The sequence below is a fragment of the Coptis chinensis genome, chromosome 8 (assembly GCF_015680905.1).
Source record: "Coptis chinensis isolate HL-2020 chromosome 8, ASM1568090v1, whole genome shotgun sequence".
Lineage (NCBI taxonomy): Eukaryota > Viridiplantae > Streptophyta > Magnoliopsida > Ranunculales > Ranunculaceae > Coptis > Coptis chinensis.
Window position 1 is genome coordinate 21,755,260 of NC_141463.1, and position 72,089 is coordinate 21,827,348.

A 72,089-nucleotide genomic window follows, 5' to 3' on the forward strand; every position below is an offset into this window, starting at 1 on the left:
GCAATCATTGTTGGGTTAACTAGTATTACCCCCCTACTAGATGAGCCAATTAGGATTTCCCCCAACTAGATGGGGAAATTAGGGTCTCCCCCCTGAGTACACACAAAAAAAAACACGGTCAAGTGTGTACTCAGGAGGGAGACCCTAATTTCCCATCTAGTTGGGAGAAATCCTAATTGGCTCATCTAGTAAGGGGGTAATACTAAAAAATCCATCATTATTTATCTCGGGCCAAAAGTTTATGTATTTGGTTTTAGCAAAAAAAATTCTTTCTTTATTAGTGATGAAAGTTGATGCTCTATGATCTAATACTAAGTTACTAACTACGTCCGTTTGTCTATAGTTGAAACTTGAAAGTGAAAAAACAAGTTAAACATATGAGAATTGAGTTTAAGATAATCCATTTTATGGCATATAATCTATTATGAGTCCCATAATAGTTTTTAGACTTAAAACAAAATTGTTTGGTAAATTTTTTTAGAAACCATTATCTTATTCTTAAATGAGATAATTCATTAAAACACAAATAAACAAACAAAAAAGTATTTTAAAGAATGAGAAACAAAATTTATAGAGTATTCCTCTATAAACGAATTACCATACTTTAATTCTTTTTGGTTTTTAGTAATTTCTGCTTCTATTTTTTTGTTTAGTCATAAAATAAAAAAAAATTGATTTGTATTTGATTGTTTGGTATTGTAAGTACCTAATATTCATGTCCAATGAATATCAGACACGTGTCAATCACCAAAGACAATTAGTTCATACTAAACGAACTAAAGTCACTATCTCCAACACGCTAGAACGAGCGACCAGAGCCATAGCTGATAAGATCGTTATGTTACACTTAGTTCGTGGTCAACCAGGCAACCCAAGAAACAAGTCGCCTACGGTTACACATGAGCATTAAATATCATCAATGAATAGAACACTAAAGGTGGATTTCATTCATTAGGCAATTAATGGAGCACAAAAGATTGGAAGATATAAAAACGAGGTGATGACCAAACAAAGGGGAGAGCTCCATGCTCACATTATGTCCATCTTTAATTTAATAACTCAATTCCAATATGAATTACGTCTGACTTGATTTCAGTTCACTGGAGAACTGGATACGTAGGCAGTTCGATCATTTGAACTCAGTCATAACATTATCTTCCCTAATCATTTAGATTCGTAAAGTCGTGACCAAAACGCACATTTACATTGGTGCCGTCTGTGAATCGAATTACTTGAAAATTCATCTACTCAGCTGTATCAATATTTTTAAAGATCTCAATTTCCAAGCTCACGAAGCATGAGAGCGAAAAGCTACAGAAATTCATAGAATTGCAACGTCAGTTGGAAGAATTGCAACGTCAGTTGGAGGGAAATAATCTATCAAATCGATAAATGGCAACTTAAATTTAGCAATGCAACCAGGTCGCCACTTTCAAATCAGATAAGTACATCTCAATTTCAAAACTCTATTCTCAGTTAATTTTGGAATCATTACACGTAATTGATCTTTACACACACAATTGAAATGAATCTTTATATTGTTAAGTACTGGAGCTTAGTCATTGGAACATATCAATAGATCCCAGTGCAAGAATACCCACTAATTTATGCCGACCTATACCATGCATGTACCATTAATGCCACGCATGCATTTTACACATTACTACTTGTCCTATACAAGACACATTCCAAGTTCTTTAGTAACTGAATCAAGGGGGGAGCATACAATGTAAAATGGATCACAAGAGGAACCTCCACTAGCTAGCCTGGGGGCTTAAACTCACTACCCTTGCGAATGGGTATTCATCTCCTTAATCTCCAAATAGAATGGTCACTAACCATGACGAGCTGCAACAACAGATCATATTGCTCGACCTCACCAGATTGTTTATGCCATTAACAATCTCCTCGGTATAGCCAGAGCTGTTGCAGGAACTATAATTGAGTTGCTATTTCTGTTAGGCCGGCATTCGGCTTAATCGTGGTGAACGTACGGAGACTTAATGACTTAACACATTCACTTTTTGTGATTACTAAGTTTTTCTTTTAAACGCTCTTGTAACATCACCAGTTTACCATGCAATTATACGACATCAATAATTGACTCACCCCACTTAGGGAGTCGTTACCAATCTTTCACAGAAATTGAAGGAGCATTCCAGGACATTATCAGTTATATACTTAAGAGTTATTGCATAGTTCTTTATGACATGCCAAATTTATACATCTTCTATGTGATTAACTTTAGAAGTGTCGAACTATCGACTTTATGTATAAAGATCGACCTATCGACTTAATCATGTCGAACTATCAGAACACGAGTTGTTGTGGCTTGACTTGACAAGAAATTGTGCGGCTACTACACTTATTTGCTTGCTATATGCGTACGTTTAATTCTCTTTTGCCAAGAAACTTTCAGTTTACAGAGGATTGCCGCATAATGAATCTTCTTCTTCAGATGTGTACTACTTTGGATGCTAATAACCTTTTTGGTTAAGACAATCTAAACAGAATGACATAATTGTACACTAATCATGCCTAATTTCCAAGAACTGCCGGCGATCTACAACCATAGACGTTCAATTCAACTCAGTTTTGATTTGACACCCTCCTTGGCATATCGCTTGTACTTCGAACTGGTGCAGCAGATATACATAATAGCTCAAGCTTTCAGTCGTCTTAATTAACACCACTCAGATATTGAGAACTGGTGAATTAATGAGGTTACACATACAAATGACTATCACAAAATACATGAGTTGGTTTGGAGCAAACTTTGGCGGCATTGCCAGTTCGTTGATTCCACTCCAAATTTGGGGCTACTACAGGTGTGGTCACTCACATTAGCATGTAGATCTGAACATATTCTTTTTAAGTTGGATCGACTATATAACTTGCATTTTCAATGACCAGTATTGCCCTTTGGCATTGTAAAGGTGTGATTTAGCTTTCCCTTACAAACAGTCGATGGGGGACTGGAATAAGTTTTTGGATGGACCGAGTTCGTCTTGAGAGCGAACTGCCTACGTATCTTGCTCTTGGTTTTTGTGGGGGAGAGCAGAATCAGGTCTGGCGTAGTTCATAGGAGAGGTATTTATAGACATTGAGAGTGTATCCTTGCCCACCACGTGTAAAGGGTGTCCCAAACGAGGGGTGGAGATCAGGATAGCATGTGAGAACCGGCCCTCATAGGTCTGGCTGTAATGATGTGGATCGGCAAATACAAAAGTAGCTTTGCGGCGGACCCGATGAGTCGACGGCCAAGATTTGTGCAAGTACATCTTTAGTCATGATTGCTTCTGGAAGGGGTATCTGAGTCACTTCGGCGTAGTTCGCGTGGTGCTTTGACTGCCTCAGAAGCGTTCTATTAGCTCATGGATGCGACTGATCCATAGGTCGATCGTCATTTCCACCATGTTAGGCGTCTTTGGATAGAGAATATCACTCCCCTACCACGGCCCTCCGGTGGGTTGTGAAAACGACTGGCCGAGAGATCGGTAGCGCGCGTGGAGCATGCTAGAGGTGGAAATTTCCAGCGATCTGTGAGGAGCGGCTCGTGCTAACCATGTGAGCTGGTGGGTGCAGACGTTTGACGGTGTTCAAAGACGCGACGAGGATCTGAAAGCGATTCTGCAGAAAAACGCGTCGCCCCCATTTTTCGGGATGTAAAAAGACAGGACAGTTGGTTGGAAGCCGTGTGCAGCTAGGGATGGGGTGTAATCATGATGCCTTGGAAACTGGAGGGGCGGTTGCTCGTAAAGCTCAAAGTGCGTATACCACGGCCTGTAGTGAGTATGCCAAGCTGGATGAGAAATATTGTCAACTACAGAAGGCAGACGGGGCTCAAGGGTCGGGTATGCGCGTTGTTCTGCAGGCTGCGAGGCACTTTCCTTCGACCAACACTGTTCCTCAGGACAAACATGTGGTCGCGGCTCCTTGATGGTGATTTCTCTTCTTTGTCTTGGTAAGAAACTGGGTTCATCTAGTAGTTATTGTGTCTGTTCTTCGCCCCTACGAGGGTTAAACATTAGAGCTGTGTTTTCAGGCTTGCCCGGCGGTTATTTTTGTTGATCTGAGAACCGGGTGTCCACGAAAGTGGCAGTTCGTTAATTTTTCTCCCTTTGTTCACCGGTCCGATCTGGATTTTCTAGGTAAACCCAGTAGATCGGTGGGTTAGAACTGATTATTTGAAATTGGTCGTGTAGCTTCGTGGTAAATGTATGTTTAATGTTATTTTTGCTTGATTGCTTGTAGCTATTACTCTGTTTATGGGGCTTGTTTCTGAGATGTACTCTCGTAAAGCATTAATGTTTGTGTAGTATTGCTTGGGAGAGCGATCTGGGAGATGTAAGTGTCCGATTAGTTTAGACTTAGGGGGCTCATGACCCTACAAGTTTTTGAGAGCGTGTTGCTCGCTGAGAGCGTTCTCGCGGAGTTGATCCTAGGAGTATAGGTCCTCAATTAGCGAGACTTCGGAGAGCTCGAGCCCGTAAGCCCCCGAGGCGTTACGCTTTCCGAGAGTGTGTGTAGCCCCTGAGGGTGTGCTGCTCCTGAGAGCGTTCTCGTGGAGTTGATCCTAGGAGTATGGGTCCTCAACTAGCGAGACTCGGAGAGGCTATGAGCCTGTAAGCTCCCCGAGGCGTTACGCTTACGGCCGAGAGTATATGTAGCCCTTGAGGGCATTATGCTCCTGAGAGCGTTCTCGCGTAGTTGATCCTAGGAGTAGAGGTCCTCAACTAGCGAGACTCGGAGAGGCTCGAGCCCAAAGCTCCCCGAGCGCCGCGTAGCCCCCGAGGCGTCTTTGCTCCCCGGTGAGCGTTCTCGCGAAGTTGATCCAAGGAGTATAGGTCCTCAACTAGCGAGACTCGGAGAGGCTATGAGCCTGTAAGCTCCTGAGAGCGTTACCCTCCGAGCACGTTCTCGTAGCCCCCGAGTCGAGGCGTCTTTGCTCTCCCCGAGCCGAGAGTGTTCTCCCTCGAGTTGATCCTAGGAGTATAGGTCCTCAACTAGTGAGACTCGGAGAGGCTATGAGCCTGTAAGCTCCTAAGAGCGTTCTCACTGAGAACGTAGGTTGCCCCTGAGGGTGTGCTGCTCCTGAGAGCGTTCTCGCAGAGTTGATCCTAGGAGTATAGGTCCTCAACTAGCGAGACTTGGAGAGGCTATGAGCCTGTAAGCTCCTGAGAGCGTTACGCCACCGGCGTGAGGTAGCCCCCGAGGCGTCTTTGCCCCCGGGCGTTCTCGTAGAGTTGATCCTAGGAGTATAGGTCCTCAACTAGCGAGACTCGGAGAGGCTATGAGCCTGTAAGCTCCTGAGAGCGTAGGTAGCCCCCCGAGGCGTCTTTGCTCGAGAGCGTTCTCGCCCAGAGTTGATCCCAAAGAGGTCCTCAACTAGCGAGACTCGGAGAGGCTATGAGCCTGTAAGCTCAAGAGAGCGTTCTGCTCATGGAGAGCGTGTTAGCTTATGAAAGCGTATTGCTCACGGAGAGCGTTCTCACTGAGTTGATCTTAAAGATGTAGGTCCTCAACTAGCGAGAATTGGAGAGGCTCTGGAGCCTATGAGCTCAAGAGAGCGTTTTGTGCTTGAGCACGTTTGAAGTCCTGAGAGTGTTTTGTTCAGAGACCGAAATGGAGTGGTTTCCTCATCTTTGAACTGGCGTAGAAGATGAAGCGACCTCGAGAGCTGGTCTCGTGTGATTGTTTCTCGGCCCAGGAATGGAGATCTTGGCAACAGGGGTTGGTGCGACCTCTGGGGTCTTGCCAATAGGAGCTGAGACGACCTCTGGGGTCTCGTCAACGGGAGAGAAGTGGTGACGCTATGTAGCGTTCGAGCTCAAGTGAGCGTTATATTCAGCTGGGTGTTGTGACCCGAGTGAGTCTGTGGGCATCCTGCTTTGGAGATCGTCCTCAATAGCTAGCCTTGAATTGGCGTGACTATAGTTAGCCCCAGTTTTGGAACTTCATTGACTAGCCCCAGTTTGGAGATGGCTGTGGCTAGCCCCTAGTTTGGAGCTTGAAGAACCTGTACAAAATGTGAGCTGTACAAAATGCGAGAGTAGTAATTCTGGAGATGCATAGAGCATAATAACTGAATTGAGCCTATTGAGATGACAATGACTAGCCCCAGTTCGGAGATGGCTGTGGCTAGCCCCTAGTTTGGAGCTTGAAGAACCTGTACAAAATGTGAGCTGTACAAAATGCGAGAGTAGTAATTCTGGAGATGCATAGAGCATAATAACTGAATTGAGCCTATTGAGATGACAATGACTTGCCCCACTTCGGAGATGGCTATGGCTAGCCCCTAGTTTGGAGCTTGAAGAACCTGTACAAAATGCGAGCTAACACCAAAGAGTTAGTACGACCTAACAGTAGTAATTTTGGAGATGCATAGATCATAATAACAGAATTGAACGTGTTTAGATGGCAACAATGAGCCCCAGTCCGGAGATGCTTGTGGCTAGCCCCCAGTGTGCATCAGAGCTTGATTGACCTGCACTAGATCGAACTAATATCCAAAAGAAATTAAAACAAAAAACTGTTAACTTGGAGACTTTTCCCGCTGGAGTAGGGTAATGTGCCCGTTCATTATGCCTAGGTGACCGACTAAACTCTGGACTTGAGCTTCGAGGCTTACCATGCTTCGTGGGCTTGAGACTTTTGGTTTATGGAGTTTGGATTTGTTAGGTAGTTTCTCAAGAAATCGAGACCACAGATGGCGCCAATGTAAAGGTGTGATTTAGCTTTCCCTTACAAACAGTCGATGGGGGACTGGAATAAGTTTTTGGATGGACCGAGTTCGTCTTGAGAGCGAACTGCCTACGTATCTTGCTCTTGGTTTTTGTGGGGGAGAGCAGAATTAGGTCTGGCGTAGTTCATAGGAGAGGTATTTATAGACATTGAGAGTGTATCCTTGCCCACCATGTGTAAAGGGTGTCCCAAACGAGGGGTGGAGATCAGGATAACATGTGAGAACCGGCCCTCATAGGTCTCCTTGTAATGATGTGGAGTGGCAATCAGTACAAGTAGCTTATGGCAAAGACCCGATGAGTCGACGGCCAAGATTTATGCAAGTACATCTTTAGTCATGATTGCTTCTGGAAGGGCTATCTGAGTCACTTCCCAAATGAGTTCGGCGTGGTCTTTGCGACACCCCGCCTCAGAGCGTTCTATTAGCTCATGGATGCGACCTGGATCCATAGGTCGGTGCGTCATTTCCACCATGTTAGGCGCGTGCTGGATAGAGAATATCACTCCCCTACAGGCATTTAGCATTTTGAGTGCCACCTTGCAGGACATTCACGCCTAATATGCAAGGGTTTTACTAAACTACTCACCTTCCATTATACTACTAATTTCTATATCTACAACTTGACCTATTGCAGGTCGATTACACTACGAGTTGGGGCTAGCTACATTGATCAGCGCAAATCTAGAGCAGGTCAAACAAGCTCCAAACTAGGGGCTAACTACAACCATGTTCGAACTGGGGCTAGTCATTGTCATCTAAACATGTTCAATTCAGCTATTACGCTCTTTGACATGTTAAATTCAATTCAGTCACCTTATTTGTGTCAATACAAACCAGTCTCTCAATTCAAGTTCAAAAAGAGACTTACAACTCACTCACTAGAGCAGAACACTCACTTGAGCAGCACGCTCACTGGAGCAGACCACTCACTAGAGCATCAGACTCACTCGGGTCACAATGCTCACTTGAGCAGCACGCTCAATGGAGCAGACCACTCACTAGAGCATCATACTTACTCGGGTCACAACGCTCACTTGACCAGCACGCTCACTAGAGCAGACCACTCACTAAAGTATCAGACTCACTCGGGTCACAACACTCACTTGAGCAGCACGCTCACTCGAGCTCCAAAGCTACACATCGCCACCACTTCTCACTAATTGAGGACCTATACTTCTATGATCAATTCAGTGCAGCAATTCGAACTAGAATGCTCTCTTGAGCTGCTCTCTCAAGCTATAATCTTCTTACTAATTGAGGGCCTATACTTCAAGGATCAATTTAGTACATAAATTATGTCCAGAATGCTCTCCTGAACTGCTATCTTGAGCTACAATATCCTTCACTAACTGAGGACCTATATAGATATTATCAGTTCAGGATCATTTCCATACCATAACATACCAGGCCAATGAATGGGGCTTACATGTTAGAAACCTCCAAATTGTACCACTTAGTACACATACAGGTGGGAAACGCAATGATTTCACAAAAAAATTAAAATAAAAAAGAAGCACAAGGCCGTTTCCGGATTCAAAATGAGACATATTCGTGCTGGTCACGTGTTCTCGATCTTCTGTCTATTTTCAAGTCTCTTCAATTCTCTCAGTGACTTCAAAATAGGGGGTTGTGTAAGTACCTACTATTCATGTCAAATAAATATCAGACACGTGTCCATCACCAAAGACAATTAGCTCGTACTAAACGAACTATAAAGTCACCATCTCCAGCACGCTAGAACGAGTGACCAGAGCCATAGCTGATAAGATCATTATGTTACACTTAGTTCGTGGTCAACCAGGCAACCCAAGAGATAAGTCACCTTTAGTTACACATGAACACTAAAGATCATCAATGAATAGAGCACCAAAGGTGGATCTCATTCATTAGGCAATTAATGAAGCACAAAAAATCGGAAGATATAAAAACAAGGTGGTGACCAGACAAAAGAAGCGGGGAGGGGAGAGAGAGAGAGCTCCATGCTCACATTCTGTCAATCTCTAATCCCATCACTTAATTCCAATATGAACTACGTCTGACTTTATTCCAGTTCACCGGAAAACTGGATACATAGGCAGTTCGATCATTCGAACTCAGTCATAACATCATCTTCCCCAATCATCTAGATTCGTAAGGTCATGACCAAAACGCACCTTTACAGGTATATCATTTATTCCATAAAGGATTATCTCAAAAATATTTACGTTAGAATTTATTTTAAAAACATAATTCTTTCTAGTAATAATGGTTGCCAAACGGCCCCTTAGAGGTGTGTTTCCTTACTTTCATTTAACACTCAAAATCAACACAGAGTGACTCTCCAGGCCAAGATAGATCGAGGGGAAAAGTAGCTCTTAGAACCAATTTTATTTTTTAATCACTCAGAAGGACCAGGTAGATAAAATGTCAGGTATATCCTTGACGTGAAATTAAAAACGGCTCGAGTAGATGAAATGTCAAATATACCCCTGAAGCGAAATAATAAACGACTTGGCCCAACCGAAACAACCTGGTGTATATAGTATGAATAATCATTGTTCATAAATCATACCTCAACATAAGCTATGAAAAATCATTATTCATACCTCAACATAATGTGTGGTTAGTAAGAAGTATGAACAATCATTATTCACACCTGTTAGAGTATGAATAATCATTGTTCATACATCAACATGAGCTAATACGAATAGTGATTGTTCATACCTATTTGGGGGCGGGTTATGAACACTCATTGTTCATACCTATTTGGAGTATGAACAATCATTTATGAACAATCATTGTTTATATGAACACTCATTGTTCATACTTATTTGTAGTATGAACAATCATTATTCATACCTCGAACAATCATTGTTCATACATCAACATGGGGTATGAACAATCACTGTTAGTATAACAGTGATTGTTCATACCTATTTTTTTTTTTTTTGGGTTGGGGGGGGGGGGGGTATGAGCAATCACTATTCATATGAACACTCATTGATCATACCTTAACATGAGTTATGAACAATCACTGTTCATATGAACACTCATTGTTCATACCTTAACATGAGTTATGAACAATCACTGTTCATAAGTTCATACCTAAATATAATGTATAATTGGTAAGAACACATATTGGAGTATGAACAATGACTGTTCATATAGGCATGAACAATGATTGCTCATAGCTCAACATGAACTATGAATAATCATTGTTCATATATCAACATAGTGTATGAAGTATGTTCACCTATTTAGGTATGAACAATCATTGTTCATACAACAACATAATGTATGAATAATGAGTGTCCAAAATGACATAAAGAGTAAAATCGGAAAATATTTATTTCAAATCCAGGCTATTTGTCTTTACGAGTTATTTTCACCCGAAAATTGTCCTTGAGAATGATTTTAAAGAAACACTACTGATAGTGATTTTCACCGGAAAATGGGCCTTCGTACCAATTTCTTGCAAAATCAAATTTAACAACTTACACACTCAAAATTAAGTGTACTGTACCATTGGGCATGCTCTAATAAGGCATTTGTAACCATAGCTCGTGATTTCCAAGTGAATCTTAGAATTCCATATAATTTTCCTTTGTTTTGTTTTCCAAAACTTACAATTTTAAGTAAAAATTCCCAAATAAAATCATTCTCTATAGGTTACAAAAAGGTTTCTATTCCAAAGTAAAAAGTTCTGAAATTTTGGTATATAATGAATTCCACTCTAAAATCCTGGTTGCCAAACACACCCATAATGTTTTGTTTTCTTAAGAAATCGAAATAACATTCTCTAAGGGTCGAAAAATGTAAATTCTGAATTTTGGTCAGAATTCTGGCGTTTGAGATGTCGGAACTCGGCAATTCCAAAATCCTGAACTAGGATTGAAACCCAAAACAAGGACAAGTTAAGGCTCTCTAGTTCTAAAAACTGAAGTTGATGCCATTTGCTCCCTTGACAATTTTCTAAATGAAAATTAAAAAATAATTTTCAAAATAAAAAATGTCTATTTTTTTGTCAAAAAATAAAAATGAATATCAGTAGTTTAAAATGATCTGTTAAAAAAATAAAAAATAATCTGTCAACAACTACTAGAAGCTGGTTTAAAGTTTAAACTTCAAAATGATATCATGGTCACTTGGTCAGTCTCTAGTTTGTCCATCAAACAAACAGTGCGTGGTTTAAGCTATTAAACAACAGACAACATAGCCGTACAAATTGAATGAGGTAAACTCCTCACTCCTTCGGGTATGAAAAACACCTTTGGTATACAGTATACTGCATTTATTTTCTCTTGTCATTATCTTGGATGTGCTAGAATAAATTCAAGAAACTTTGTGACTTAAGAATGTCAAGAGTGAAAATATGGTTAGTCCTCTCCTGAGCCCTGCCTGCCTTCTATAACACTATTTGCAAAGCCTTGTCCATACCCTTCTTCCATTCTTCTATTCCATCATTGAAAATTTGCAAGTTGATTCATTCCGGATATGCGGATTGTTAGTGTGAGAAGCCAAAGTGCAAGATTGAAACATTTTATCATCTTCAACACAAACAGCACTATGAGAGCATTTCAAATTTTCTTTGTTTACTTGACGGTAGTTATTATTTTGTGCTGCAATATTGGACTACAATCTTCCTCAGGTACTGTTTTATACACAAATATCAGATCATGTACAAACTCTTTTGATACTCACTATTTAGCTTTTCCCCATATTTCTAGTGCATTTCACATGTTTCCTTGTTCTCTCAATAAAGAGTAACATTTATTATATTATTTGGAAAATCTGCTCAAAGGTGTAGTTATGCATCTACTTGTGTTCTCACAGGTGCTAGAGACATGTTTCTTCATCAAATTCAAACTGATAATCAGTCTACACCATCAACTCTAGATACAAATGCAGTTTATTCAAGGAACAGGAAACTTTTGATACATGGTAATGCATTATATTCCCCCGTTTGACTTTCATATATGATTGTGTTTTAATTTTCTAGAATAAAATTGTTTAAATGTTCTTACATCTATATATATCTACCACTTTTATTTGATATTTTTTACATTGTTTAATTTCTCAAATGGATTTTGTTTGTTTACATTTCTGTACCAGGTACCTGCACAAATAGAGACATAAGCATATCTCAGAGCAAAGATTCATCATCAGGAATTCCGCAGTACATAGTTCTCATTGTTAACACTTGTGTATCTGGTTGTGCGCCTTCAAATATCCATCTCCATTGTTCTTGGTTTGCTTCTGCAAGAATAGTAAATCCAAGAACCTTCAAAAGACTTTCTTATGATGATTGCTTAGTGAATCAAGGAAAACCATTGAAGACTAGTCAGATTATCCGTTTTACTTATTCCAACTCCTTCATGTACCCCCTTTCATTCAAGTATGCTAAATTTTGCTGAAACATAACAATCTCAACCCAAACGCACCTTGTTTGATTGATTCAAGAGGCCTCGTAATTCAAACCATAACCTTATCTTCAAAATACCATCCCAAATTCAAACATCCCCAAAACCAACATTCCAAAAGAAGAACAGCCATTGTCTTAATTAGCTTTTAACAGGCCTAAATCTGTAGCCAACCGAACCTACTTTTGTTGCTCTCTTCTTGTATACTATATTAGAGTTACTCTCTTTATGATCATAGTACTATTATGTCCTCAAAAGCATATTTGTTGACTGGTTGGTTCATGAAGTGGCGCAGATTCTGCTTCCTTTGCAGGGTTTGCTTTGCAGCATCTCTGTGTTCTTTTTCACCCTTGACCAACTTAAAGAGAGAGAATTTGAATGTAGCACTACTATAGCCCTTCTGTTTCTTTCATCTAGTCTTCCAGACCTGTAAGTTTTGTCGCATTTTTGCACTGGATGATTGGGACAATGCAGACAATGGGGTCAGCTTAGGTTGGCATGGGAGAACAAAAGACAACATATACGTGCAGCAGAAGAAATGAGGCGAAGATTCTATAACTGGTAATTTTGAATTAATTTCACATAAATTAGACTTATTTGACATTTTCTTGAATTTTATAAACCAAAGGAGGGATTTGAAATATAGCAGTCGATCAGTTTTGCTCTTTAAAGTCTTACACATTGGCATCAAAGCACACCATTGGCAGGATAATTTTTTAGAAGTACGGCAAATGAGAAGGATCACAGTTTTGGCAACTTACTTGCGGGGGTACAAGTGGTATTTCCTTGCATGAAAATAGGGCGTTGATTTTGGCCTGTCAGGCCTTGTAATGAGGGAGCTTCTTTGGGAATGAACTGAAGGGTATGGCCATGATCAAGAAGATATGGGGGTTTTTTGTACTTGTTGTTGTAAATGTGGGAAGAACAAAAAGTGGGATTACATTGTTCCACACTTCCACACCAAATCTTTCTTCTTATGTACTGAAACTTTTGATATATTCTTGAATGTACAAGATCAAAATATATTCCTCCACAGTTTGAGACTATGACCAATTACTATCATTTTGATTTTTTAGTTCTTTATAAAAAAACTTCCCATTTTAGTTTATATACAATTGACAGGCACATGGTTTGGAATGAATGTATGTCAGGCTGTAGTCACACTCTGATGTCGAAATACTACACCAATAAATTCCATGTAGCATAGTTTTTTTTTGACTGAGTTAGTTGATGAGCCATCAGTCCATCACATATTGACGTAATTTTAGTAATTGGGCTTCATAATTTTTTGCACACATGGGCCAAGTCCAATGACAAAAAATCTACTCAAATGTTTGAGTCTTTGAGCTCAACTTCTGGGCCAATAGCACCCATAGGCCGAGTCTTATTAGACTTTCTTTCTTCATTTGGGCCACAGTAATCTATCACATCTGATGTTTGAGCTTTGTTGTACTACAAAGTATGCTTTGTGGTTTGGGTTTTAGGGGTAAAAAAAATTGAGAAGGCAAGTTGATTTCGACTTGCAAATGAACGTGAAATCTACATATATTTTATATTTGTTTTTGTTGGATGTGAGGTGCTGTGGTGTAGTCGGTTATCACGTCAGTCTTACACACCGAAAGTCCCCAGTTCGAGCCTGGGCAACCACCATTTGAAATTTGAAATGTAATACTAGTTTATGTTTTTGCTTAATGGAAAATATTACACAGCAGAATCTCTGGTTTGAAGCAGTTTTGATCATAGTTCGTTAGTATTACTCCGAAAAATTCGCGTAAATGAATAAAAATGTTGCATTTTTGAAAACCAATGTGTAATTCATATTTTCTAGTGTTGTGAGGCCGGCAGGGCCCCCATCCTATGGTCCAAAAAGGTTATCAAGTTTCACCGTGCTTGTGACATGGCGAATCTAAGGGCTTCTGAGGTGTGGGTCGTTTAATAGTGTGGAACAAGAGTGTTGTATCATTATTGAAGTCAACAAATACGGCTGAGCTTTTTGGCTTCGGTTGGGCAGACTTTGGTTGGGGTGTGGGCGGTGGGGGGAGGGGAGTACCGTATGGCACACGCAAAATCTAGTAAAGCAACTGTATGAACAAAAATTCTCACCTCTAAGAACCTAAGTCGTGGTTTTATTCATTCCCTTTTCACTCTTTTTTTCTCCTCCTGCTTTCTTTCTCACTGTTTCTTTTTATATCACCACTCCTTCCCTTTCATCCTTTGATCTGCCTCCCATCCTTCGGTCCACCCTTGCACACCTGTCCTCTAAGGGTTCTGCGTCCCCGTTTCTGTACCCCTCGTTCTTTCCCCTTTAAGTTGCCACTTCTTTGACGTTGACCGCACTTTTCTCACTTGCCTTTGTACGGCCTGTTCTCTTTCAAGGTGTCGTGGTCACGATCCAGTGCTTCAGGCCTCTACTTTCTTACTCTACTTCGGGCCAGCTGGCATGCCACCTCAGTGGTCGTAAAATAGGCTGATACAGATGCCCCCTCTCGGGCCGCAGATATAAACGGATTCGCGGCCGAGACTCAACAGCTGGCAGCCTACCTAGTTGTCTTGTCACCAATCAACCATTCAAACCCTTCTGACAACCACGTTACCTCTTGCCTAGACCTCCGAGCCCTTGCCATGCGTCCCTAGGCATGTGCCCTACGGCGCACGCCCAACTATCCCTGTCTCTTCGATTCTTGCGATGCCACGCGTTTACCCCTGAATGGCCCTCTTTGCCACATGCGTGCTCCCTTTTATTACTTTCCCCTTGACTTATCAAATCCCACCCAAACACCCTCATTATGCACCCCTCCATCTTCACAACTCTTCACTTTTCTTTTCACACCCTGCCTTCTCATTTTCCATCACTCCATTTTTCTTTCGTTTCCTTCCTTGTGAGTACCTTGCTTCTGTCCTGCTCTCACCGGTGAAGCTACCCTTGCATGCCGCTTCCGCTCCACTTGGCGATTGCTTTCCTTATTCAGGTTTGCGTATGCACCCCTTAGTCTCCTTTTTAGTGTAAGTTCGCTGGTCAAGTTTAAATTTCTTTTCCTCTTTTTTTTTTTTTTTTTTTATTTTATTTATTATTTATTTTTTTGTCTATCTCTTTTCTCTCGTCTTTCATTCATCCTCCCCTTCGTTAGGTACCCATCATCACTCTTATCCCCCTTCTTGTCCTGTCCATTCCATTTTAGTACCATGTCTGGCTCCTAGTCTGGTGGCTCCTCCACTTCCAGATCTACCAGATCTGCGTCCCTGACCTCCCGATCAGCCGGCTCTTCCGCCGAATCTGGATCTTCTGGCCCCTCTGCAGACCACCTAGAATCCCTTTCCAATGAGTCAACCCCTACGGCCGCTACCCCGTCAACCTCCAGTAGATCCTCCGCGCTACCTCCCCCTCCATCTCACTATCGCAGACTAAATTTGGCCACTGTGCAGGCTGCATACGATATCCCTGAGGACGTGGTCTTAGAACATGTGCCCGGGGTCACTCACTTTCCCCATCTAGTACCACCGCGGCCTGGGTTTTTGGTAGCAACCGTGGGGCAAATAGCGGCTGGTCTCCGCTTCCCCTTGTCCTTGTTAGATGTTGAAGTTTGCAACCACTTTAACATTCTGCCGTGTCAAGGCATCGCTAAGTTTTGGTGAATTATGTACGCCGCCAACCATTACAATACAACGAATACCCTGCGGATTAGCCTTCAGGACATTACTTCCCATTATTTTATCAAGAAAAGCACCAAGTTTGGGAGTGTGGGGTATCAATCTTTCTACGTGCGTCCGCGGAAGAAGTCGTTTGTTATCCGCGTCACCACCTCTGACAAGGTTTGGCATCACTACCCCTATATGTGTCTGGGAACTTCCTTTCCACTGATCTTCCCCCTGAACTGTCCTTGAGGCATTCCCATGTTCTCCACCGCGGTGAGTGCAGTCGGTTGCTTTGTTTGCTTCATACGTGGTCCTCACCTTGACATAGTCTAGGGGATAGCCAGTGTTTTCTCTGAGATTTTCAACAGACTCCGCGAGCTCTACGGGATGCCGGTGGCGTCCCTCGGCATTGACCCTGACAAAGGGAGTCTGCTCCTCCGAGACCCTTCCCTTAAGGACATTAGCCAATATCGCGGCCCTCTATACCTTCTGCCCCCGCCCAAAGAGAGGAAACCCAAACCATCTCCCCCTAAAAGACGGAAAGTAAAGGCTCCAGTCCATCGGTCTTTCGGGTATACCATGAAGATCTCCCATAGCCAAGCTCTCGCCCGGAAGGCCGCCGCCTCTCAGACTTGTAAGCCCTCAGTTGGCTCTTCCTCAATCCCCCCTGGCACAATCCCCAGGTCTTATTCTTCCATAGCTGATTGGGAAGACGATTTTGCCCCCCTTGCAGGCACTTCCGACAATATAGATGTTACCAAACTCAAGCTTTGGGAAAGTGATTCTGATGGCGAGGTGCCCAACAACACAGCGGCTAAGGGCCCTCCTGCCAAGAAGGCCAAGACCGCCTCTCCCAGTGCCCCCACTCCTACCTCCCGACCAGCATCACCGCATGTCTCCTCCCGCCGCACCGGCAAAGAGGCGGTTATAGGAACCATTACGGTCGTATCGAATGACTACGAACTGCGAAACACCATGCGCAGTGGAATAAAGGTGTTCACAGTTTGGTTAGAAATTCATACCTTTTAATCAGCTGTGATAACTCTGAGAATCCAAGCTCTATGAAATCAACAACCTCTTGATTTTTTGTTGTATTCCTATCCTTAGAATGGACGTTGTGTGGGCAACGATCTACTAACCCTTTCTTTCTCTCTTTCTTTGTCTCTCTTTTCCAATCAAAATGAATAGTGAATTTGGTCAGGAGAGAAGGGTTTCTATTTATAGGCTACAATAGAAACCATGAGGAGAAATTAGGGTTGGGCCTCCTGACGGGCTTGGGCTTCCCATGTTCACCCATAAGACACAACCTAAGTCCGTCAACAAATGGCTTATTCCACTAAAGGCCATTGTTGCACTACCGCCCTAATCCCAAATTATGTGTTACGTTTATAGGCTCCATATTATATGCTCGTTGATCTCCTAGTGTTTAAGATATCGAATGCCCGTTGATTAAGTTAAGTTACTGACAACTACATTAATCAAATTCTTATGTCCTTGAGTAGTACCACTCAACCTCATTGTCATGTCGGATTAAATTTACCTGCAGGGTTTATATGACAATCCTTATGAGCTCCTCAAGGGGACATCATCAGCCCGACTTCCTGCGGGTCACAAATTCCTTCTATAATCAGCAACACACCTTACATACAATGTTATTACCCAATCCATCGAGTTTGTTGATTCACAAATGAATCTCACTCATTGATGATTTAAAGCAATGTACAATGCATGTAAGTGCCCGTTATTATATCCGGATTAAGAGGACAAACATCCATAATAACAGAGGTGTTTGTTCTCTTATATAGTCAGTATAAAGAGAAACAATCTCACTTGGTCCTGTTCAATACACACAAAGTGTACTAGTGTAATCCTGTAGTCAAGATAGACTAATACCAGATTATACTACAATCGTTCCAATGGTTTGTCCAGATCCATCTAAGTTGTGAACATTTACTTATACTTTATAAGGTATTGATGATATGATCTTCTGTGTGTCACCACACACCATATCATTTACAACATAAAGTATTAGATGCATGGATATATAACTAATAACATATATAATATGCATAACATTTGCCCATATGATTCTCATTCGAAATATGAAGAATTAGAGTTAATACAAAAGTAATGTTTTTAGTATATAACCCTATCAGCAGTCCCCATTGGTCCCCTGCCCGCATGGCCTGCAGAAATCTGGCATCCTTAGTTCAAGGCTAGAGACCGCGACGTCACCACTCGCGACTCCGCACTAGATAATCCAGCAGTGGCTGCGTCCCTCTTCTTCAGTTCCCATCTCCATAGGGATCAAGTTTATGGGGATTCTGGCTCCTTCGCTTCCCATCGGGCTGCGATGTACACGGGCTGGGAAAGGGTATGGTCCCCATCCTTTTCCTTTCCTTCTTTGCTGCTTACCTCTTTTTTTTCTAACTTTGCCTTTATGTTCAGCTGAGCCTGGACGTGGGTTACGTGATTCGTGGGCTAACCAACACCCTGGACGTGTTTGAATCTATGAAGGCCGAGATCCACGGGCCGGTAGGGTGGAAAGCGAAATACGCCAACCGAGAAGGAAAGAGATGACGCCCGTCTTGCGACCCTCAATCATCACAAGGAGCTCCAGCGCGCATAGCAAGTCTATAGGAACTATGTGGCCAGCGTCACCTCACAGCTGGAGAGTCAGAGGGAGGCCGATAAAGCCGCCACTCAGGCTGACCTGGAGCGGTCATTGAAAGATGCCACTGAACACTTCAAGGCTCTAGTCGACAAGAAGATCGCCTGAGAACTGAACCATCACTTGGAAGCTCTAACTGCCGCCAGACGTCTTCTCCCTGACCGGTCTCCTGCTTTGGCTCCCACCGACTCTGCGGCCATCTCCCCTGCTCTTGAGATGGAAGCCGCTGGTACTCTTGGGGTGTCAACATCTCCCATTAATGTGGATGAATCCACCGAAGCGGTGGAGGAGGGTGGCCTGCAAGCAGACACCTCGGGCAATTCAAAATGAAGCATACTTGGATTTCTCTCTGTCTATTAGCTTAGCATGATGCACAGTTTAAATGTGATCTTTGATGATCTGACTTTATGTTATAACCCCTGGATCTGGATTTCTGGGTAGCCCCAGCAGACCACGGTGGGCCTCAGTTGCTTGTTCAACACTCGTTTGGTGGAAAATCATCGCAATCAATACATTCATCTTTTTGTAGTTGTGTTGCAATCCCTCCCTATTTACTTATTGCCTTGTTCCAGACTGACACTTGCACATGTCATAAGCGTCCCATAGAAGGATTGGGGACGTTTGGTTTGCCCCCAAGTTTACTTTGGTGATGTTGGGGGCCGCTGAGTGTGCCCGGGCTACTCAGCTTGCCCACAAGTTAACCGTGGAGATGTTGAGGGCTGCTGAGTATGCCCGGGCCACTCAGCTTGCCCCCATGTTGACTAAGGAGAGGTTGAGGGCCGCTGAGTTTGCCCGGGCCACTCAGCTTGCCCCCAAGTTGATCGTGGAGATGTTAAGAGCCGTTGAGCATGCCCGGGCCACTCCGCGTGCCCCCAAGTTGACCGTGGAGATGTTGAGGGTTCTGAATATGCTCGGGCCACTCAGCGTGCCCCCAACTTGACCGTGGAGATATTGAGGGCCGCTGAGTATGCTTGAGCCACTCAGCGTGCCCCCAAGTTGACCGTGGAGATGTTGAGGGCCACTGAGTACGCCCGGGCCACTCAGCTTGCCCCCAAGTTGGCCATGGAGATGTTGAGGGTCGCTTAGTATGCCCGAGCCACTCAGTTTGCCCCCAAGTTGATCGTGGAGATGTTGAGGGCTGCTGAGCATGCCCGGGCTACTCAGTGTGCCCCCAAGTTGACCCTGGAGATGTTGAGGACCGCTGAGTATGCCCGAGCCACTCAGCGTGTCCCCTAAGTTGACCGTGGAGATGTTGAGGGCCGCTGTGTATGCTTGGGCCACTCAGCTTGCCCCCAAGTTGACTTAAGAGTTCCTATTGAGTTTGGAACCCCCTGTCCGCTGCCCCTGGCCTAATCCACACATGAACGGATGCACACTTATCAGATGGAGGAAATTTGCTATTGCTTTCATTAGCATAGTAGCTAACTCAAAATATCATTACAAGGCTTGAATGAAGCAAATACAATTTTCTTTAATTAAAAACACTAACGACAAAGTTACTCATGGAATTCCTTTAACATCTTGATGTTCCACGACCGCTTGATGCTCTCCCCTTGGAGCGTCTACAACCTATAGGTCCCGGACATTCCATCATCCACCACGGTGTAGGGTCCCTCCCAGTTGGGTCCCAACTTCCCGTCTGTCTCTTCCTTGGTGGCTGGGGTCACCCTCCGAAGCACCCGATTGCCAACCTTAAACTTCCGCGGCTTTACGCACTTGTTATACTGTCTCTGCAACCTCCGGTGGTACTCTTCCAGTCTAATGCGCGCGGCGTCTCTTCTTTCCTCTGTAAGGTTCAGTTCCCGGGCCAATATTTTCTCATTAACCCCTGCTTCCACGACCTTGGTTCTAGTTGTTGACGCCATCATTTCCATAGGGATCATTGCCTCTACCCTATAAGCCATCGCGAACGGGGATTCTCCTGTAGATGTCCGCGGTGTCGTGTGGTATGCCCACAGCACATGATATAACTCATCTGCCTAACATTCCTTGTGTTCCTCCAGATTTTTCTTTAGGTTATCCATGATCACTTTGTTTGAAGACTCTGCCTGCCCATTCCCCTCTAGATGGTAAGGGGCTGAAAAACCTTGCTTCACTTTGAAGGCTTGGAGGAAGGCTCTCACCTTCCCCCCTGTGAACTGGGTTCCGTTGTCCACGATGATGGTGTGCGGTAGTTCAAATCTGCATATTATATTCTCCCACAAGAATTTTCTCACCTATTCCTCCTTCACCTGCTGCAGAGCCACACCCTCAACCCATTTTGTAAAATAATCAGTCGCGGCTAGCATAAACCTCCTTTTCCTGCTGGCCATAGGCAAAGGTCTGACAACATCCAATGCCCACATAGCGAACGGCCATGGGCTAAAGACCTTGTGCAGCAGTTCTGCAGGCGCGTGCATCAGTGGCGCGAAGATCTGGCATTTCTGGCATCTTTGGGCATACTCAGTTGTATCTCTCTTAATGTGGGACCAAAAGTACACCTGTGATAGCAACCGGTGAGTGGTTATCCTTCCGACCGACTGGCTTCCACAATCTCTTTCGCGAACCTCACCCAACACCTCTTGCACCTTCTGTGGTCCCAGGCATTTCAGGAGCGGTCCACTGACACTCTGCTGATATAACTCACCATCTAGAAGGACATATCTTTGTGACCTCTGTTCCATTCTCCTCCTTTCCCCCTTGTCCTCTATTTCTATCCCCAAAAGGTAACTCTTGATGGGTTCCATCCATCCATGTTGTTGCTCCATAGTCAAACACATCCCCTCGTCCTCTGCAGTGCTTGGTTTGCTCAGCACCCTGACTTCAATAGATCTACCTTCTGTCCCAGGGAGTACCGCGGCAACATACACCAAGGCGTCGGCGTGTCTATTCTCTCCCCGGCCTAGGTGAGCAAAACTGACTTTCGCGGATTCTCCTGCCTTTCTCCGTAATACCTCTAAATACTTTTCCATCCTAGGGCACCGCGCCGCAAATCCTCTATTGACTTGACATATTACCAAATTTGAATAAGAATATACTGTTAGTTCACGCACACCCAAGTCCTTGGCCAAATCCATCCCCACTATCATTGCCTCATATTCAGACTCATTGTTTTAAGCCGTAAAACCCAATTTCATTGATAACTCTAGGCGAGTATTCTCTAGGGTGACCAACACCACCCCAATGCCATTACCCATGTCGGTAGCGGACCCGTCTGCGAAGACTCTCCATCCATTTTGCATGTCCCAAGGGTCTAGGGGGTTGTGGTTTTGGTCCGCCTCCAGATTGCCTGGGCCTTCTCCGCGGTCCTGGTTTGGAATTTAATGTCATACGAACTAAGCAGCATAGCCCATTTTAACATTCTCCCGGATTTCTCTACCTTTAATGCCTGCTTGAGTGGCAAGTTGGTCACCACTACCACTGAATGAGCATCGAAGTAAGGTTTCAACTTGAGTGCAGAGAAGATCAGAGCCAAGGCATACTTTTCAATCCTACTATACCTTGTTTCGACGTCCAACATTGTTTTGCTCTGGAAGTACACCGACCTCTCTGTCTTGCCCACCATCCTTATCAACACTGAACTAATTGCACACTCTGGCACCCCCAGGTATAAATACAGCTTCTCCCCCTGCCCTGGCCACGATAGTATCAGGGCCTTGCCCAAATATTCTTTCAATTCCTGAAAAGCCCTCTCAATGCCTTGGTCCACTGAAAGTCAGTCGTCCTCCTTAATAGTAAGTACAAGGGTTAGCACTTATCACCCGAGGACTTGGATATAAATCTATTGAGTGCTGCGACCCTACCAGCCAGCCTCTAAACCTCCTTCACATTCTGCGAAGATGGCATTTCCAAGAAAGCTCTAATCTGGTCCGGGTTCACCTTTATGTCGTGGTATGTGACTATGTACCCCAGGAACTTTTCAGATGTTACCCCAAACGTAAACTTCTCTGGGTTCAACATCAGCTTGTGTCTCCACAGTATAGAGAATGTCTCCTTCAGACCCTCCAAATGTTCCTCTTCAGTTATACTTTTTTCTACCATGTCATCTATATAGATCTCCATCTTCTTTCTGATTTTAGTCTCGAAAATCTTCTCCCCCACTCGCTAAAAGGTGGCCCCCACATTCTTTAGACCAAAAGGCATTCTGGTGTAACAGTACGTTCCTCCTTCCACTATGAACGCTGTCTTTTCTTGGTCCGGGCCGTACATCACCACCTAGTTGTAGCCCATGGACGCGTCCATAAATGAAAAGAACTTATACTCCGCGGTCCGGTCCACCAGGTTATCTATCCATGGCATCGAGTAACAATCCTTTGGACATTCCTTGTTAACGTCTGTGAAATCCATCCACATTCTTACTTTCACATTCTTTTTCGGTACCGCTACCACGTTCGACAGCCATTCAGTAAACTTGCATTCGCGGATGATTCCAGTATCTTTCAACTTCTTCACCTCCTCTCGGATTCCCTATGCATACTGAGGCTTCATACTCCTCATTTTCTGCTGGACTAGGCAGGCACCTTCCCGCATATGCAGTCTATGACATGCGAACTCTGGATCCAACCCCACCAAGTCCTCGATCGTCCACGCAAATACATCGCTATTCTCAATTAGCAAGGCAACCAATTTCCTTTTCCAATTCTCTGACAAACTGGTCCCTACATTTATAAACTTCTCCTCCTCTGTTACCCCGATGTTCACGACCTCAATCTCGTCCATTGTCTTGCCCCCGACGAGCGGCCTTTTCTCTCCAATCGCGGTCTATAATTGCTATGCTAGCTTGTCCCCTGTCTATGGCGCCTCTTTACTAGGTGCGTGGCTCAGACCCCTTGCTGTCACCTGGTGGATGTTCTGTGCCGTGACCTGATCGCCCCTTATCTTGTACATCCCTCCATTCGTCGGGAAGCGGATCACTTGGTAATACGTCGACGGAACTGCTTTCATCTTATGAATCCATTTTCTTCCCAGGATCGCATTGTATTGTGAGTTAGTATCCACTACCAGGAATCGGGTGAAAGTGGTCACCGGCTCTGCGGTCACCGATAGTACTAGTTCCCCTAATGGCTCAGTCATGCTACTGTTGAACCCGAACAAGTTGGTCTGAGAGGGCTTTATCTGCTTTCTTTCTATGCCCATTTCTTCCATCGCACTCTGAAATAGCAAATCCACTGAACTCCCACAGTCTATCAGCACCCTTTTCACCATGTAATTCCCCATCGTTATGGTAATCACCAGCGCATCCTCATAAGGCGAGCTCACCGACTCCAGATCCTTTAGAGTGAATTATATTCTGTGATTCCCTTTGCCACCTCCTGGAACTAGCGGCGGATTACTCACAACTTCATTTATCTGTTGTAGACTAGCTATCTTCCTTACCTTATCTCGGTGGGCATTCCTCCCCAGCGTTTCACCACTGAAAATAACATTTATCGTGCCCAGGATTCGAGCCACGGCAGGAACCCTTTCGATCGGCTGCACTTCCTTGACATGCTCCTTCAGCTGTCCTCTCCCAATCATTCTCTCTACTAACCATTGTAAAGCAAAGCACTCATTGGTAGCGTGATTTCTGACCTGATGATACGCACAAAACGACTTTCCCTCTAACTCCTTAGGCGAGCTCCGCGGTTCTTTGTAGTGCCGCTGTCCCTTGATTAGTAGCAGGATTTCCTCCAACGGCTTGTTCAGTGGAGTTAAGTCTATTTTGCGGTAAGGCTTTCTCTCCCTGTATTCCCTTCGGGCTTGGTCTCTGCCTCTCTCCGCTCTCTGTGTCTCCCCTATGTAAGTTCCCCCGTCTCTTGCCGCGGCCCTGTCCCTGTCTTTCCTGTCCTTTGCGGCCACGGCGTGCACTGGCTTGTCGGGTTTCTTGTGTTCCTTACTGTTTCTCTGCAAAATGTCCTCATATCTGATGTATCTCTCTACCTTCAAGTACAAAGCGTGCAAGGTGGTAACTTTGATCTTAGATACTGATTCATGCACCCGGGTTCCTTGCTTCAATCCATGCTGGAATGCTATGACCGCGGTGCGCTCATCCAAATTTTCCACCCTCAACATTTCTTCTTTAAATCTACACAAGAAGTCTCTAAGCGTCTCGGCGGACTTCTGCTTGACATTAAAGAGATTTGCTACATCAACTACCCTCTTCTTCTGATGGATGAAGTGATTCACAAAAGCTTGTTCCAATTCCTCAAACCTTTATATACTCCGCGACGCCAACCGATAATACCAATCGGATGCTCCCCCTTCCAGATTGGCAGGGAACATCATGCAACGGAGTCCGTCATACTTTGCCTCTTGCCACAGCGGCATGTGCTACCTGAAGTGATGCAAATGGTCAGCCGGATCTCCTTTTCCATCGTACCTTTCAAACCACAGTTACGTGAACTTCTTGGGTACCTCAGAATTCCAGACTGAGTCAACAAGTGGATTCTGATTTAGGCTATCCACCACCTTCTTGGTTGTGCCGTGTTTCTCCTTTTCCACCGCACGGTTAGCCTCTCTGTCTCTTTCGATCATAGCCTGCACCATTTCCATGGTAATGCCTCCTGCATGGTTCGCCCCGATTGCTTGAGGAAGTTCCTCGCTTTGCACTTCCACTTCACTACCCGTTGGTACCGTTGTTTCCACTCCCCCCTGAGTGTCTTCTCTTTCTCTCCTCAACTCATCATTCTCTTCCCTAAGTCTACTTACCTCCTCTTGAAGCAACCTAGTCGCCTCATCCACCGAATCTTCAACCTCCTCTTCCCCCACCTCTATGTTTTCCACACTCACCGTTTCATTTGGAACGGCCTCCTCCCTCCTCGGTCTTCCTCTACCTCGTCCTCTCCCTCTTCCTCTACCTCTTCCTCTCTTAGCTGGAGCCATGTTCCGTAATTTTCCCTTCTTCCCAAGTCATGGACCTACCTCTTCCCCACATACGGCGCCAAATGTATGAACATAAATTCTCACCTCTAAGATCCTAAGTCTCGGTTTTTTTCACTCCTATTTTTTTCTCCTCCTGCTTTCTTTCTCACTGTTCCTTTTTATATCACCACTCCTTCCCTTTCATCCTTTGATCTGCCTCCCATCCTTCAGTCCACCCTTGCACACTTGTCCTCTTAGGGTTCCGCTGCCCCGCTTCTGTACCCCTCATTCTTTTCCTTTTAAGTTGCCACTTCTTTGACTTTTCCCTCACTTTTCTCACCTGCCTCTGTACGGTCTGTCCTCTTTCAGGGTGCTGTGGTCACGATCCGGTGCTTCGCGCCTTTACTTTCTTACTGTACTTCGGGCCAGCTGGCATGCCACCTCGGTGGTCGTAAAATAGGCTGATACAGCAACAAAACATGTTTTTATTATAGATAAAATCTAAGTTTTAGTATGTGCATGATCTCAAAGTGTTACGAATTGTGCAGAATCTCGATTTATACATGAATACTTTCCGCATCGAATTTAACAATATTTTTGTGCTGAATTTTTATCGAAAACTTGTGCATTACCTTGAATTATACACGTTTGACCCCTCATAGAATTTTTGTTATGGGGTTGATCTTGTATCGTACATGATGGGGTTGATCTTGTATCATACATGATGGTGCAAACTTGCAATGAACAAAGTTCTGTAGCACTTACCAAACCTCATTCAATTTGGACATCAGCTTGATGTCAATGATGTGATATTGCCATAAGCTACTATCAAGATACAAAGATGCTCAACTCAATCAACTTAGGGATGGGTTAACTAGTATTACCCCCCACAAAAAAAAAATCAAATTGGGTTGACTTTTTTTTTTTTTGTGTATTTCGGGGATCCTAATTGGCTCATCTACTGGGGGTAATACCCGTTGACCCATCAACTTAACATAACAGCTCTGTGTAGCTTGCCCTTTATACTTACATATGTAAGCAGAGGAGGGAGTGGCATAGGAAGCAACTTCATTTCTTAAATGAGGGGATTTACCCTCCTGAACCTACTCCCTCCCTCGCCTTAAATTTTTTCTGTTTCACCCACCAATCACCATTATGCTATGTTTGGGACGTCACATGGTCGTACTTGATCAGATGTGCTTTTAATTGTTCACACATTTTCTAATAATTGAATAGGTTTAAAAATGCGACTAGTGCCTAGTTATATATCTATTTGCCTAAGCCACATGCCCCACGTTCTCACAACATGGATCTTCCCTTGCAAAAGCTAGTGATCATGAGGAGTTAAGCCATTGATCGAGGTGTCTGTTGAGTTTTTTTTTTGCTACGTGAGTAGATTGTATTGATATGTTGAAATATACCTAAGTACATTACACATCAGTTTAGTTGAAGAAGAGGACTACATCATTGTAAATAGCATATGTTTCCTGCTAGGTAGGTCCCATATACATTTACCAATCATATGCACAACACCTGAGTTAGTTTACAAATCTATAAATCCATAGAAATGGCATTTTCCATTTGGGTGGAATCCGACTCTGCATCGGTAGTCAAAGCGTTTCAAGATGACATAGTGTATTGGAGGGTTAGAACAAAGTGGAAGTAACTCATGGAAAAAGCATCATGGATCAATGTTACAGCTACATGGAGGGAGACAAACTCAGGTGTGGATAGCTGTGCGAGACATGGAGCAACATTGCAAAATGGAGAAAGTAAATGGTGGGACAATAAACCTCCTTTTGTGAGAAATCTGGAGAACCACTTTACTACTTACTTCTGTTTCATAAGCTAAATGTAGAATGTAATAGGTGGGTACACAACTGATGATACCCATACTATACAGTTCTTAACACTTCTTATTCTTTTTCCTTGTAACATTTTATTCTTTTAATCAATTACCTTTTAGCGGAAAAAAAAAGCATTTCCCATTTGGCGACCCAATTGAGTCTCCCTTCAAACAAGGAAGCCATATTGGAGAGCTAAATATTATATGTATATTTAAAAGTAGAAATAAATAAGAAGCTCAACTATATTCAATGCACTGGTTAAACGGGAACCTATTGACACCATGTTCTTCAGTCTCTGTGTCTACACCCCAATAATTTATCCGCTTATATGGTTATTCATAATCTTTATACACCACACACTGTAACTGCTTATATAGTTATATGCCAAATGCTCATTATGCCAAATGATCATTAGTGAATACACCTAACTGCCCACAGAAAAACCAATCTCGTTCTTAATAGACCCTCGATCTACTTCTTCCCTTCATGGCCAATATAACTGATGCACCAATAATTGCTTTGGTCGATAACAGTCTCTTCAAGCCTTCTATTTCATCATCTCAAATCACTCAAAATTCTCTAGTACCCTTAACTATATTCAATAAAGCTGCCCTTGATCTACATGTACATTGAGCCCTTATTTTCCTTCAAACCGCCCATGCCGTCTAATGACGTCTTGAAGACTACACTGTCCGAAGATGCATACATCACTTGGCGGAGAAACTCACATGTGGAAAATAGGAGACTGTGAGATGAGGGGACAAGTAGACAACTAAAAGGAAGGGAGAGGAGGGTATAAAGAGAAAAATAGGAGAGGAGAGAAGGGACTACAAAATTCATTACAGAGAGTGAAGAGAACCTAGAGAGAGAGGAGTGAAGACACTACTACAGAAAAGCCTATATACCACTGTTATTTATAGTGGTAAAAAGCCTTTAGCCACTGTTTTCATACCGTGGTAACAACCACCATGACAAATGCTTCTAACAAAACCGTGGGGAAAAATATCTCTTATATACCACGGTTTTTAGTAAAACAGTGGTATTAGAATTTACAAACCGTGGTTAATAGCCCGAAAAGTCTGCTATATTCGATGTGAACCGTGGGAAATATCTCTTATATACCACGGTTGGATACAAACCGTGGGTTATATAAACTGATATATACCACGGTTGGATACAAACCGTGGGTTATATAAAAACAAACCGATATATACCATATATACCACGGTTGGATACAAACCGTGGGTTATATAAACTGATATATACCACGGTTACAAACCGTGGGAAATAAATATGATATATACCACGGTTGGATACAAACCGTGGTTTATAGTCTTTTTTTTTTTTTTTTTAAATAAAAGCCCCTAATTATTTGATTCTAATCATATTCATTCAACCTGCAACCTGCCCATTTTCACCATATATATCCACACTGGATTTAAAAACACATTGCTCAAATGAACAATTCATAGTGCAACACAAACAAAAGAAATAAATTTAGACATCCAACACGAAGACATTGAATTGCTAAAAGAGTTTTGAACTTTTTTGAGTCATCAATAATGAAAGAAACATCCAAATTTACTTGTTCTATCAAAATAATAATGACCTAACTTGTTGCATCAATCAAAAAAGCAATCTATTTGTTCTATCTAAAATATAAAAAAAAAAATGGTGAGACCAAGCACCACACCTTAACTGGAATGGGTCAAAACCTAGCTAAGACTCGACGCTTGGCTTAAACACTCCATTATGCTGGATGAATCTAAGAATTTCAAGTCGAACAACATCAAGTTCCTCTTGTGTGTATGTAGCTTTGAGAGATAGATTTGTCATCTACACGATCAAAAATCAAAAAGTATATAATAACTAAAAAAGGAAGAGTAACACAAAATATAGAATACTAGTGTATGACGAATTATACCTTATTTTCAAAAGAATTATCTGAACAAGCTTCTATTATTTCTCTCATAAACTTCATTACGTAATACCCACACTCTTTTACTACCGGTTGGTTGATGGACCCTAAGTACAAACATGGGGAAAATATTCATAAGTATATATTTTTCCAAATACACAAGTATGTATGTATAAGAATTTAATTTGTTTATTACCATAATATTCTCCCACTTCACTGGACCTTTACTTCCTTTCCCTTCAAGTCTTTCTATTTTCATGACCGCACTTCAAAATAAGATCAATGTAAAACCTAATTAGCAAGTAAAAGATAAGCACGTAATGATCTAATTATTTCATATACATACACACTCATGACAAACCTGTTAAAATAGATATCCATATCATTAGACGGAAGATTATGCATCGAATCCAACCAATTAAAAGTCATCCGCGATAAATTAATGGCAATCAAAACCCAATGTCCACTATAAAAAGATCAGAGGCCTGTGTGGTTAAAAAAGAAAAATTAGACATTAAAACTACAATATACATTTCAATGAAAATGATAAAACATGGATAGTATTAAAAATATAAGACAATATCCTTACCCTGGATTATAAGGGATAAGAACAACTCTTTTTCCACTTGTATTCTGCAAGCTCTCCACGATAATTTGAGTTTTCTCATTCCCATTAGCTCTTGTGAAAGATAAAGGGTTTACAAATCCGACGACATCACGACAACTCACAAATTCGTCATAAAGAATCCTAGAGAAAAAAAAAAACAATCATAATTACTAAAACTAAAGATGAATATCTCAGATTTACGATAACACCAACAATAAAATTTTGTAGATATTCTAACCTCATGTATACCACCAAAATAGTAGCATCTAACCAACCCATGTTACATACATCCATTATATCGCTTTTCTCCATAATGAAACTACCCATATTATCTCCAAACAATTCTCCTCCCTCTTTTGGAAAATGTATCGAACCTTGGTCCCCTCGAAGCCATATTGAGGAATCCCACAAAACGAATCTATTGCACCTTGATTATGACCATCACTAGTTTGATTTTTACTTCCCTAAATTAAAAAATTCAGAACAACCAATTATTAAAAAGAGAAGCCAAATTCAGAAATCGATCATATAACTTCATATAAAAGAATCTTGTTATTTACCTCAATGTCGCCTTTATAATAGACATGGTCCTTTGGCCAAGGAACTTGTGCGCCAAGAGCATCTCTGACATATCTAAGCTCCTCATTAACTTGTATAGGAAGAGCAAGACGGCCAACTTCTTCAGAAACAAGCGATACAACCGCAACACGAACATTATCGAGTCCTAAAGGGTAACCGTGAATTTCTTTTCGTTTATTTCCCTCATTATACCAAGCCTTCAAAGAACAATATTTGATCGGCCAACCGCACCAAATAACATTCTTTTTCCTATATAAATGTCTAAGTATCATAATAAGCACACGACATTATATTTTAATAACATATTACGATATAAACTACAATTTACCTCCCTAGACCAAATGTTTGACCCCGTGTTTTCTTATTTGCCTTGTTCACATGATCAAATTGAGCCAAATTACACTCTAGGCCCTACAATTGAAGTATAAATCTTAGAACCATTTTAAAATTATATATATAACGTGTAAAATACTACTTACCTCTCCTAGACCAGATGTTAGACCCTGAAATGGTGTTTGACCCCGTGTTTTATTCTTATTTGTCTTGTTCACACGATCAGATTGAGCCAAATTACACTCTAGGCCCTACAATTGAAGTATAATCTTAGAACCACGCAACATTATTAAAATTATATATATCACGTGTAAAATGCTACTTGCCTGTCCTAGACCAGATGTTGGCCTCGAAAATGGTGTTTGACCTTCTTGTGTTTTCTTATTTGCTTTGTTACCATGATCTGCTTTGGGCTTTGATGGGGGTTGGGCTGCCTTCCCAATTTTTTTCAACTATTAGTCAGAAAAATAAAATTTGTAGTTAGAAGGTCGGAATGCATAAAATGGTTGGGTCAAACTGTTGTTGCACAAACACTAGATGCAACGATGAAAGATGCATGCAAATAGATGGCGGGGTTACCAATAAAAAAAATAAAAAAACATTCACAGGTAGTAACTTACTTGCTGAGCATTTTTAACTAATCTACCAGATTGATGTTTGCCAGATGAGTGTATCGTATGATCAATATTGACACTCGTATTGCTGTTTGAAGAGATTTTTTCAGATGGTAAGGAATTATCTTTGTCCTCCAACCTTCCTCGACTTTATCCAACAACAACCTAACATCTTCCTGAAGACGGTAGTTTTGGTCCCGTTGCTCCTGAATTGTCGATTCCAACTTCGTAACATGTTCCTTTGAGCCACGTTTGTTAACGTGGAAATATGTGGTGGGAGTGATCCCTTTCCAACTGCTTTCGAGTCGCGACCCGGGATGCTTTCGGGTGTGCCCAATGCTAGAGTTAAGATGTCCTTACTTCCTTCAATAACTACCTTTCCCTCCTCCACTTTCTTAGTCAGCACATCCTTCAATTAAGTTTTGAAGTAAACAAGGATTTAGCAAATCCAAATCACAACAAGCATTCATGTCTAACATTAAAACATAATAATAAACGATTAGAAAACTTACAATCTTTTCAGCCACTCTTTTCGTAGCTGCTTCAATATATTTTCCTTTTTTTGAGTAAGCTCTTTTCCATATTGAAGGCCTTCGATTTTTTCCATTAAAGGATGGTCCCAACTCTTTTTTCTATGGTTACAAAATAATCACGCAAATGACAGGGTTAATACGGTGCATGTCTTCGAAACTCTTAGAGGTTTATCATACCCAAACAAATTAACAAAGTGCCTACGTGTATAAATGTCGAGACAGACAATGTACTCACCAATTGTTCTCCAATATCAGCAAATCCCGTCTTCCCCGTCCTGTGGTTATATACTTTTGCTGCTCGCCGCTGTGAATTAAGTTTGCTAATTTCCTGGAAAATATGGAATTAGTTGTCTTTAGGAATAAAAAACAATATATGGGTTTAAAGGAGAACACCGAGTAGTAGAAGTTAAGCTGCATAAATGAGTGGCATGAGTAGAGAGATTTGTGAGAATCCCTCCTCCCCGCACACTCCTTCGAATGCTAATGTCATGCTGGAAGCAATCCACATATTTATTAACCATGTAACAGAGTTTCTTGACTTCAATATAAACTATAAACACTAACGGAGACGCAGTTTAAATCTAAATTTAGCAAACTGCTGCTATGATGACCAAAGCAGGACTAAAGACCTCATGAGAAAAGAAAAAAAGGCTGATAATAACTCTTGGAGTAGGAATGCAAGATGCGTAGAGGGGAATGAACATGTAATGTTGTTGTCCATGTATTGTGAATAAAATATGACTATATATATGAGTCTTGATAGACAATATGCAAAGGCCAAAACAGTTGATAATGATCTGACAAAATTCAAAAGACGCTGTTTAACAAGCTGACTAGCTTGGGAAGGTAAACTTATTGGACCCAATGCCCTGCAGACAAGTGCTGCTCCTGTCCACAACAGCAACGATTGAATATAAGAGGACATTGCATAATGTGTGCTACTCTTTTTCCAGCTACTATCGTTGTGACGACGGAGGAAAATGTTCCTACTATGACGCAGAAGTGGCGCTAAGCCCCATACATCTTCTAGAGACAATGTGTGTGGCTTGCTCTGGAGTTTGATAGTTCCGTTCGAACCGATTCAAAGCATATGCATTACGGATAGAGTTCACTACTGAATCAACACTGTTGAACTGACCGACCGCCAAGAGAGACCGGCTTGCGCTTGGCTCAATTCGATGAGAACTCATAGCGGGGGGATGCACCTGTAGAGGAGGAAATCAAATTTAGGGAGGGAACCTATTCGCAAGGGAGAAAGAGTTTATTTAATGCGCAGGGGACTTTCCTATACTACTCTCCCAGACTCATCTAAGGCTTATGTCACCGCCCACTCGGTCTGATTCCGTACCTTCGATTACCGTGGAAAGCTGAAAGGCAACTTCAAGCTGAAGTCCAGCCGAATCGAATCGAATGGGGATAAACCACTTTCGGCAAAGTGGCTCTTAAATAAGCCGGCAAAGTCACGAACATTGGTGCAGAGATACCTCCCTGAAGCTGATGGAGTCTCAAAGAGAAGCACTTGGGCGATAGATACATCCTTCACATGCACTGCCCCAAGCCAATGATACTCCTGTGTGTCCTTGGATCCCTGTAATACCATTCAAGAGGACCTTACCCTAGAGAACTAAAAGGGAGGGAATTGGATATCTCTCCTCAACTCTTCGCTAGAAGCCATCAATGTTCGAACCTATGACCAATCAGTTAATAGCCCATGACTGAACAAAAGAAAAAATCAGAAATAAGAAACTTATCTTTGACTTGAACTTCACTTTCCAACTTGTTAGGAGTAGGGGCTTTCACTGGAACTAAAACTCTATCTTATGTTCAACTCGGCTTCCTTCTCTTTCTTTCTCTCTTGCTTCTTAAGGAAAGCAATCGTTGGATTGGATCAGCCTGGGGCAGTGGGGGATTGAGCTCGGGCCGGGCCTGATGAAAGCACTACGACGAGACTCGTTCTCGGGTAACCAAGCCGAAGGTCAAGAACTAAGGTGATTTCCGGAAGTGAAAACACATTGTATCCCTCGCTCACTTCCTCTCAATGTATTTCTTCCTTCGCCTTTTTGGGGCTATGGAAGGTACTGCCTTGCCCAAAGCTACCAAAGAAACTGGAACCCTTGAAAGAACATGGATTTCATCCAAGGTGCCAGCACAAGAAGAGATTTTTTTACCACAGATGTTAATAATCATCGGTCGGAAAGTCATTTAGACCCTTTTTTCCTCTATTATCTTATGTTGAGGTCCCGGTATCCAATCTCATAGGGTATAGGTTCCGGTCTAAGCCCGAATCGCTTAATCCCACGGGAGAGAGTATGTGCATGAGTTTAAGGTACTTCATCCTCACAGGACACACTCTTCGTATCCCTCTTATTGAGTGAGGACTTATTTGATTCGATTGGCCTTTTTACCCGAAAATACGGAATAAATGGCTTTTATGCGTATGCTCCTACACCAATTACTACAACAGCCAATATACTTTTTTCTTTATTTCCTTACTTTACTTTGGTTCAAAAACTAGTGGAGCTAGGAGATTCGGTTGTTTAACCTGAGGCAATGAAATTGTTGCGATGGAAGGCTGTTCCCTTTGCTTGTATTCCCCGGTCTCGCCGCTTTCTCTCGATTGATCGGGATCGGTTCATTATGCAATGCGTGTGCGGTTTTAGTGCCTCTTACCTCCTATATCTCTAGGATTATGTGACTGGTCTCGCTGACTTAACCACGACAAATGCATTTTTTTCTTCTATGTAAGGATGGATGATAATGGGTTTAAGCCATCCTCATAGCCGAAAAGCCGATCTACTCTCTCCACAAAGGTGTACAATCCGTAAAAATCTGTGGTTCTTTAAGTTCATTCACTGTTCTTACTTTCTCTAATTATTTCTTCTATTATGATATAATGAGCATGGGTTTACTAAAAAGAGAAGCCACTTAGACGAAAGAAAGAAGAAAGAAAGTCACTTTCGACTCACTAAAGGTCGCGGATCTGCAGGAGAAATAGAGCGTTGAATCCGTGGATATAGACCACGTAACCTCTATGTTCACCGGCTTGACTTGTAGTTGCCCTTCTCTTGCTTGGCCTGAATGCAAGAAGTAGTTGAATCGATCTATCGAGTTGAAGCGGCAGGCAGCATTGATTAAGTTTCATCAAGAATGAGGGGAAATTTCATTGCAATTACTAGGTGTCCACGGCACTTTGGTACCGTCAAGTTCGGTTCTGTTAGGGTCTCAATTCATCGTTTATAGTCTCTCTCTCTCTATGATCGATCTACTAAATCCAACGGCTTGAAGGCTTCAACCGAGCAATCGGACTATAGGCTTGCTTGGTTTAGTCACGATCAAACGTTCAATCTATCTATCATTCATACTTTATCGAGATATTGGGTTGGTCGAACCACCACGAGAGGGGGGTTTTACTACTTTCGACTAAAAGGGAAGGATAGAAACGCCACTTGACCGAAGGGGACTACAGGAGCTGTGTCGCTAGCCTTAAAAAAGAATCGATAGGTTTTGCGGTTCGGAGATGCAATAGAGCGAAGTTTCAGCATTGATCTAGTTTCATCGATCGCTCTAGTTGAAGCGGTTTCGTTGATGAAGCAACAACCAAAAGCAAGGAAGGCAGTCCTTGGCTTCTGAATGGCCCCATATCCCGGCTAGTCGACTACAGTTTTGGGTTATCTCTCAGATTCCGAAGGCGCTTTCGCCTCGGCAGCCCAAACATGTGGATGGATTCTCTTATTTTGTACTTTAGTTCTAGTTCTAACTTTATTTTCCAAAACTAATATTTTTTTTTTTGCTTGATAATATGATAACTCCTCAACTAATCATTATCTGTTTCTAAAGGGATAGAGATCAAAAGACTTAAGCTGCTATATTCACCTGGCCTAGCACCTAGTTGGTCATGGCCCATAACATATCAAGGTGCAACAAACCAGTTCTGTCACAGTATAGACACAGTTGCAACAAACTGTGTCTCCTGAACATAACACACCCTCCATAACATATCAAGAACTAAGGTGATTTCCGGAAGTGAAAACACATTGTATCCCTCGCTCACTTCCTCTCAATGTATTTCTTCCTTCGCCTTTTTGGGGCTATGGAAGGTACTGCCTTGCCCAAAGCTACCAAAGAAACTGGAACCCTTGAAAGAACATGGATTTCATCCAAGGTGCCAGCACAAGAAGAGATTTTTTTACTAGAACTAGCTGTGTCGCTAGCCTTAAAAAAGAATGCGATAGGTTTCATTGTTCGGAGAGATGCAATAGAGCGAAGTTTCAGCGATTGATCTAGTTTCATCGGTCGCTCTAGTTGAAGCAGGATTCTCGTTGATGAAGCAAAGAACCAAAGTAAGGAAGGCAGTCCTTGGCTTACGAATGGCCCCATATCCCGCTAGTCGAGATATACCGCGTTAAATCATAGTATAGACACAGTTGCAACAAACTGTGTTCTGTCACAGTATAGACACAGTTGCAACAAACTGTGTCTCCTGAACATAACACACCCTCCATAACATAACACACCCTCCACACAGTTGCAACAAACCATTTTCTTTTTTCATTATAGCAGCAGAACCTTCTGTTTGTTTACTTTTAAGCGGGTTCTAATAAGAACTTCTACTACAATTGTGATTGACGATAGACTTCGCACAATTTACACCCAAAAGTATATCATCCATCTTTATCGTAGGGATTGTTCATGCTGTCTACAACCTAGGAGGTCATGGTTCAAGTCAGAGTCTCTATATGCTAGTGGTTGCTAGTTCCTATGGACTTACAAATTCTCATTAGGAGTTACAAACTTTTCAGGCACTTGTTAGAATGTGCAATCTATACTCTTCAGTCTTCAGATTATCCACTATCAAATACTCTTCACAATCAGTCTAAGGAATGGTACCAGAAGTATCACCAGATACTTCACAATCTAAGGAATCGCACAATACTTCACAATCAGCCACTATCACCAGACAATACACCACCCCAAGTGAACACTGGTACCAGAAGTATAGACACAGCTGCATGGTTGTCATTTTTTATATGAATCAACTAGTATCAATAATAGAAAATCCAATTTAAGATGCATACTGAAGAAAATACTCATATCAGCTAAGGAAGGGGCACCTCTGGCCATTCTAAGAAAATACTCATAATCCAATTCAAGGCCAATAGCGTAAGGCAAGTATGGCAATTCATATCAATAGTAGGGGAATGAGAGACAAAGACCAACACTAAATCAGATATGCCCGTAAATGCTTAATCTTTTTACAAAGTACAAGGTATCAATGTTCTATACTATTCTAAAAGTTGGCTACTATTTAGGAAAACCTCCTTAACTAGCAGCACCTGTTTTAGAGAGGAAGTAGCAGCTGCTATCTAGCAAGCGTCTAGACTCGTGAGACTCGCCCCCAGACTATGACTAAAGAGACTACCAAATTACTACCCACACCCACACCCAGTAGAAAATCCAGCATAAAGTAATAGCACATGGGCTGAGGTTTTAGGGATGAAGGCAATAGGAAGTATCAGAAGATAGAATGCTTGTTAACTAGAAATGAATACAATTATCCAAAACCAATCAAACTAACAAAAATAAGTTATCCTAACCTGAAATTTTGGTGTCAATCTTGACTTCACAAATCTTTCCCAATCTTCCCGTCTAATATTTTTCTCGTGTTTTTTAGGCGGCTTCAAAAGCATTTCAGGTTGGTCTTTGTAGGGAGTGATATAGTACCTAGTCAACCGACTCTTGAATTCTTTCCATTTCTCACCAATATCTGAGACAACACCCTTCTTTTCGTCTTCTGTCAAGCTGAATTTGGCCTATAAAATAAGAATAAGCTATAAAGTTACAATAAACTAAGACTAATTAGACAATTAATATTACAACTGGAGCTATTTACCTTTATACTATCCCATAACAAGTCTCTCACTTCATCTCCGACAGCATGCCAATTTTCATAATCAACAATAGAGATTCGGGACTCCGCTAACAAACCTGAGTAGCTTGCCAAATCCTTTCCGCCTTCCCCTATACGTTGACCATCTTCATTGTATTGAACTTTCAATAGTTCACCCTCTCTCATTTTGTTATCTTTTGCATTGAACTGCTCCTCTTCCCCGTCCTTTCTACACTTGAAGCTTGTGTATTGTTAACTTCCATTGGTGTATCGGAAGTCTCATCAACTCCCATATCTAAATCGAATCGAGAATTCTCTCATGGATCCATCTTTGATTTCCTATATACCGTATAGACATGAAGACTTGAACCAATAACAACATATGAAATAAGCTAGGTATCAATAACTTGGACAATATTAATTAAACAATAATAAGACAAATGATCATCCATAACATGAATTAAAGTATTAAGGCAAATATAAATATCAAAGTAGGTACAATTCACATTTAATAACAATATTCAATAGTCAAATAATAAAGGAACAAACTTGTTCAAACATCTCCATAGAAAGGAAAAAAAATCATAACATGCTCTAACTTAATCGTTTGAGGTAGGGTCGACATAAGTCCCCTCACAATCTACACGCCAAGATAAGATGATACTTGATGCACCTGAACTAAAGGGAGTCAACATCCGAAATACTTTACTACTTGTATGATCTAGCTCATCCTCATTCCCTTCCTCAAGGTAGTCTCTTTCAGAGTCCTCAAAGCTATTGACCATTTTAGATTGAGTTGGTCGGTACATTAAAGACTTGCTTGGCCTGAGAGGCCATCACAAAAGGGTCTTCCTTATGTCCAATTCTACCAAGGTCAACAGAAGTGAAACCTAAATTGTCTACTTTGATGCCATTTCTGTTGTCAACCCAATCACACTTAAATACTAGGACTTTGAGTACCGGATAGTCGAAAGACCCATATCTCGGTTATAACACCGTAGTAACCCATTTCAAACAACGGGTTCTTATCCTTTGCACTAGAAATTTGCACTGTTGTCGCCATTAAACCTACACCACTGTTTTGGTTTACTAGTGAAGCTTCATGATCCTTCGTATGAAAACGGTATCCACCAATAACATAGCCTGAACACTTTAGAACGTCTCGACGAGGTCCTTGAGCTATAACTTTCAGGGTGTTTGAAAGTTTGTTACTGGTAGCTGCTGCCTCCTCATTAACCTGATTATCCAAGTTATCCAAGAATCTTAGTCGAATTTAGCAAAGTTGTATTAGATGTAAAATAATTTCAGATAATCTTACCCTTTGACGAATCCAATAAATGAATGTGCGAGTGTGCTCATCTTGATACCATTTGGCTGACTTACGAGGATAAGTAAGCTTTAGGTGTTCCATATGCTTCCTATCAAGTTAGGAAAAAAGCTTGGTCACCATTATCTGTCTAGGTGAAATAAGGAAAAACAAAATTCTATACTAACGCACTCGATATAAGGTTGAACGTCATTAGTGTTTGCCAAAACACATTGATGAGCTTGCTCCCAAGTCTTCTCGTCGACTTCAACAACATTCATACCACCAAGAGGCTTTCCATTAGAAATTGTATTTTCTTTCTCCGTATCATTAGTATCCATGTTTCTAACTGATGGGACTCCCACTGCATTCACTCCAGATAAATACTCGCTAAGAAACTCAACAGCTTCTTCAAGGATATAATTTTCAGCAATGCATCCTTCTGGACGATTTCGATTCCGCACGTAACCCTTTAGTATTTTCATGAACCTAATATTCAAAAAGTGACAAAAGAAGATAAAATACAAACAAACAAACAATCAAATTGATGAAGCTTTACTGAATTATTGAAAGTAGTTAATTCAATTTTCTGTGTACTTGCCTCTCAAATGGATACATCCAACGAAAGAATATTGGCCCACAAAGCTCAACCTCCCTTATAAGATGAACAGATAGATGCACCATGATGTCAAAGAACGATGGTGGAAAGTACATTTCCAGTAGACATAAAGTGAGGACCAAATTGTCTTGAATTTCTTTTAATTTGGACACATCCACTACTTTGGTGCAAAGAGAGTTGAAAAAGAAACACAACCGAGTGATGGTATACCTCACGTGCTTTGGCAACACTGATCGTATCGCCACAGGAAGAAGTTGCTGCATCAATATGTGACAGTCATGAGACTTGAGACCATACACTTTTAGATCTTGCATCGACACGCGGTGTCTAAAATGTGAAGAATATCCATATGGCACTTTGAGTTCACGCAACGTGTTGCATACTGTTTCTTTCTCAGCTCTAGATAACGTATGACATGCTGGTGGAAGATAAGTCCTATTTCCCCTTTTCTCTGGTGCTAGTTCCTTCCTCATGTCCATTTCTAAGAGGTCTAGGCGACTTTTGAGGTCATCTTTTGTCTTGTACTTAATGTTAAGTAGTATGCCGATGATGCTATCACAAATATTTTTCTCAATATGCATGACATCCAAATTGTGTCGCACAAGCAAGAATTCCTAATATTCAAGCTCAAAAAATATGGATCTCTTCTTCCAATAATTACCACTTTCATTCTCATCGAAGTGCTAGGTCATTTCTCTCGTGTTTGTGACTCTTCATTGGATGCCTTTGACTTCTTTCTTGATCTTTTGGCTTTGGAATCACCAGCTTTGGTTTCCCCATATAACCTTCATCCCTTTGAGCTTCTCTGAAATCACCTCTCCAGCTTAACGGTCCGGATGTGATCTTAACTCTTGTCGACCATTAAATGCCTTCCTTTGCCTTCGATATACGATGATTTTTGGAAGGAACTTTCTATGGGACTGATATATGTTTTATTCGAAGTGTTTCAATCTTGTAGAATCAGTTTTCTCACGCATATTGGACAAGCAAGATATCCCTTGACACTACACCCAGCTAAATTTCCAAGAGCAGGAAAATCATTGATCGTCCACAGTAAAACAGCCCTTAATGTAAAAGATTCTTGCTTGTAGGCATCATAAACCTCCACACCAGGATTCCAAAGAGCTTGTAAATCTTCAATTAAAGGTCTAAGGTAAACATCAATATCATTACCAGGTTGTCGGGGACCTGATATCAACATTGTCAGCATAAAAAATTTTCTCTTCATACATAACCATGGCGGAAGATTGTAAGTGATCAACATAACCGGCCAGGAACTATGCCTAGAGCTGAGATGACTATGTGGATTGATCCCATCTGTCGAAAGAGCAAGTCGCAGATTTCTTGGATCTTCAGCGAACTCTGGCCACCTTTTATCAACCTCTTTCCATGCTGGAGAATCTGCTGGATGATGCATTTGACCATCAACTTCTACTCTTCTATCTGCATGCCATACCAAATCCTTTGATGTCTGAGCGGATTGAAACATCTTTGCAAACCTTGGGAGAGGCGAAAGTACCACAAAAACTTTTGCGGTGCTTTACCCTTCTTTTCCCCGATATCTCGACGTTCCACAAGTTGGACAACTAGTTAAATCCTTGTACTTATCTCCTCTGTAAAGTATGCAATCATTGGGACATGCATGTATTTTTTGAACTTCCATTCCAAACGTAGACAAAATATTTCTAGCTTTGGTCATGGATTGTGGCACTTCGTTATTATCCGGCAACATTTTTCCCAACACCTTCAATAGCTTGGTAAAACTCGTGTCTGACCACCCACTACTGGCTTTCAAGTTGAACAATTCCACAAGGGATGATACTTTGTATAGCTTTTACAACCTTTGTACAAAGGTTTCTCAGCATCTTCAAGCAATTTACAAAGCTTTTCAGGATTCCCTGTGAAACTCTCATATGCATCATTAACCATTCTAACCGTGTCCCCAAAATCACATGGGGTTTCCATATCAAAGTCTTGACATGGAGGTTCATGCGTGTTGACACTTCGGGACTTTCCACTGTGAGGCTTTTCCCCATGCCATATCCACGTTTTGTAACTTTTTTCAAAACCAACATGAAACAGATGATCCCTAATATCGTCCAAACTCTGATGCAAGTGGTTCCCACAATTAAGGCATGGGCATCTTATGAAATTAAGATTGTCTGGGCCTGCATGCTCTCCAGCACATTTTATAAAATACTTGACCCCTTCCTCGTATTCATCAGACAGTCTATCCATAGACATCCAAGGCTTATCCATACTCAATGTCAGAAATTCAATACACAAGTACTACATACACATGAAAAAAAAATGTGATTAAGCAAGATAAAATCACACAATTCATAGATTTTGGCTGAATCTGGTGGTTGAAGCAAATAAAAACATGCAATATAACCTTGTACTAATCAACCTAAGGTGCCAAAAGTGTAAGCGTGGGGAATGGATTTAGGCGCATGAATGGGGAAATTCCTACTTTCCTTACATGTGCCCCCGCCACCACCTAGATACTTGGTAGAATAAAATGAAATAGCTAAGTGTAGCATTAAGATTAGGGTCTTGATATCAGAAATTCCTAGATCATAATATTCAGTACCCTAACTTTGCAAAAAAGACACACACACAATCAACAAATTGAAAGCTAGTAATCTTTTTACCGTTGAGTGTTTATCTATTTGTCACCAAATCACGATCGATAGCGTTCACGCCCAATATATCAATCAACAATAAGCAAACTTGCAAACTAATAGTAAAACAACAGGCATAAGAGCTTCTAAAATCAGTTTATGTACGAGAACAGTCTCCATCTCTTACTCATTCAGTCAAACACCTTAAGCCACTAATATACCACCACCACCACTTTCGGCAGATTCACGACTCTTACTTGTCAACTTATCATAATACACCTAAAAGGAAAAAAAACTTTTCCAAAGAAGAGTGGGAAACTTTCACAAGAGACTCAACCAGAAAAGCATTGGAAGAGCTGGTCTCTTCTCCCGACTTCAACAAATGGGTCATGCGGAATGTTGAAAGGATCACCCTAGCACCACCCGAAACCCGGGGTTCAAAAAACGCTCAAGGTGGCTCCCATGGTTTTAAGCGGTTAGGTCTCTTTTTGGAAACGCTAAAAAATGCTTCAATTGATCTCCAACCTTTCCAATCGGATACCTATCCCGATCTTTGATGTCATATTTAAGGTGAGTTCAAATTACGAGAATAGTGCAAAATTTTCAATTTCTTTGTGTAATTTGAGTTCATTGGTTGGGCTGTAGTGTAATGCGTGTACACACTCGATGGATATCTAAGCTGTTTCAACCCAAGTGATCAGAACTCCGTGATATCTAGCCTCATCGAACAAATCTGAGAGTTTCCTTTTACACTAAAATCCCCAAATTTTGCAAAGAAAAATTGCAATTTCTTATTTTTTTTGTGAACCCTATCAACAGCTACCAATGATATAAAGCAAAAACAATTACTTTACAGCCAAAATTGAATTTAAATAGAGCAAAAAACAATACCTGATAGCCGAAATTTGGGAGAGTTGTATTATTCGCTTTTTCTTGGGTGATGATATTCTCACGCTTTTATGGTGGTGACGATGAGAGACCGATAGAAGTTGAAGAAGAATGGACGATAGAAGTTGAAGAAAAAAGAGAGACCGAGAGAAGTTTAGAGAGTCTGAAGTTAGAAGTTTAGAGAGAGTTTTGGAAGTTGAAAAGACTAAGTTTGAGCGTGAGACGGTTTTTGGCCCTACTTTCTAATATTAATTTTTCGCGTGGGGTTTTGGTAGACCGACTTTGTCCATGGTATGCTTATTTTTTTGCAGACATTAGCCACCTTTTTTGTTCACATCGTGGGGTATATGAACATCAAAATACAAATTAGGCGATATTGGTTTGTTCCGTGGTATATGACATACTATATACCATTGTTTTACGAGACTAGTGGCTTTTGCTTGTACTGAAATTAGAAAAGTTTTTCTTACCGTGGCATATGCCTATTAGCCACTGTTATTAGAGAAACAGTGGTATATGCGCTTTGACCTACCGTGGCTAATGAGCATTTATGTAGTAGTGAGAGAAAGATTGATACTATATGCATTTGGCGCCGTCTGTGGGGAATTGAGAAAACAAAGCAACTCAAATATGGAAATGATAGCAAAAAGAAGAGTAGACAAACCAAGGAAGTTGGTATTTCAGGAGGCGGATGATAAATCAGTGAGAGACAAGGGGAGAGACCAAGAAAAGGAAGAGACCACGGAGTCAGTTTCGGAGGAAACAAGCCTTCTGCAAGAAGAGTTTCCAAAGTTGAGAGAAGATAATGACAGACTCAGAAGAGAGAGAGAAATAATGGAGGAGGAAAGGAGAGAGGAATCAAGCAAAGTGGATGACGGTAAGGAGGAGAGGCCAAACCTAGTGGAGAACCCAGTGTCCGACATCACAATTAATGGAGCAAGTTCTGGAGATGATAGCCAATGACCGCAATGCAAATCTACAGTAGATGAGAGGGTTAATAAGAGCAACTGACCAAGTGGTGGCGAGACTAAACTGCAACCCATTGGCGGACGTTGTCTAGACTTTTGAGGTTCCGAAGTGTTTTAATCAGCCCAGATTCGAAAGGTACGATAGGAAAAGAGATCCCGCATGGATCACATTCACCATTTTTGACAACAGATGCCTTTATGGCAAGAAGCCCGATATGATAGGCTGCATTGCATGATGTTTCCTACGAACCTAAAGGGTGGGGCTTCGAACTGGTACTATTGACTACCACCGAAGAGCATAAATAGCTTTCAAGAATTAGAGCAGGCATTCATAGACCACTTTATACATCAAAAAAGACATATTGTTAACATCGCAGGCTTTGTTCAATGTTCGTTAAAGATCCACAGAGTTTGTGAGAGATTATTTACACATATTCAAGGCTGAGACACTGAAGGTGGAAAACTTGGATGAGATGACAGCGGTGATAGCATTTGAAAGGGGTTTATGCCCCGGAACGAGAGTACATGAGTCTGTGGCTAAAAATGAGATCGTGACCTTGCACGATCTGTATCCCCAGGTGGAAAAGTACATAAGGTATGAGGATACTATGCAGAATGACCTCAGAAGGTCGGGGAAGGCAATGATATCCTTGGGGAAAAGATAAGGACACCAAAAAAGTGAGACATCAGATAGGGGAGGAGGGGGTATAGTAAGGATTTATTGTGGACAAAGAGGAGCAGAGACGTGATTAGGAGAGAAAATAAAAATAGAAAGCTATACCACGAGCTATAGCAAACTTCACTGAATAGGCCGTTGGATGTGATCTTACCGTTGATCAAAAGTCTTTAGTATTATGAAGGGCTGCGTAGTACACCAATTGAGATGCCAGGTAAACCGTATTATGAGTATCATCATATCAGGAACCATGACACGAATGATTGTTACGCATTGAAATGGTTGATTCAAAGGCTGATAGAGAGGGGTATGCTGAGAGAGTTCGTAACAGAAGCCCAGAAAGACAATCATGACCCGGCCCTGGGCATGATTATGCATGGGAACGATCAATGTCATCTTTAGTGGCAAGGCATTGAGTTGCAATGCTCATAGAGAAAAAAATCAGGAAAACCGCGAGCATTCAAATGGTTAATGAAGTAAAGGGATCCTCACGGCCAAAGACATGGTTTGCGAAGGTAAGAATCATATTCTATTCATGGTGGCGGACCTAAAGGCAGTCGACTCCCCCCTCGAAGATGTGATGTAGTGTAAGTGTTAAATATCTCAAAGTTGTTGATGTGGTTCACCATAAATTGTTTGGAGCTTGAATGATTGGGAGTTTTGGAAGAAAAAAAATGTAGTTTTCTTTAGTTTTGGACTTGTATTGGTTAACTCTATTTGTATTAAACAAACTTGAAAAATCTTAAGTTTTTTGAGTGATTGAAAGAACACAAACTTGAAAGAAAAGAAATTAAATGATTGATTGAAAGAAAGAACAACAAATAAGAAATGATTGATTGATTGAAGAACATAAAGTAAATAACAAGATTGAAAATGAAAAACAAAAAATAATTAACTTGAATAAAAAAATGACTAGAAAATAAATCCTACATGATACTAGAATAAGTATAAGTGCATTCTCTCTCCCTAACTTTTAGTTCTTATACCCCTACTTTACACAAATGACTTATTTGCTCTCTTCTATTACAATTGAGACACCTCATCATTTGCTTTATGTTTTTGTTTTTGTTTTTTCCTTTTCCTTTTTGATTTCTTCTTGATCAAGATAGGTTTTAGAGAAAGCCTTCTTTTGTGTTAAGAGCATCTATCTCTGGTCTTCTGAGTTAAGGACTTGACTTTCAGCTCTTTGGTTATGAGTCTTTGACCTTTGACCTTGACTTTGAATTTTTTAGGACTTTTTCATAGCAGCTTCGAGTCTTCATAATAAGCATAAATAAGGCTTCTTTGGGTGCTAAGAAGCAGTTTTTATGATATGTGGTATGAATTGCTCTGTAACCTGAAAAAGGCAATAAAAGCTATGAGTTGTCTTTTCATTATGCGTAAGAAGGGATATAATGTAGTAATGTAAGGATAATAAAACGCACATTTGGGAGCTGATCACCACCCCCAAATAGGATTTTGTTTATCCTCAAGCAAGGATGAGAGAAAAAACTAAGATCACAAATGTGTGATTTATTATTAATTATACTAATCTCATTTCGCAGAGTGCGATTGCATTAACCATATGCAACAAGGCCTTAAACCACTAGGAATTCCCTAGTAGACGAGCTTTAAGCCTCATGAGAGTTTTCCAGTGAAGGTACTCACAAACTTCTTCTATCTAATATAAAGGGTCTTACTTCCTTATTTATTCTCAGAAGTCTATACATCCCATTAGCGGGGAATAAGGACAAGTTCCTTTGAACTTAGAATAATATATGTACAGTAATTTAATCATCTAAAGATAAATGCGCAAAACATGAGCAATGAAATACAAAATCAAAGTCGTTTCTGAGACTTTTGGAGAGCGTCCTTAAGGTGGGTTCTCACAGAGGTGTGTTACAATCACTCAAGTTTCATTATCTCAAGTGCAGTGGGCACTTATATTTATCACATTCTCAAATGACGTCTAAAGAAATCGGGGTCGATTGATCACACTTGTCACTTTCTATCACACCATCCTATTCCTAATTGAGTTAGCGGTCTTTTATTAGGAATTACGGGGCTAGGATGATGGTTTAGGAAGAAAAAGGAAGGAAAAACAAAAATATGATAAGTTTAGAAATTGGGTATTCAAGATACTTGTAACCAAAGAAGAACCTCGTTTTGTTCTTTGCTTCCAAATTGTGATTTTTTAACCCTTTGGCTTTGTGACTCCATATGATTTTGAATTTTGGGAGTTATAACTTTGTTTTTGTTTCTTTTTGCTTTTGTTTCTGATACCATCTCCTTTTGATTTTGAATTTTTGGGAGATTCAATTTTTAACTCCTTTAATTTTTTTTGGAGTTTTGGTTTTTGATGGGTCTTTCTTTTCTTCTCTTTCTTTTCTTTCCTTTTCGAAGTAACTAACTGATCTGTTTTTGTACAAGGTCTTCTCTTCTCTTTTTCTGATATCCATCCAATTCTGAACTCGTCAGCTGGGAAACTTTTTATTATATGTTGTAATAGGTCAAGAACTTATGGTGAATAAAAATGATTTTTAGAAAATGGTGAAGGCTTAAAAAGGGTTACTAGAGGAAAAACTATCTTTTTGGGTTTTTACCGTTTATTTGGCTATATCGATAAAAAAAATGGCCTAAATTCTCTCTTAGGATATGGCATGGTGATCAAGCAAGTGGACGTAGGGCCTTTCTATCTGGACATCCTTTGTGTCTGATAGGGTTATATATTAAAAGCATTACTTTTGTATTAACTCTAATTCTTTATATTTTGAATAAGAATTATATGGGCAAATGTTATGCATATTATATATGTTATTAGTTATATGCATGCGTCTAATACTTTATGTTGTAGATAATATGGTGTGTGGTGACACACAGAAGATCATATCATCAGTACCTTATAAAGTATAAGTAAACGTTTACAACCTAGATGGATTTGGACAAACCATTGGTACGGATGTAGTATAATATGGTATTAGTCTATCCAGACTACAGGATTACACTAGTACACTTTGTGTGTATTGAACAGGACCAAGTGAGGTTGTTTCTCTTTATACTAACTATATAAAAGAACAAATACCTCTGTTATTATGGATGATTGTCCTCTTAATCCGGATATAATAACGGGCACTTACATGCATTGTACATTGCTTTAAATCATCAATGAGTGAGATTCATTTGTGAATCAACAAACTCGATGGATTGGATAATGACACTGTATCTAAGGTGTGATGTTGATTATAAAAGGAATCCGTGACCCGCAGGAAGTCGGGTTGATGATGTCCCCTTGAAGAGCTCATAAAGATTGTCATGTAAACCCTGCAGGTGGATTTAATCCGACATGACAATGAGGTTGAGTGGTACTACTCAAGGACATAAGAAGTTGATTAATGTAGTTGTTAGTAATTTGACTTAATCAACGGGCATTCGATATCTTAAACACGGGGAGATCAACGAGCATATAATATGGAGCCCATAAACGTAATACAGGTAATTTGGGATTAGGGCGGTAGTGCAACAATGGTCTTTAGTGGAATAAGCTATTTGTTGACGAACTTGGGCCGTGTGTTTTGGGCAAACATGGGAAGTCTAAGCCCGTCAGGAGATCTAACCCTAATTTCTTCTCATGGTCCCTGTTGTAGCCTATAAAAAGAAACCTTTCTTCTTTGGCCGTTTTACTAAGTGTTTTCTCAAGAAAGACAAGTTCCAAATTCGATTATGATCTTGTGAATGAGAGAGGCCAAGAGAGAAAGAAGTGGGCTGGTAGATCGTTGCCCACACAACGTCCATTCTAAGATAAGAATATAATAGAAGATCAAGAGGTTATTGATTCGTAGAGCTTGAATTCTCAGAGATATCATAGCTGATCAAAGGTATGATTCTAAACAAAATCGTGAACACCCTTTATTCCGCTGCGCATGGGTTCTCACGGTTTGTAAATCATTACATGAAACCATAATGGTTCCTACAGTGTCATCACTCAGTAATCACTCAGATGAGGCTTTTGGCTAGATTCTAACAAGATATGGAACTTAATTGTTCTAACCTTGGTCTCGGAAACTCACTGCTATATACAAATAAATGATGATGCATGTCATTCATGAAAAAATATAGAAACTATTGTACGTACACTACAAAATAATTGATATATACCTACAGACAACAGTCGTAGCCTTAAATCTAAGCCTACGGACTTCATCTGTAACACAACCATCCTAATTTGTTCTGTCGGCATATCCTATGATATGGATAACATCCGTTGGCACTGTCCGTCGGCATAGGTTATCTATTGGGACAGTTTAATTAGGGATCTTGTCCATCCGCATTGGTTAACTACGCCGACGGTTTTATATGGGCTAATATCTGTAGGCATTGGTTACCTATTCCGACGGTTTGGTTTGGGATTTAGTCTATATGCATTGGTTACCTATGCCTACGGTTAATGTCCCCAAGGATGGGCTGACGTGTCCATTTTGTAAAGATGAGATCAGCTAAGGACAATGTCTGTCGGTTTACAATAAATAATTTTTTTTTCTATATATATTTGCATAATTCAAATTGTATCATGAAAATTGAAAAGAGTTTTCCTGCTGATACAGATTCTATGAAATACCAAACCACAAACCACTTACAAAATCTGCAAACATAAATCATATATCTCAAGTAACATTCATTTTGGCAAAAAACACGTTCAATTTCACATCTTGAACTTACAAAATATTCACTTCACATCTTGAAGTTACCAAATATTCACTTCATATCTTGAACTTACAAAATATTCACTTCACATCCCTAACAAGCTAGCCATACATCCACAACCAGCAGCTAACCATGCAAAAAGAGCCTAAGAGCACATATTGTTTTTAGACAAAAAAGTTCATTCAATAAACAGTTCAAGAGGACGAACTATGGGATGCAAAAACCAACAACTCCTTAGGCCATATAACACCTCTTTGCACAACCTCACCAAGCATCCTTACCCATCTATTTGCCTAAGTTCAAAGAGCAAATCTTTACTATATTGCTATAATGAGACTTCTAAACTTTTTATTCATCATAAAAAAAGGAAACAAGACTTTTTAATAATATTTTTGGTCTTTTTTGAAAAAAAAATTTAGAAAGAAAGAAATACACTATTATATCTAATATAAGAAATGCCTAGTTTTTGTAAAATGTTACTATACCAACCCCAAATAGAAACATGTTTTATCCTCAGAGTATGAAGAGATAAGAAAAGAGATTACCATAGAAACATGAGCAAAATGCCGATACACCTGTATTTTGTTCTTCATGATGAAAATATGTCACCCCAAAATAAGTTTGGGGAGTAGGTTGTTTGATATAGAATGAGAAATACATGGTTTATTGTACTAAGGATAAGTATTCTACTATGATTTTTTTATTTTTTTTTGGTTTTTTGTATTTTTGAAAACAAATGAAATGCATGAAAGAAAAATGGAAAATTTTGGCATGATGTATTTGTATTACCTTCTACTCATATACCAAATTCCACAAGAAAAATAACTAAAACAAGCAGATAAATTTACAATACTAGTTATAAATATACATAAGTGCGAAAAGAAAACAAACATCAAACTAAAGATAAAACATAAACTATAAACTATCTGTCGGACACTAGGGAGCTGGCTAGTCAGAATCCGTGCATGACTCGTCACGATGTCGAGAAGATCCTTCTCTTTGATGACGTTGGGTCCTAGCGTGTCTATCACTACACGGGAGCGCGTCTCTAATGCTCTGTAGTGTTCTAGTGACACTATGCTGAAAACGTCACTTCTCCTGCTGGAAAGTCTGTTGGTCCTCTTTGAGGGTCTGTTGTGCCCCTATAATGACTCCCTGTGTTTGCCTGAGCTGATGGATGTGCTAGTGCAGAATTCTCTGGCCTTCATGGAGAAAGTGAATTCTGTCCATGGGCTGAGTGAACTATCGAGTGGCACCTTCAACGAAGTAGTCTACTTGCTCGGTAGGGCGTGCTTGCTCGGCGGCAGGTGGATACCATAATTTTTGGATGTAGTAACCATAGATAGGACCTGTGGTAGTGTCCTTGACCTCCACTAAGGCGTCAGTAGCATCAAACCTCCAGTGCTGCATGATCCTAGTGACCAACATGGTAGAGGGGCGGTGAACTTCTTGGGTTTGTAGAGTTGCTCCCAAACGAAGGAGACGATGTAGAAGCTGTTCTTCTGCTCTTGAAGAATCTATAGAATATGGAGCATCGCCTTTCCGATATCAGAAGGTTTGAATGAGCCTACCAGGTTGAAGGGTGTCCATTGAGATACCGCCAACTAATTCCTTTGCCAACTCTAAAACGCGCAGTGTGACTTGTGGTTTTTCACCCCTCGAGAAGAGTCTCGGCCATCATCACATCGATGATCTTGTGTTATGGGGACTGTTCCGTCTGAGCATACACCTTCAGAGGAATCCCTAGAACCTCACTCACCACTTCCTTAGTGAGCTCAAGCGTGCAACCATCCTTGACAACCATGATGCGGTCATCCTCCTCTATGTGCATATGATTATAAAATGAAAGAGTAAGAAAGGGAGAATAACTCGCACCTTCCAACAAAACCAAGGGTTCTCATCTTCTTGTTTTAATCTCAGTCTTGAAGTGCACTTCAAATAGATCGGAATTGAAGAGGTTTTGAAAATTTTGCTCCGACACGATTTTTAGAACTCGCGCAATTTAAACTGGGTTTTCTGGTTGGAATGGGGGTTGAAAATGGAGTAGGCTATAAAAAAAATTAGGTGGTGGTGTGTATGGGTGATCAGGCGGTCGCGTGCTTATGAGGGGTGAACACGCGCGCGATTAGGTGTGGCTAGGGTTGGGGATTTTGGGGAAGATTAAGACGAGCAGGCGGTCGTGTGGCTTATAAAGGATTTGACTTACACGTGCCTCTTTAGTTGTTTCAAAATTTTGGCCCAAGCCTAAATGAAATCAAGTAATTCTGATCTTGTCCTCAGTGCCTTGCCAATTACAAAAGTCGATCCGCACTTCGTTGCTCGTCCGATCTTGACCCAAGAGGTACCAAAACGATCAACATTGAAAATGCCACGCAAAAATATAGGGTACACTTACATCCAACGGTGGATAAAAGATGGTGAGGGAATGAAACGAAAAAAAATTGTAGGGAATATATACAAACAAAAGAAGGAAAATTTTAATTACTTTTTTTTGGATTTTTAAATATGAACTGAAATTTTAAAAAGGCGGGTCATTTTAATTCAGATTCCCAAGACTTCGAAGTTTTTGAAAACTTGAGTCAATCCCAACCAAATGGTTGGATTACTCTCTTCAGCTGGGCTTGATGAGCAGGTGGCTGGCACATGAAAACCTTGAAAACTGAATTTTCACTATGAGGTTGAAGACCGTGACAAGTTAGTGTTTGATAGTTCGAGCACCAGCCTTCTCTCATAGCTCGTCTCTTACGTGTGTATGAACTCTTACCTAAATCAGGAATAATTTTTAGTATATGTGTCCATATTTTCCACTACAGTTCTCTAGGAAGTGATTGCACACAATTATTGAAACTTATCCATCTAGTCTTGCTAGGTGGAGGGTTTTTGTTCATAACAGAAGACATTTTTGACAATTTTTTTTAAAGATTTTAGAAAGAAAGAGATTGAGAAAAGAAAAGATTTTTAGAAGAAAGGAAAAAAATTTGAAAATTTTGTACAAGTTTGAGTATTTTAACGTCCGATTCTCGAGACAAATAGAGAGGTGGAGGCAAAAGATAGAATTAAACAGAGAATAGTATCATTTTGGATTACTCTATTTGTTTAATTCTCGTGTGGAGACACTTTGACCTTGTTTTTTTTAGTTGGTTTTCTCAAGCAATAGATATCTCTATATAGAGGTTTTGACAAGAAGATAAAATTATACATGATTTCGGTATTATTTTGGTTACTCCGAGGTGTATAATTTTTATTTTTATATCCTCTAGTTTTGAAAACTATGCAGAGATGTTTTTAAGATAATCGTACTCAAAAGTTGTGATTTAAGACACTAATTTTTGAAAAACAAACCATAACAAAAATTCTTAGGCAATGATAAGCACCCAAAACTGTAATACTAAATCCCGTAGAGACATAGTATTTTGGTTAATTATGTGTTTAATAATCATTAAATAATAATATTTTTGTACTTTTGCAGGTTTTTGCCGTTAACGTGAATATGATGATAAAACATGCATCGAAGTACGGGAATACTTGAAATCTTCCCACTCAGCCCCAGTCAGTGTTCGTGATTCCGAACGAAACCTTGGAATTCCGCCCAATATTTCGGTTTTTCAAAAAATCGGAATTCCGACTATAGAGTCAAAATATTGGTTATTTTGAAATCAATCGAAATTCCTAATATGATAGGGTTCGAAATTTGATGAATTTCAGTTTTTGGATTTGTTGGAATTTCGAGAATACCGAAATCCTGAACTATGGCCCCAGTGAAGCCCAACAAAGCCTGACTAGAGCCGAAGATTCCAAAGGGACAAAACCAGTGCAGAACGGGTTCACATGTAAGAAGCAGCAAACTTCCAAAGCTCACATCTTTCAAACCTGGACGCAGACATCAGCTAGTGAACTGCTAGAGCAACCAGGGCGACGAACTCTACGCAAAGACAAAAAATTGTAAAAATCCCAAAATCGGTGCCGCCACTGGACACACCACGTGGACCCACTCTGTGCCCCAAAAGGCATGACAAGTCAGCATAGACAGGTGGCAAGTGATGGTCACAATTGAGTGCCACCTTGCAAAAGGAAAAGATGGAAGAAATCAATGTTTGAATTGATTTAGCAAAAAGACAAAAACCAAATTAATACATAATAGGACAAAACTTTGTATTACAAAGTTTGGAGATTATCAATTTGGTCTACAAACAAAACATTTAATTAGGAAGGTTTCACGTGAAGGGGCTAGAAGCTATTTATATGAGAAGGGGTCTTCAGCTTTTGGGTATTCAGTTTTTAGTTTTAGTTTTTAGCTTATAGTTTTTAGCTTTTTATTTTGCTGTTTCATTCCAGTACGTAGCTTTCCTTTCCAGTAGCTTTCATACCAGCTTCAGTACTGTAAGTCCTTTTACTTAATAAAAGTCATTTTTTTCAAGTTTAATTCCTATTCTGCATTTACTTATTTATTGTATACAGCAAGTTCAATTAATCATCCAATGACCACAAGCTAAACCCCACTGGGGGAGGGCTAATGATGCTCGTGTGAGGATCCAGATTGACACTCTAATGTTCCAGAATCACTACTTAGGAGTTAGGTGTAGATTATATATCCGGTCCCAAAATAATTGAGACTGTCCAAATTTGGAGTGTTGATGCACCAGAATAGTCTCGCGAAAGACCCAAAATATCTCGCGCGTGACTCTCTGGTGTCAGATAGCTCTCTGATTTATCTAGCTGATGTAGAATCGAACCAGGAGCTGAAATGATATTCCAGAGATGGAATATTAGTTCAACTCCTTATGCTAGTGAGATGAGCTCAGAGATGCGTGTATCTCATTAGGGATCGATACTTGACGCCGTCTCGGGTTTGTCTATGAACTCGAGGCGAATTAGAGCTGTAGTGATGTGGTATTATAACTGTTGAAACTGATCTTGCATGAGTACATTTAACCCTTTCCCTGTTTCTCTATCTCTGTTTATTTACGTAGAAATCAATCGCTATTATTTTACGTTACTCGCATTACCGTTAATTTATTTATAACAACTAAATAACCTAAAATCCTACTCACTAAAAGCTGTAAATCCAGTTGTGAACCTTGCCGAGCCTTAAGGTATGGATGATCTCTTACTCGACCTATCCTACCAACCCACGTGAGTAAGGTATTTTGACTAAACGGACGTTTACGGACTTTGGACTTTGGACTACGGACTTCGGACTGTGGACTTCTGGACTAAAAGAATCAAACCTGAAATTACCGTTTTATCAAATGGCGCCGCTGCCCACCTAAGGACTATGGACATTTAACGTAATAACTGGAATACATCACGTAATAGCCCCCCTCTCCTACCCCCTCATCTTTTCAATTTTCATTTGTTTTGCGATACTAAAGTGTTACGTACATGTTTGCCCTAACTTTTCTTTTTCTACTAACAGATATCTGTGAACCAGATTTTGTTTATCATTATTAGCACAGTCTAAGTATTCCGTAGGAAGTTGAAGTACTGAATTGATCTTACAGTCTCGGACGAGACTATAATAGTAGCGTGCGAGACTAACCTGGAGTATCAACACTCCAGTTTTTACTTACAAGCCACTTTACTTCTCAGTACTATTTTGGACTCTCTAGACCTGTTTATCCAACTTCCCGTAAGTTGACGAGCTCAGGATTAATTCGATCGCTATAAGAGGAATTGTGGGATGCCAAGTTTCGAATTCTGAAACTCCTCAATCTTTGTCTAGGATATTATTTGGTTGATTGCTATAACCTGTTTTACCTCGCATATTTGTGTGTTGGCATAAGAACTCTTTGCATGTATAGAATTTTTCCTAAGTAAATGTGGTTCGTCATTATATATTCACATTAATACGATTAAAATGATTCGAATATATTTGGATGTCTGCGTAATTTCAAACCAACTGCTTAGATTATTTTTGTATGTGTATGTTACATCAATTCACGTACGCGATATTCATTTGCATGAGTTCGTTCTCGACATTCCCCTAGCTCACATCTAGTTGCACGTATTTTTAGATATATATTCTTGCATGCGTAGGACGTGGTTCTATTCACGTGTAAGTAATATAGAGTTGCATGTGTAGACTTCCTGTGTAAAACTAGAATGTGTTAATTGCATGTTTAGTCTTCTATTTTGGCATCTCTCGTCTTTAATTGCATGTTTCGTAATCACGTCTAAATAATACATTAATTATGTAAAATTAAAATAATAATAATAATAATAATAATAATAATAATAATAATAATAATCACTAAATAAAAAATAATAATCCGAATAATAAAAATTTCATCATAATCATCTTAATAATACCCCGCATAATACACCATCATAAATCATCCTACTATTCTATCAGTGTAAACTTGCGAGAATGAGGTTACCTAATTAAGGAATGTGCTAGCACGGAAAACCTCCCTCAATTCTCTCAGGTGACCTTGCTGCTGGAATATTCACACGTTATCCTAGCCTACTGCTCAAGTTAGCAACAGCTCAGGAAGACGTGCTTCACCTCCCTCCTTACTTAATTCTCAATCTTCCTGTCATAATTCGTTCCTTATGAGCCTTGAATTAACATTTGTGTTTGTACGAGACTACGGTCTGGTAAACATAAGGAATTAGAACTTACATATTGTCGTCAGAAATACAATAAACAACTGCTTAGGTTATCTCCTAGACATAGTTCTTCCTCCATAAACCAACCTCGTCAAGTATCTCCATTGCCATTATCTCCCTTAGTTATGGCCCAGGAAAATCCCACAGTCGATAAACCCTTTCGGACTTCTATATTGCCTTACAGGAAGGACTTGCTTCCTGCATTAAACTCGATGAGATTGCAGGAGATTTTCGCATTCTGCCAAACATTTTCGGTTTGTTACCTGTTTACCATGGTCTAGACCATGAAAAACCATACAATCACCTTTGTCGGATGCAGCAAGTAGCCACCACTTTCCGCCATCCAACCGTTACCAATGAACAAGTCTTGCTTAGGTTGTTTCCCTTCACCTTAGCTGATAAAGCTTCAGTTTGGCTCGCAGGCAAAGCGCCGCAATCCCTTGACACATGGGCCAAGCTCGTACAAAAATTCATGATAAAGTTCTATACTCAGAAGAAAACTACATAGATGCTTCAGAAGATTCAATTCTTTTGCCAGCATCCCCAAGAATCCTTTACGAAAGCATGGAGCAGATTTATGGATCTGCTTCTCAAATGTCCCCATCATCAACTCGACACCGCTGTCTTAGTCCGGTCATTTTTTAATGGTCTCTCTGACCATCAAAAAGATACATTAGATATCATGAAGTGCAGTTGTTTCATGGACAAAAACGCTACTGAAGCATACACTTTTCTCGAAACAGGCTTCATGAAACACTCATTGGGGTAACATTGATTCTTCCAGATCTTCTAAAGACACTCCTACCAAAGTTACGTCTATGTTCGAGGTCAAACCCGATCCAGAATTAAAAAATTTGAACGAGTCCCTAACAAAAAAGGTTGATGCTCTTTTGGTTCAAGTAAATGATCAAAAACCCAAACAAGTCATGGCTGCCAACGCTTCCCCATGTCCTCTTTGCTTAAGTCCTGAGCACGCCGATTCTTATTGTCCTTTGGCATACGAGTGCCCTCCCCAACCATCTGAAGAGGTTTGTGCTTTCAACATCCCTAATGCACCTTGGCGACAACATTCGAATTTGGCTTGGGGCCCCCTACTCAACAACAAGCTCCTCCGGGTGTCAACAATGCTCCTGTATGACCACCCGCGAACTACAATTCCTACCGTCAAGGAAATCCTCCGCAATTCTAGCAAGGGAAAAGTTAGTTTCCAATCACTGCCAATATAGGGTACCAAAACAACCGCAACCTTGTCCCCGCTAATCAAGGATATGGCTACTAAAATCAACCCGTAAACAATAACCGTGAACTTGTTCCTGTTGCTCCACTAGTAGAATCCACTGCCGATAAAACAGCTGAAACTTTTCTGACTTACATGAATCAATAATCTCAAATCCTAGCATCTATCCAATAGTCTCTTCAGTGATTAGAACAGGATAAAAGTAAAAAAGGCATGTTTCCTTTCTAAGCAGTTCCAAACCCTAAGCCCACAAACACTACCTTTGAACTCAACAATGCACCAAGATCTAGTAATCCTAGCCAGGGTGAGGTAAATGCCATCACTACTCTTCGTTCTGGCTGAACCATCGACAATCACATACGTATGCTAGACATCGAATCAACAAAAGTCGCGGCTGACGTCCTTCCAACTCCTACCTCGCAACCTATAGCGAACGAAGTTGTTCCTTCCAAATCTACATCCACATCCCTAGGGAAAGACGTCACTAATCCATATGCAAAATTCTGCCTAAAAGCTCCGTTCCTTGCCCATTTGGCAAAAAACAAACCTGACGAACATTTCGATGAGATTCGAGAAACCTTTAAAAAATTGACCATAAACCTACCTTTTCTAGATGCACTTAAGCATTTTCCCAAGCATGCCAAGTTTTTAAAGAACATGTGCACCAACAAACGGCCTAACTTAATGTTCCTCAACAAGCATTCCTCATCGAAATGTCCTCCATTACTACTACCAATGGTGTGGTTAAATACAAAGACCCGTGTCGAATAAACCGTACCATGCATTGCCGAAAAAGTATACCGCCGCCGACTTTTTAGAACTAGGGCGCCCGGTGTTAACCTACTTCCCTACTACTTATTTAAGCAGTTAGGTCATCATGAATTAAAACCTACCAACATGACCCTGCAACTCGCGGATCGCTCCATCAAGTACCCAAAGGGCATCGTAGAAAACATCTTAGTCAAGGTTCAAGATTTTTACTATCCCGTCGATTTTGTAATTCTAGATACCAAAGTTGCCTGGGACTCCATTCCTATCATTTTAGGACATCCATTTCTTGCAACTGCTAACGCTCTAATAAATTGTCAGGATGGTTCAATGACAATGTCTTTCGGGAACCTTTCTATAGAAGTCAATGTATTCAACTTAATGAAACAACTTCCCGATCCTGATATTGAGGGTGAGATTAGCCTAGTTGATAGTCTGGCACAGGAAAATTTAGAAAACTCTTTTCCCCCAGACGAGGTACACTAATTTCTTTCTTTTGATAATCCTAAGTTTGATGATGACTCGTACATTAAGGATGTCCACACATTATTAGAGTTAGTACCACTATTTGACCCTACTACTACGTTGCCAACTGATTCAGAAGACCCGGACTCGCTCTTTTCCATTGAAGAGACGGCCCCTCACGAATCCTTGATCCCCACTCCTCCAACTCCGGATTTAAAACCTCTACCCTCTGATTTGAATTACGTGCATCTCGATCCCGATGGTAGTTACCCTATAATAATTTCTTCTCACTTGACCACCGACGAAGAAGCACGTTTGATTCGTGTCATTTGTGAACACCGCTCCGCTATCGGATGGTCCTTAGATGATATCAAAGGAATAGGCCCTAGTGTATGCAGACGTCGTATACATCTAGATGACGGCACAAAGACATCGCGAGAATCACAATGGCGCCTTAACCCAGCCATGGAAGAGGTGGTGAGGGAAAAAGTTTTACGTTTACTTGATGCGGGTATCATATACCCTAGCTCTTATAGTGATTGGGTTAGTCCTGTCCACGTTGTTCCCAAAAAGTCCGGCATTCAAGTTGTACAAAACAAAAATAGTGAAGTTATCTTCACTCGCATTCCATTGAAATGGAGAATTTGCATTGACTATCACAAACTTAATGCCAGAACACATAAAGATCACATCCTTCTTCCATTTATTGACCAGATGCTAGAACGTTTAGCCGGTCATGCTTACTACTATTTTCTTGACGGCTATTCCGGCTATTTCCAAATTGTCATCAACCCCACCAATCAAGAAAAGACAACTTTCACATGTCCCTTTGGAACCTTTGCATACAAACGAATGCCTTTTGGTCTTTGCAATGCTCCAGGCACTTTCCAACGCTACATGCTTCACATTTTTAGTGATATGGTGGAACGTTATATGGAAGTCTTCATGGACGACTTTTCCATTTATGAAAATTCCTTTGACGACTGCCTATCCAACCTTTCTAAAGTGTTAACGCATTGTGAAAAGAAAATTTTGGTACTTAATTGGGAGAAGTGTCATTTCATGGTGACCAAAGGAATTGTTCTAGGTCATATTGTTTCAAAAGACGGGATAGAGGTTGATTAAGCTAAAATTGTTAAAATTGCTTCGCTACCTCTCCCCCGAATAGTTTGTGATATCCGTGTCTTTTTAGGCCACACTGGGTTTTACATGTGATTCATTCAGGATTTTTCTAAAGTTGCTCGACCCTTAACTAATCTCCTGTTTAAGGATGTAGTATTCAATTTCAATTTCAATTGTAAACAAGCTTTTGAAACTCTAAAAACCACCTTGACTACCTCTCCTATCATTGAACCCCCTGATTGGTCTCAACCATTCGAACTGATGTGTGACGCTAGCAACTTTGCTATTGGTGTCGTACTAGGCCAACGACATGATAATAAACCCGTTGTCATTTACTACACTAGTAAAACTCTTAATGACGCTCAACGTAATTACACAACAACTGAGAAAGAGTTCCTAGCTGTTGTCTATGCTTTGGATAAGTTTCACCCTTACCTGGTCGGATCATCCACCATCGTATATACTGACCATCACTACTAAAAAAAGGGCTTATAAGCTCAGCTAAAAGGTGAGATGTTAGAGTTTTTATCTCGGTTTTCTAGGAAAAAACAACCGAGGTAAAATCCACTGAGGTAATAGAGTTCTACAAAACCGAGATAATAAGCTACTAAATTATCTCAGAAGTCTGACATCTTATCTAAATCTATTATCTCAGTTTTCTTAATGGAATCGAGATTATATAGAAGAAAACCGAGATGAATTGTGACTGAAAACCAATTAGTATAGAAGAAAACTGAGATCATTTTTTTTATTGAAACCGAGATAATATAAAAGAAACAATCGTGATAAATTCCTTTTATCTCACCTCGTATTTAGTCGACATAGTTTGTCAAGTTTTTTTTCTAATTGTGCTAGTATTGTTCACAAATTATAACAGCCTGCAAATACAAACCACTCTCCCAAACAACCACATTCCCTTCCCAGATTCATAAACATCAACACCAATCAACAGAAACAAACCAACATAAATAAATTTCTTTAAAGAAACTGATTTTATTAAGATAAGAATTGAATGTACAATATCAAACACGAACATAACTAATTGTTATATCAAGTCATAAAGTAGCTAAGTAAAAAATTATTTACATATTTCCCTAAGAAAGCTAATAGAAGTTCCAAAATCTTCTCTTTGAAATTGACATGCATGGAACCTACCAAGCCAAGATGAAAATATTAAATGATTAGTTTGACAATTAACATATTTCAGTAATCCAAATACCAAAATAAATTTTATTTCGCTCACTCTTTAACAACTTACAAAAAAGTATAACAAGTACTTACTTTTTGGCAATAGAGGTATCAACAGCATCCCGAGTGGCTCCAACTAAGCAAAACAACAATAGAGGTCAGAATGCGTTTAATGATCCACATAGTCATGCAAGGTTTTCAATCGATCTCTCTCACATTCCCTAAACTTTCCAAATATCCGAGGAAATATGGGTGACCCTCTTCAATTGTATGACAAAAACCGTAAAAAGAGGCAAATATTAGCTTTTGGGGGTGTAACTGGGTTTTTGGTCTTAAAAGTAGCTTCTCACTAGTTATTAGTGGTTGATGTAATTGGCCTTTGATTAGATACATATAAAGACTTTTACTTTAAAAAAACAAGAAAAAAACAAAAAGTAAAATAAACATAAAAAGAGCATCGAGGAACATGCATGTTAAAAGATTTATTTAGCAAATACCTCCTGCACCAAGCTTTTCAGCAAGCTTCTCCAGTAATCTGAAGTTCTCAGGACTTTTCAAAGCTCGACCGCCTGTAACTACTACCCTTACACTGCCCAAATCTGGGTGTTCCGTATCTTGAGATGTATGCTTTAAATATCTGGATTTTCCAAGGGTGTCTGCACATTGTTAGAAGACAAATGTAAAGAAGAAGATATGTTTGAAAGATTTTAATTGTCAAATGGAAAAAATCAAAACTAGTTTGAAGCGATGGAAACTCAACAAACTGTATACTCAACAAACATAATAAATAGCATAAAGGTGTAATCAAGTTAAAACAATTAGTCTTGCATCCACAAAATGTTGTACACTTATTAAATAGTGAGACAAACAGACCTTCACTATAGGTTGAGATATCAACCTCGCTAAACAGAGCGTGCATCCCATTTTGAATCGGATGAAATATGAGGAAGGGAATGAGGTGGACCTAATGGTCACATACAAGGATCGACACCGATATATCGAGCGATTGCAAAGAGCATTCCCTGCATAAATTGGCCTACAATGAAGAAGAAGAAGTTACACCCAATTATTAAATGGCATACACATAACAGATATATAAGTGACACCTTTGCTATGTTTGGATATAATCTAAACTGTGGTCGCCTACGGTCCATTTTAAATAATTCTTCTTATAACATGTATAACAACATCAAATACTAATATGTATTCCATCTCAAGGAAGAAACCTCGAGCTTACGACATATAGTTGAGACCGAAATATTAGTTACATCCATTATAGATGAAACATCTAAAAGAGCAGCTATTCATATACATTTTTTCCAAATGAATTCGATGGAGCAATTATATGTGAGTAGCCACCTTTTTTCTGAACCAAATGGACTAGTTCTTCCCATGGTTCTGCAAGTGGATGTGATAGTTTATCCATATCAGCCACAAGTACCTAATAATCAAATAAATAATATTAGAGAATTAAACATTACATTCAATAATAATAATAAAAGAATGTTACGTATCTGAGATATGGAAGGATGGAATGAGGCAGCAGCGTGTGAAGCTGCTTTGTGAAGGGACGGGCCTGACCCAGCTAATAATAAAGAAATTGAATTTTGTTCACTAATAGACCTTGCAGCTGTGATTGCGCTATATGATGATTGTTTCACATGTCCATTAAAGTAGCCTCGACCAGCTTCCGAAGCGACAATTTGGTTCAGTCAAATATTTGAAGACTGAGTAGATTCGAACCTAACTAAATTTCAGACCATGTATATAAAGCTATCAAAAATAATTCAAAAGATATACCTGGTCAAAGAATCCTGAATCTAGGAAGTGCGCCAAGGATATGGAAAGCACTTGCTCCAAAAATACATGGTCCAAGAATCCTAGAAAAGAAGTTCACTGCCAATTGTAATATTTGTCGCCAAGGTATAACACATCTGTATAAAGGATAAGTACATGTGTTAACAGAGTATATGCTTCTTGTAGGTGATATGAAATAACAAACTTTACTGCAATCAAAAGAGAAACTTTACATACACTTTCCATTGGGCAGCAGTTCATAACAGTTGAAATCACCAGAACCACGGTAATTTGATTTGGTGCACATGGTTCTCGACATCAAGACAACGATGCACACGTTATTTGGTTCTCAACGGTCGAAAGTAAACTATTATATATACTCCTTTTAGTCTCTTGTAAGATATCAACTCACGCATATGAGCAATGCTAGGAGCTCTCTTGAATTCTCGGAAACCCACTATTAACATTCACAAGCTCGGCGGCTCTTCGTGCAGCAGCTGAGGCACGATCACCGGAAGCAATGGCAGCCGAGCTCTTTCCATTGCATCACAAGAATCTGAATCTGCTCCTTTTAGCATCAATTCTTGACCCGACATTGTGATTACTAACAGATAATTCAGCTTTACCGGGGCCCTTTCGATCGCCTCTTTAGCGGATTCAACATTCCGACTTCTATTCGGTCACAGGAATTATAGGTACATCCATTACTAGGCACCGACATGTTCGAGAACCCCTTTTCGATGGGTGACCGAGAATCTGTAGCTCCATTGCATATTTTAATCAATCCATCCAGAAGATCTTCATGTTTTTTACGGAACTCTGCTTCAGTGCTAGAAGCATCCCAATCTAGATTGTACTCTTTAGCAATTTCCTTCAAAAGCCTAAGTTTTGCATCTATGGGGCTTTAACTGAAAAGCTTCGATAATATCACGGTTGACACTAGTGTCGGGCGAAGTTCAAGCAGCTGAAATGAACTCCTTTCCATACTTTGTGGTAAACAAGTTCCTAATCTGCAACAATTCTGGTAAATCTGAACATCTGGGAGCAGCAAATATAATACTTGCAATAGCTTCCTGCAATTCTTGAGGACAGTCCCTTTGAGTTTCAAGGATAGGAACTCGAGCATAAACAAATTCACAAAACAGCTCCAAGATGTCATAGGCAAATTGCATGTTCATTCACGAAATAACATGCTCCACCCGGATTCGAAAGCATAGGGTCTTGGCGGTTTTGAAGGAATTGTGATATCTCCTTAGCGATTTGATTTAATTGTATCTGTCTTTTGTTTTGCAAAAGTTTGATCCTCGAAATGACCAAGGTCAAACAGGTTTTGCATTTTGCACCAAGAAGACCTCGATTGAATAGTTGATTGAGGAGTGACATTGCCCCAACCGATTACAAGCCTTTTTCTGCTTTTAAACCATGAATCATGCTTCTTCTTTTGTCGCCAAGGTATAGCAGGTACTCATATACAACATTAGTATGGGTTTCACCTTTACTGTTGGACTCCAAGCCACCGGTTTATTATGCTTAGCAATAATCCATGCCATCCATTATGCACATGACATCGAGACTATTTGTCCTCGAAACATTAACAAATGTGTATACAACTGAAACGGACAACATACCCAAAGGTGAATCAATTAAGTTAAGAACCCCCACACACCCTACACAAAACTTATTAGCATTTGAATCCAACATACCCAAAGTTGTAAGTAGCACTTAACATTTACTTTGCAATCTCACCCGTGCTATATAACCAATTACCCTACATCCTCTAGCTTGTACGGGCACACCGATGGTGTAAATCAAAGGGATCATAGCTCACATGACACAAAATGCATAGACAAACAAACAAACCACGAGGTGTCGAGGTGGATATACATCTAACCAACCCCGGCCTAAACACCGGTTAGGTAGACAAACTCGGCGGGATCAAACAAACTGCATGCACACATCAAATCAATAAGCATGCACACACCTAAGTACAAAAACTACTGCAAACCTATGTTTGAAATTGCACTCAAAAAGAAGGAAACATCTGAATAGAATTGTGCGGCTAATGAACTATAAGAATGAAAGTATAATATTGAAATTTCATTTCAACAAAAAAAAAACATTCATTCAATCTTGATTCGAGACATTCAATTTACAATTAAATTCAACTAAATTTTTTGAAATTTGTTGATGAAAACTTTTATTTTACCAAATAGGAATTCTGCGAAGCATTTCAACAAACATATATATTGCATCAGAAAGGTGAAAGGTTTTATTTCTAAAAATCCAATGGTTTTCTTTTTACCTGTTATGTAAAAACCATTGCCACCCCAAACTGAGGAAAACCAATGGTAATTCTGACACATATATTCACCACACTTAATACGAAAATCCAATACAAGCCAAAGTAAAAATTAAATTTTCGTACCTGAAAACCAGAGGAGGTGTTGAACAACTGTGGAGTTGAAATGGGTAGTGTAAATTGTTTCGAAGTTGGTGCCATGTGGAGATACAGTGGAGAGGAGATGAAGAGAGTGTGGAGAGGACAAGATAGTTGGGAGTGGTGGTTGCCCATCATGAGTTCGTGTTATTCATGAGAGAGTACTGGAGAAAGCCATGACTTCCTTGTTTAATCGTGGTCCCCTCTTTTTCTGCGATTTTTTCTTTGCATATCTATTCCGAGATATTTAGTATAATAGGAATTATATCAGTTGAGTGCCGAGATATTTGGTATAATATCAATTATATCAGTTGAGTGTGAGATAAATTAAATTTCTTATTATCACGAGTTCAATAATCTGAGATAAATGAAATTTCTTATTATATCGATTCACACCACCGATCATAAAATCTATATGTATTATCTCGGTTAAGTATGATGTGAGATAACATTTATACTCGAACTAGTAACGAGTTATGGGACATATTATCTCGTTTATAGGACAAATTATCTAAACACCACTTGAATTGAGATAAAGCTAATTTTAGAACCGAGATAAAAACCCTTTTTTTTAGTAGTGCATGCCGCACTTCGGTACCTACTCGTGAAAAAGGATGCGAAACTGCGATTGTTCCGCTGGAGCCTTCTCATGCAATAATTCACCCTGGAAATCAAAGACAAGAAAGGAACCGAAAATGTCGTGGCCGACCATTTATCACGGCTGGTTGGTGATATTGATAGTGATTCTGAAGCCATCTGTGATTCCTTCCCAGGCGAATATTTGTACTCTATTTTCTCCTCTCCACTACTAAAAAAAGGGTTTTTTTATGTCATGTTTTAGCTGTCATGACATACATATCATGACATTTTCTGAATGAAAAAATAGTCGTCATTCTTGGGGTGTCATAAAAAGTCAACCAAAACCGTCATTAAATTTATGACGGTTCATAAAAAGACGTCATAAAAGTCCCTCCCATTATGACATATGTTAGTCTTTAAAACGTCATAGTAGGTAAATTTTATTATGACACCTCATATGCAACCGTCATAAATTATAGTTTGAACCGTCAAGAAATTCACAATATTTTCTAACACTTCACGACAAAACTGTCAAGAAATGCCCATTGTCTATTGTGTAACCGTCATTTTATGGAAGAAAAATGCGTCAACAAAAAGTTTACACTATGATAGTTCTTCTAAAACTGTCATCTAAATCTTTTTTTTTTAAATTATATTATTTATATTATTATTATATTTTTCCTACCAAAGATACTACATAATAACCTGTAATTCAATGCCTAACCTATAAACTTATTTCACCAATAAAACAACTACAAAATTCTCAAAAATAAAATTAGAACATTCACAATAACCTCAACCATATATTTTTAGCTAATATCATTTCGCATGTACTACGTTCCAATATTTCAAACCATAACATGACAAGTATGCAACTTTGAAATTTCCATTAATATATGGAGTGAATAACAGTAACGAACAAGTATACATCGTTGCAATTTTTTTGAAATGACCAATAACTAACATTGTAAAACACTTTTCCATTACATTCAGCGAGGCCAACAAATTATTCATTACCTAGCTAGACCTAAACAAATCACGTTATGCTCAGGTCATCCATCCATCATTGAAGATTATCCCATTCTTGCATGCCAATTACGAGCAATGGCCTACACACAATGTATACAAGCTAGGGAACTTGATCAATGTTGCCCCCAAACAATTTGCAAAAACCTGCAGGAGTTCCCAAGATAATAATCTAAGTTGTTGACTTGTAGTTAGCAATGAACTTTTACAATTAAAAATAATTGAAAAAATGAAAGATAAGCACATGGTTTAATAAAATAATAATATTCACATGGCGTTAAGTAAAAAGCCCATTTGTTAATTAATTTAAATCAATTAGTCATGACAAGTCACTACTGAACAAAAGAAAATTACAAAAGGTCAGTGAAAGCCATCTTACTAAATGAAATAATGCACCCATTATAAGTGCAAAGTTTGGTATAAGCAATAACACATTTTGATACCCCTGATATTAAGGACAAAGAAAGTAAAGAGGAGAGTATGGTTATACTCACATAGATAGATAAGGATATTTAGACTTTGGATCCGTGACTATAGTGTATATGTTCTCCCAAGCTTAGACTAGGTAACCTTTATACAATCACTTTGTACCTGCACAAAGAAAGATATCCCAAGCTTACTGGCCAACCAGCATATATATTATACCTTGAACCGAGAACTAATTGCTAAGAACCAAGTTATGTATCATTAAGACATGTTTTGAAATATAGGTGAAGTGGCAGCTAGGATCCATGTTGCACTCTTTCCAAAGTACACCTAGGAAGAAATAGAAAGTTGGCTAGTTGAGTACTTGATTAAGCTATCTCTTTTGTCTTCATTAAGTGGAATACATCAAGTTAAATTATAATGCAAATTTACATGTGTATCTGTGTAGGTTGTGAGAGAGTGGTGTAAGGTTAAAACTTATGAGTAAACAACACATATAAGTAAAGGCTTCGCACAAGGTCAAGAATATTATTCCATTCGTACATACCAAATAGCAATGGCTTTGCACAGGGTAACAAGTGACAATTCCCAAAATTGCATGCAATAGTTCCAAATAGCATCAAAATTTGTAGTTAGTGTCAATTTTTATAATTAAAAAATAATACAAATAAAAAAATGAGCACATCATACCAATGCTCATATTGACCACATTGACATCTTTTTTCTCAATATGATCACGTCCCCTGCAAAAGTTCCCCTGATTTAAGTTAAATAGTTCCAAGAACTTAATGTCCAAAAACGCAAAGAGTGAACGCCTTATTTTAGTCGTGTAAAAGAAATCGATAAAAGAAAAAACTGCTTAAGACAGCGTGCTAAAACTCATCTCACTAAATGAATGATATGCACAATTTATAAAAGCAAAAAATTGGTACAACCAATAAGACATTTTAACACTTGTGATATTATGAAGAATATAGGAATAGAGGAATTTTTCTCTACTTAAATGGATAACAAGTTCGTGCATATATGTAAACTTGAGAATGCCAGAAGGTCATGTATGTATTAATATATGTATGTTTAGTGTCTAACAAGTTCACTACTTGGTACAGCTTTGAAGTGCTTACGTTTGGTTATTGTATTTTATTTTATGTTACAACCACTCGAGGCTTAGTGTATGAGGCACCGTTTTGCTCCCGAACAAAAAAGAAAAAGAAATCCAAGTTTATGGAATCAGGTACAGACTAGGGAGCAAAGCTTGTCAATAGAAATCCAAGTGAGTTCATCCTAATGGTCAAATGCATTCTCACAATAAACAAATCTGAAACAACAAATTATAATTGTACTGTGAATTATCAAATTGAATTTTTGTATAACACGCCAAGGACTTTTGTGCAAAGCTTCATACTCTGATATATATATATATATATATATATATATATATATATATATATATATATAGAATAAGAGCACAATGGGCAAGGGCTTTCCCAAATTGATCGGATATAGAAGAAATAAGTCTTAACAACCATCTTGATGAAAAAAAAAATTCCTTAAATATAAAATATTACCAACACAAACAACATTGAAACAATGAAAAAAATCGTACTCAGAGCCTCAATTTATAAGGAGAGGACACAAGGAAAAAGGAGAAAAGAATGCTTACTTGTCTTCTGCACTACTCAAGATTTTCTTCTCTGGTTCGTTGAGGATTCGACATCAAGAAGATGACTAGACCATAGAAGCATAAACAAGAAGCATGTACGTACGAAATTTGGTTTTCCTGATTTCCCAAGCAACAAATTAGTCGATTCAAATAAATCAATGTGATTAGACCTTGCCACTGTTATGCAAAACGTCCACATCGGGTGATGCCTGAACCTTACATAAGATCCCCGAATTTGTAAATTGCAAAATCCAAAATCAATTTATGAGAACCACTAATCCAAAGAAATTAAGGTTTTTGAAATTGGGGGTTTTAATTAGGGGTTGTAACCTAAAATCCAATATATTGCCTTGAGATGGTTAAAAGCTATTGTAATAATCCATAAGGAACAGTGAGTCTTACCAACATATATTTCAACATACACATCCAGAAACTACAAACACAAGAGAACTAATACAACAAAATAGTTTTTCCTGTATAGCTGGTTGAACTACTAACATATGTGCTGAACAATACCAAGTCAAAGATATACTAAAACACTTAGCGAATAATCAAACTAGTGCACTGACCTTCTAAATAGTATCTGTTCTTACTTTGATCCCATAGTATATAAAAAAAAACAACCATGTCGGGGGTATTGGCATACTGATTGAGCATACTAGAAATTAATGTAATTCCTATAGACTGCAAATAGATAGATTAAGAAAAATAGAATAACATAATCGTGAAGTCTGCGTATTGTGAAAACTGGTTTGTTGTAGCACAAGAAACGAAACAGAAGACTAGAATTGCAAAATCAACAACAAGGACATACTCTCATTAAAAAAAACAAGTCTATTACAATACAAAAATATTCCTTTCTTTCACCCCTAATTAAAACAATCACAAATCACTTAATTGAATAGAAAAATCATTCTAAATTCCAAGACAAAAGCATAAAAATCATAGAATTGAGGAAAATTAGACACCTTTAATAGCTTCTGAAAGGAGTGGGAAGAGAAGTTCTATGAATATATATCAACGAAGGAACAACTAGTTCGATTTCTCAATTTGTTAAAGGTCAAGTTCCTGTTGATGTCGAAATTGATCTTCAATTGAAGTTCCAGATTTCAATTTAGAAGTAAACACATGGATGACTAAAAAGAACCATGCTGCCCTAGGGCATATTCGCAATGAAGAAGACAGCCAAAATGTTTGAAACATGGGCTGCTCTTGTTCATTTGGTATTATTTTTTTAATCATGGGCCGCTCACTACCAGTGGGCCGTGGTATGTCAAATTTGCCTGGTTTAGAGAATATTGACATTTTTTTGCTGATCAAGTTACATATTTATCTATTTTTTTAACAAGATATTGATGGTTTAATTGAAAGCTAAAATGGTCCAACAATGATGTCGCCCAAAAAATTGTGGAAGGCCTTGACGGTTTATTATATTGCTAACTTTCACTATTTTAGAAAATCCGTCATAAAATTATAATATTTTCTTGATGCATGTGTCATACACGACATAATGTTATAACAACCATCATAAAATCATCATATTTTTTTGACGTTTGTGTCATACACGACATAATTTTGCAGTAGCTGTCATAAGAATATTATATTTTCTTGACGTTTGTGTCATACATGACATAATTTTGCAACAGCCATCATAAAAATATCACCAAAACACCTATCTTGATGGTTTTTAACAAAGCTATCAAGATAGATAAAAACCAAGCATCATAATATGCCTTTTTTTTTAATAGTGATGGTACACGGATATCGTTAACTACCTAGTTACTGAGAAAGTTCATTCCTCTTGGTCACATCCTGATCGTAAAAACTTCTTATCCATTGTAAAATATTATTTCTGGGATGACCCCTACCTCTTTAAGTATTGTTCCGACCAGCTCATTAAATTATTCGTCGCTGCATTCCCGACTGGGAACACATCGACGTGTTATCTTTTTGCCATGAACAATTTTGCGGTAGTCATTTAAGTGGGAAGAAAACTGCGGCCAAGGTTTTACAATGTGGTTTTTATTGGCCTACTTTTTTTCGCGATGCACACAAACATTGTAAAGGTTTCATTCGTTGTCAGCACCTAGGTCGAATTGGCCAACGCAATATGATGCCCCTAAATCCTATCTTAATTGTGGAAATTTTTTATGTTTGGGGCATTGATTTTATAGGACCCTTCCCTATTTCTCAAGGTTTTCCCTACATTCTAGTCACTGTGGACTATATATCCAAATGGATTGAGGCACTCGCATGTCGCTCAAATGACTATAAGACTGTCGTGAAATTTGTAAAGGAAAACATTTTCTCTCATTTTGGTGTCCCCAAAGCTATCATCAGTGATGGGGGTACACATTTTTGTAATAAATTTTTTGGGTTTTTAAGGAAGAAATATGGAGTTACTCACAAAGTTGCTACTCCATATCACCCACAGACGAGTGGCCAAGTGGAAGTCTCTAATAGAGAGATAAAGTCCATTCTGGATAAAACTGTCAATCCATCAAGAAAATACTGGTCTCTCCACTTATCGGATGCCTTGTGGGCATACTGAACGGCCTTTAAGACACCAATAGGGATGTCTCCTTACTACATCATTTTTGGAAAACCTTGTCATCTGCCAGTTGAACTTGAGCATCGTGCCATATGGGCCATCAAAAACCTCAATTACAATATCAACACGGAAGGTGAGAAGCAAAAACTGGAATTAAATGAGCTTGAAGAGATTCAGAGTGATGCTTATGATCTCTCAAAATCCTACAAAACTAATATGAAAAGAGTGCACGACAAACATATTTTGCGTAAAGATTTTGAAATTGGCCAAAAAGTTTTACTTTACAACTCCAGATTACATATTTTTCCTGGTAAATTGAAAACACGATGGTCTAGTCCTTTCATTGTGTCAGCTATGACCCATTATGGGGAAATATCTTTGCTCAATCCACAAGATAACAACAAATTTCAAGTAAATGGACAACTCCTCAAACATTACCACGAGTTACGCTCTTCAACTGTTAAACAGACTCTTCTCCAGGATCAGGTCTACATAGACTAGATGTTTTGTTTGGCGTACTCAATCTTGTTTCTGTAGAGGGTACGCCATATTGGTAGCCGGGGCCATCTTCTATTTTATGATCTCAAAAGTTTTTTGAAGTGTGTAGTTGCAAGCGCCGGAGCCGTAGTCCACAAAAACTCTATTTCAGAACTGAGTATAAATATCTTCTGCAACACGAGAAAACATTCCTACTAGTAAACGATGGATACCAAAAATTTCCCCTCCTTTCTTCTCTTCCCTTTTCTACTCTTTGCCTCGCGAACTTCAGCTAATCATTTGGTGTAAGTCTCACTCATCATGAATAGGTAATGATCGTAGTACTTTTGCTCATAAACGACGTGCGCGAAGGATAGGGTGGTGTATACATTGTCAAA

At 39.8% G+C, this 72,089-nt stretch overlaps 3 protein-coding genes, 3 long non-coding RNA genes and 3 pseudogenes across 7 annotated transcripts; 1 reads left to right on the plus strand and 8 right to left on the minus strand.

Annotated features, from left to right (window-relative positions):
- The first annotated feature begins 10,971 nt into the window (after positions 1-10,971).
- LOC147480496 (TPD1 protein homolog 1-like) lies at positions 10,972-13,179 on the plus strand. Its single transcript, XM_086578166.1, has 3 exons — positions 10,972-11,372; positions 11,558-11,665; positions 11,837-13,179. The coding sequence occupies exons 1-3, from the start codon at positions 11,219-11,221 to the stop codon at positions 12,136-12,138; spliced, it is 564 nt and encodes a 187-aa protein (XP_086434292.1). The 5' UTR covers positions 10,972-11,218; the 3' UTR covers positions 12,139-13,179.
- Positions 13,180-20,664: 7,485 nt separating this feature from the next.
- LOC147480497 (uncharacterized) lies at positions 20,665-21,399 on the minus strand. The gene has a single exon (XM_086578677.1). It carries the CDS (start codon positions 21,397-21,399, stop codon positions 20,665-20,667), a length of 735 nt encoding a protein of 244 aa, XP_086434803.1.
- A 1,819-nt stretch (positions 21,400-23,218) lies between these two features.
- LOC147480498 (uncharacterized) lies at positions 23,219-23,644 on the minus strand. The gene has a single exon (XM_086578678.1). The coding sequence runs from the start codon at positions 23,642-23,644 to the stop codon at positions 23,219-23,221; it is 426 nt and encodes a 141-aa protein (XP_086434804.1).
- Positions 23,645-28,610: 4,966 nt separating this feature from the next.
- LOC147480499 (uncharacterized) lies at positions 28,611-32,069 on the minus strand. The gene is made up of 2 exons (XR_015206954.1): positions 31,934-32,069; positions 28,611-28,950 (listed from the first exon to the last, which is right to left on the minus strand). It is a non-coding gene; the product is annotated as an uncharacterized LOC147480499 (long non-coding RNA).
- LOC147480500 (uncharacterized) lies at positions 29,228-29,765 on the minus strand. The gene is made up of 3 exons (XR_015204107.1): positions 29,622-29,765; positions 29,394-29,498; positions 29,228-29,298 (listed from the first exon to the last, which is right to left on the minus strand). It is a non-coding gene; the product is annotated as an uncharacterized LOC147480500 (long non-coding RNA).
- Positions 32,070-40,334: 8,265 nt separating the features above from the next.
- Positions 40,335-41,769, minus strand: LOC147480501 (uncharacterized; annotated as a pseudogene).
- Positions 41,770-60,512: 18,743 nt separating this feature from the next.
- LOC147480502 (electron transfer flavoprotein subunit alpha, mitochondrial-like) lies at positions 60,513-63,128 on the minus strand (annotated as a pseudogene). The gene is made up of 7 exons (XR_015205439.1): positions 63,045-63,128; positions 62,252-62,438; positions 61,969-62,178; positions 61,609-61,771; positions 61,233-61,391; positions 60,829-60,871; positions 60,513-60,698 (listed from the first exon to the last, which is right to left on the minus strand). The product of XR_015205439.1 is annotated as an electron transfer flavoprotein subunit alpha, mitochondrial-like (transcript).
- Positions 63,129-63,154: 26 nt separating this feature from the next.
- On the minus strand, positions 63,155-63,918 carry LOC147480503 (uncharacterized; annotated as a pseudogene).
- Positions 63,919-66,416: 2,498 nt separating this feature from the next.
- LOC147480504 (uncharacterized) lies at positions 66,417-67,620 on the minus strand. Its single transcript, XR_015203504.1, has 3 exons — positions 67,548-67,620; positions 67,069-67,165; positions 66,417-66,657 (listed from the first exon to the last, which is right to left on the minus strand). It is a non-coding gene; the product is annotated as an uncharacterized LOC147480504 (long non-coding RNA).
- Between the last annotated feature and the right edge of the window lie 4,469 nt (positions 67,621-72,089).

Bases quoted from the DNA above. Each gene is read 5' to 3' on its own strand.
- LOC147480498 (XM_086578678.1), bottom strand. From the start codon at position 23,644: ATGGGGAATTACATGGTGAAAAGGGTGCTGATAGACTGTGGGAGTTCA.
- LOC147480497 (XM_086578677.1), bottom strand. From the start codon at position 21,399: ATGGAAAAGTATTTAGAGGTATTACGGAGAAAGGCAGGAGAATCCGCG.
- LOC147480496 (XM_086578166.1), top strand. From the start codon at position 11,219: ATGCGGATTGTTAGTGTGAGAAGCCAAAGTGCAAGATTGAAACATTTT. The intron at 11,373-11,557 runs GTACTGTTTTAT...GTGTTCTCACAG, and splicing joins TGGACTACAATCTTCCTCAG to GTGCTAGAGACATGTTTCTT. The intron at 11,666-11,836 runs GTAATGCATTAT...TTTCTGTACCAG, and splicing joins CAGGAAACTTTTGATACATG to GTACCTGCACAAATAGAGAC.